Source organism: Canis lupus, chromosome 3, assembly GCF_048164855.1.
Source record: "Canis lupus baileyi chromosome 3, mCanLup2.hap1, whole genome shotgun sequence".
In the NCBI taxonomy this organism is placed as follows: domain Eukaryota; kingdom Metazoa; phylum Chordata; class Mammalia; order Carnivora; family Canidae; genus Canis; species Canis lupus.
This window is the reverse complement of record NC_132840.1, coordinates 21,038,681-21,107,624: the sequence shown is the minus strand read 5'-3', so window position 1 is coordinate 21,107,624 and position 68,944 is coordinate 21,038,681. Positions and strand designations below refer to the sequence as shown.

General features: G+C 49.7%; 1 protein-coding gene across 1 annotated transcript; it reads left to right on the top strand.

The window, feature by feature from the left end:
- Positions 1-17,262: 17,262 nt before the first annotated feature.
- Positions 17,263-54,861, top strand: COTL1 (coactosin like F-actin binding protein 1). The gene is made up of 4 exons (XM_072819480.1): positions 17,263-17,432; positions 17,656-17,738; positions 38,900-39,057; positions 53,547-54,861. Exons 1-4 carry the CDS (start codon positions 17,356-17,358, stop codon positions 53,655-53,657), a joined length of 429 nt encoding a protein of 142 aa, XP_072675581.1. The 5' UTR covers positions 17,263-17,355; the 3' UTR covers positions 53,658-54,861.
- The last annotated feature ends 14,083 nt before the right edge of the window (positions 54,862-68,944 follow it).

The following is a 68,944-nucleotide window of genomic DNA, read 5'->3' as shown; positions in this document are numbered from 1 at the left end:
AGCCTTGGAGTTCAACTCTTGTGTCTACCATTTGCCAGCTGTGTGACCTTGGGCAAATTACCAAGACTCTCTGTGCCTTGCTTTTCTCCTCTGTGAAATGGGGTTGACAACAGAGCCTAGGGTTTAGTGGGTTATTGCATGCGGAGGGCTGAGCATGGTGCCTGGGGTGCTGTAGTAAGTGTGAGACACTGGTTCACAGATACTGTCACTCACACGTACATCATCTCAGGATCCCCGGAGATTTTTTTTTTTCACTCTGTTGGCATGGTAAATTTCAGGAACTAAAAAAATTGTTTTTTCAAATACTAAGTACAAATACAAAAACTTTTCTGGCCCCCCTGAGATAAAGCTTGCCTGCTCAGGACGCATAGCAATTGAGGATTGACACATAGCAAACTGAGGTATTTGCAAGGATAAGTGGGGGCTCAGTAGGCAGGTGATGGAGGAGAGGGGACCCCAGGCAGGGGAAACAGCTGGTACAAAGGCTGGGGGTGAGGAGGCAGCGGGTGAGTACAGGAAGAACACAACCTGGTTTGAACAATGGGCTTCTAATGGAGAACACAGAAACCCGTGAGCATTGAGCTGAGTGTCTGGCACCAGGTGACTGAGGCAGCTTTATTTTAAATTCTACACTGCACCATAAACTTTGAGAAGGCAAAACTCATGTATCCTATTTTTTTGTCACACTCAGTATATATTTGTTGTCTGTGTCAAGTTTTAGCAATTTTGAGGCTCCTTTTCCTTTTAGCCGAGATCCACAATAGAAGATGCTTCCCCCAGGGCAGCCCGGGTGGCTCAGCGGTTTGGTGTTGCCTTTGGCCCAGGGTATGATCCTGGAGACTCGGGATCGAGTCCCACGTCAGGCTCCCTGCATGGAGCCTGCTTCTCTCTCTGCCTGTGTCTCTGCCTCTCTCTCTGTCTCTCATGAATAAATAAATAAAATCTTTCAAAAAAACAAAAACAAGAAGATGCTTCCCCATCCTACCCGTTGTGAGTATCTGAGGGCTCCCACCCTGGAATGCCTGGAGCCTTTCACTTCTCTCCTTGAGGGCAGCCTGCAGCCCCTGGCTGACTGGTATCAGTGTACAGAGGTGTGGCCCTTTTGCTTCCAGGTGGAGGGGACAAGTTTGTGGTTCTATTCAAGCTCCAGAGCTCTTTCTGGGATTGAGCCGAGATCACCCTTTGCTGAGCTTTCTTCTGCCCTGTCTTACTTCCTCTGTTCCCTATAGATTTCTCCTGGGAGCTCTCCCTTCATACACCACTACAGAGAATCCAGATCTCAAGATCTGCTTGTTAGATGCCTGACCAGATGCACAAGTGAATGAGGGAGTGGGGCTGTAGGTGACAACTGTTGTTTTGTCCTTCTTGGAGAGTGACAGACCTGCCCCTACCAATCTTTTCCCCCTCAGTCTGGGTTTCCTCAGATGCAGACCTTGAGGCTAGGATTCAAGTTCAAATCAGTAATTTGGAAAGAGCAGAAATAATGATTGGGCGGAGGAAGCAAGGCAGCACAGGGAAGGGGTCCTGATGGCACAAATGAAGCCAGCCGCTTCCCAGGGTGGCCGGAGCTTCATACAAAGGGAACTCTCCGAAATAGGGGAGAACACACCCTTTAGAGCTTTCCAACCCCAGGGGTGGGGCAGACAGGGTGCTTACACAACATTCCTGGCGTGTATTGGCTGACAGCTGCTTGCAGGGCTAATCAGCACGCACTTCCAGCCTGCTGAGCCGTGGACAGAACACCTCCTGTCAATCTAAGGCAAAGCCCTCAGACCCAAGGCTGCAGAGACCAGCAGTTGGAGAAGTGAGGCCTGAGGAATATGGGTGGGACCCCAACAGCATGGGCTGCACCTTCCTTTAGGAAGCTATTCCTCCCCAAAGTCCTTTCCAGAAGCTTCTATTGAAATTGCCAGTCTGAGAAACCCACCCACCTGCATAGGCAGCTAACCCATATTTAGCCAATCATGTAGCTGATGGCTTGGCTCCAGTGATTGGCTGAAAGGGTGGGCATGTCTTCCCAGCAGGGCCAATCAGATTCGTTCCCTGGTATTTTTATACAGTTGTGAGGAGAGAGAAGTCCTCTCTTTGTTGCTGAGGGAGGATGTAAACTCAAAGTTCTCTGCGTGAAGTGGTTACACTGTGCCAGTATATTCCCCATCTTTTTTCTTCCCAAACTATTGGCTTAAGTCAATGTGATTTCTGTTTCTCTCACTTGCAATAACTGAGTCCTAACTAATATGGAGTCTACCCTGATTTTAATCCCTCAGACTCAAGAACAGCATCAATAAAGACATATTTGTTGATGGAGAATCTTGGATTATGAAGTCTGTGCACTCAAGGCCACGCCATTCCCATGTGGTTGGTTCCCGGAAGGCTGAGCTCAACTGGAAAGCTTGGTGTTTTTCTCTTCCAAGTTACATAATACATGTGATTCCAGGAAGCAAGAATGCAGGATGGGGTGTGGAACAGGGAATCAGAGGGATAATACCCTCATGTTGTCCAACGCTGGGGTGACTGCGTGGTTGATCCTGTGGGACCTCTGGGGAGCCCATGTAATGCATCTCAGAACTATTCACCCAGGAGACAAAAGGGGGACACATTTGTGCATGGGTTCCTGCACCCCACTGGTCAAGGGTGGCCCAGGGGGGTTAACCCCATTGCCAACTTCTGGGTGGTGCATGTGTGAGTTCCCCAAGGGCTCTTCAATATTGTACGCCATGGTGTCTGAGAAGTCTGGGGGCTGACTTGCTTGCCGTGCAAGCAGCCACGGCCTGTGCAGAACTGCCAGTGACATGATAAAAGGTAGGGAGAAAAAAAAAAAAAGAAAAAAAAAAAAAGGTAGGGAGAGAGGATGTGAAGGGTGCGTACCTCCCCAAGTGACCTTTTCTCATCTAGTACATTGAGGGCCAGAGTTGACCCTTGCTGGGATTTTCTTGAATGAGGGAATGAGAGCAGTAGAGTCATGTCTGTTTGCCACACCTCTCAGCTGCCTTGTTGACCTTCGATCTCATGCAAAGCCCTTCTGCTCACCTCCTGGGCATCACGAGATTTGGTGGGCCTGGTCTGTGTGTCGATTTCCTGTCCCCTGCCCACTTCCTCTGACACCCTTGGTGGGCTGGCACCAATACTGCCCTGGCTGCTATGTCCTCCTCCTACCCTTGCCACTTCCTCTTGCATTCATCCCGGAGATGTCTTTTCTTTTCAATTTTTTTTTCTTTTTAGAAGATTTTGCTTATTCATTTGAGATAGAAAGCATGAGTGGGGTGGAGGGCAGGAGACGGGGGGGGCAGGAGACTGAGGGAGAAGCAGGCTCTCCCCTGAGCAGGGAGCCTGAATCAGGGCTCGATCCCAGGACCATGGGATCATGACCTGAGGCGAAGGCAGACGTTTCACTGACTGAGCCACCCAGGTGCCCCACATTCATGTCAGAGATTTCTTAACCTTGTAAAGGAAAAAAGAATTCTAACCCCATCAATTATGCCACCCATTGGCAAGCAGGGTGGGCTGATTATTCCTCATTTGCTCACCCCCCAGGTCCATTCTGCAGGCTCTCTAGATCCCAGAAGTTTGACATCAGCAGCCATCACTTGGTCTCCCTCCCCTAGGACTTCTTGCAGGCTTCAGCCAATGGGAGACACCAGGAGATTGGAGGGTGGGAGTCTAGAGGTTGAGACATTTCTTCTCCCCCACACTCTGTGCTCTGGGGGGGACAGTTGTCAGTGGCTGCTTCCTTCTGTGACCACAGCTCATGCCAGGCCATCCTATTAAAAAATTATTCTGACACTAGTTAAAGATGCAAGGTAAGCTTGTTTAAAGACTCTGGCAATAGGAGAGGTGCTTGGGCGACTCAGTCAAGCATCTGATTCTTGCTCTTGGTTCAGGTCATGATCTCGGGGTGGTGAGACTCAGCCCTGTGTGAGAGCCTGTTTAGGATTCTCTCTCTCCCTCTCCCTCTGCCCTTCCCCTGCCACTCTCTCTCTCTAAAATAATAATAATGATAATAATTTAAAATACAAATCACAACTTTACCCAATGTCTAAAAAAAAAAAAAAAAAAAAAAAAAGACTGGGTGCCTGAGTGGTTCAGTTGACCATCTGACTGCGGCTCAGGTCATGCTTGGCGGGAAGTCTGCTTCTCCCTCTACCCTTCTCCCCTGCTTGTGCTCTCTCACTCGTGCACTCTCTCTTTCTCTGTCTCAAATAAATAAAATCTTTATTAAAAAAAATAAAAGAGGGATCCCTGGGTGGCGCAGCGGTTTGGCGCCTGCCTTTGGCCCAGGGTGCGATCCTGGAGACCCCGGATCGAATCCCACGTCGGGTTCCCGGTGCATGGAGCCTGCTTCTCCCTCTGCCTGTGTCTCTGCCTCTCTCTCTCTCTCTATGTGACTATCATAAATAAATAAAATTAAAAAAAAATTTAAAAAAAAAAAATAAAAAAAAATAAAAGACTATGAAAAAAAAAATAAAAGACTATGGCAATAGCAAAGAGACCGTGAGCTCACCTCCAAATATAGCAGAGACAGCTGGGTGTGTAGACCTGGATGGGGGCAGGGCACTGGATGGAAACTTATCAGAGGAGACTTCAGGGTGGGAGGTTCTGGCTGCAGACCTCAAGGTGCGGGATGAAGAACTTGATTAGACACCAAGGATCATGGGATTCTCCCCAAACTGACTTAGCAGGTCTCTTTGCTAAAACTGGGCTTGCCAAAGACAGGATGGGAACCAAGGCCAAGGCCACATCAAGAAGAGGGCTCCAAGAAGTGTGACTACCATTGGGTCAAGGAGGGGCATTAGCAATACCTACTCCTTCCTGCATCTCCATCTCCAGGCTGAGGTTAAGGGGCAGGTGACAGCTCCATTCTTGTTAGCTCTGAGTGCCTCAAGAGCCTTGTTGGTTCTAACATAGTTCCCCCTGATTGAAATTCTCTTCAGAATTCCACCTGATGTGCCTTCTGCTTGGTGTCATCACTCTGTCCCTACCCTGGGCAAATTTCCTTTCTGTCCATTTATCTGTCATTTGCCCAAGTGGCTTGCAGAGTTGTCTGCTTGCTGCCTCATACCATCAACACCCCTGGTCTAAGGGGAAGATGATCTGAACCCACAGCCTTACATAGCAGCAAGCCCATGGGGATCTGGGTTCAAGGCCTGGCCTGGCACTTTGTACTGGCTGTGGGTGTGACAAAGGACAAATGGCAGCTGACCCTGCCAATCGGCCTGTGGTAAGCACTGGGTCTGGTATCATCAACTCACAGAAGGAATATGTTTTGAATGAAAAGAAATGAATGGATGACCAAAAAAAAAAAAAAAAAAAGAGCTAATGCATAAAAAGCACCCCCTTGTTTCTTATGTCTAATCAAATTTTAATTTTTAATCATTTATCTTATTTTAAGATACTCTCCCAACCAGCGTCCACACACCTGACTCACTAGGTAAGCAGATGTGCCCTGTTTCGGGTGTGGAACATGTTAGCACCCTCCGCCCTGCACCTATGCCCTCCATCCCCCACAGCTGGCCTACATGCTTATCTAGGGCCTGGTGTGTTTGTGCCTAGACTTGCTCCTGACGGTTGTGTTTATTATTGTCATTAATTGATTGAATTAAGTGTCACATGCACTGTGTGAATATGAGGGGAACCAGAGGGAATGGATCATGTCTCTATGAAATCTGGGACGGCCCGGACTCTGAGGCTGGGTTGGTAGTGAACTGGCTGTGGAACCCCAGATGCCCAGGTTGGAGGGACTGTGAGCCCCAGGAAGAAGGAATGATTCTTGAACAGGTTGCCCGGAATGCATCCTTAGATTCGCCTGCCGCAGCAGAGAACAGGAAACCTAAAACTGTAGTGGACAGATGGTGATGTGGTCTGTGCAGGGAGAAGGGGAAAACCACACAGGTCTGGGGACCAGCCCGTGGCCGAGGAAAGGATGTCCGCTCACACATCTGGAGGTGCGTGAAATCCACGCGGAAGGGATGCCTTGAAGGGCACTCCTGTTAGCTTCCAACTGGCTGATTGACCAGAGTCCTTATTATTTACAGGAGCAGGAAGCCGCTTTGTCTTCCTGAAGTTCTCTATCTTCTCTTTTTCCTATTCTCTTTTTTTTCTTTTAAAGATTTTAAAAATTTATTCATGAGAGACACAGAAAGAGGCAGAGAGAGAAGCAGGTTCCACGCAGGGAGCCTGATGTGGGACTCGATCCTGAGACCCTGGGCTCCTGACCTGAGCCAAAGGCAGATGCCCAATTGCTGAGCCACCCACGAGTCCCTCCTTTTTCTCTTTTCTCTGCTATTTTGTCTGCCTTTTTCTCTGTTTACTAAGTGTCCACACAAGGAACTGGTTTTTAAATGTATTTAATTTTAATCCTATTTAATATTTAACTTTTGACATATTATACCTGTTGAATACAATGGGATATTTGCTGCTAATTAACTTGCACAATATTTCTTTACTCACCACAGGCTGCTGTGACAGGCTGCTTCATGCCAAAGGGAGGCTCACTTGAGCTGCATGAGGCAGACAATTGTGGCTTTTTATTTGCATATTGTCCACATTAATTTCTTCCTCCCTGTGGGCCCCCTCAGTGTAATGGTTTCCCTCTCCAGCCCGAAATAAATGGTTCAGAAAACAGCTTATATGATCCTGAAAGTAATCAAAGTTCCAGAGAAAATTATTGCTTGAAAAACCTCTGTGGTAGATATGTTTGCTTATTTTTAGTAAAACCAAAACCCAAGATTTTCATATATTGCGTTGCCTTAAAGTCAGGCAGCTCTATCTACAAACATGTTTCTGCCTCTGAGGGATTTATGCCCTGTTTCTGGGAGAGAAGACAGAAAATGCAAAAATTTAGCCGATGATATAAGATCCTCTGTGTTACTGAAACTTCTTTGATGTGGCAAAAGTAGAAACTAGTCTGAATAGCAACAGTCACCAGATCAAGAATGAACTCTCGTGATTATTTTGCTGTGACAGGGAGCTCACTACCTCACAGAGGAGCCCATTCCATTTGCATTGGAAAGAACTTCTTTATGCTGACTTCAAATCTGTCTTCCTATAACTGATTTTGATCTGCTTTCAGGAGGTTCGATCATCTGCTGAATGGAGAGGTGGATCTCATGAGGTCCACAGGGCTGCTCTCCTGCAGGATAAACCGCATCTGTGGCTCCTCATCCCCTCCATCCTAAGCATTGAGCACTGCCCTGAGGCAGCCTGGGTCCTCCTTTAAGCCCAAATCAGAACACAATTCTCCAACTGTGGTCTGACAGCTCACAGAAAAGCATATCTTTCCTGGGTCTGGGCACTGGCACTGCTGCAGAACCAGTGTCTGCCCCTCCCTCTTGCCCTGCTCTGCTCTGCACCACTCTGGGTGGTGTGGGACGGGGGGAGGGCCTCCCTGACAGCCTGCATTACACAGGCTCCCTGGTCAGTGGCTTCCCACTGGGTCTGGCCATGGGTGGGAGGCAGTAGAGACTGGAGGGTAGGAGGGAAGAAAAGGCTGGGGTATTTCTACTCCTCTCTGGAGCAAATCTCCAGTAGCTACACCTCCTCCACGCTCCAGCTTTCCCTGGGTGACCCCAGCCCCAGAACCCTGGTATCCTTCTGCCCCTCTCTGTCCCTCCAGCTCATGGTTGGATGCCAGTCTCTGTGCTGTGCTTGATCTCTGGGGTGCTTAAACCTGCCTGACTTCTCAGCTACCCTACCCCTGGTGTACCAATACCTTGCATTCAATTCTTCATGCTTATATACTTGATATTTATATGGAAAGAGAGAATGTATATGCGCTTGAGCCTTGAGCAATGAGGGCTGCTGAACCCATGCACAGTTGAAAATCTGCATGTACCTTCTGACTCCCCCAAATCTTAACTACTAATAGCCAACTGTTGGCTGGATAATACTTACTAATGATATAAACAGTCCATTAGCACATATTTTGTATGATACACTGTATTCCTGCAATAGAATAAGCTAGAGAAAAGAAAATGTTATTAAGAAAATCACAAGGAGGGCAGCCCCGGTGGCTCAGCGGTTTAGTGCCGCCTTCAGCCCCGGGCCTGATCCTGGAGACCCCGGATCGAGTCCCACGTTGGGCTTCCTGCATGGAGCCTGCTTCTCCCTCTGTCTGTGTCTCTGCCTGTGTCTCTGTCTCTGTCTCTGTCTGTCTGTCTGTCTCTCTCTCTCTGTGTCTCTCATGAATAAATAAATAAAAATCTTTAGGGATCCCTGGGTGGCGCAGCGGTTTAGTGCCTGCCTTTGGCCCAGGGCGCGATCCTGGAGACCCAGGATCGAATCCCACGTTGGGCTCCCGGTGCATGGAGCCTGCTTCTCCCTCTGCCTCTCTCTCTCTCTCTGTGACTATCATAAATAAATTTAAAAAAAATAAAAATCTTTAAATAAAAAAAAAGAAAGAAAATCACAAGGAGGAACGCCTGGGGGTGTAAGTTGGTTAAGCATCTGCCTTTGGCTCAGGTCATGATCCCGGGGCTCTGGGATGGAGCCCTGCACCAGGCTGGGGAGTCTACTTTTCCCTCTCCCTCTGCCCCTCCCCCCTGCTCATGCTCTCTCTCTCTCTCTCTCTCTCTCAAATAAATAAAATCTTAAAGAAAGAAAATCATAAGGAAGAGAAAATACATTTCTAGTACTACACTGTAAAAAAACCCCACACGGCCTCACACAGTTTAAACCCACGTTGTTGAAGGGTCAGCTGTATGTATATATATAGTTTATGTTTCCCTGTGGACTCCAGTGCGGTGTCCTGCTTCTAGTAATGCAGTTTAAGATTACAAACAGATGTAGGGGCTGGCACTTAAAATACCAGCTGCTCTTATATCTTATTACATGTATTGTCCACTTGTGATGCTCAGGAAATTCCTCTGTGGGAGGTGCCCATTTTGTGCAAGAGGAAACTGAGGCTGAGGAGGGATTTGGTACAGCCCAGATTTGGGTGAGCGGCTGCCCTAACCCTTGACCTTTAGACCCCTGGCCTACTCCCCGGCAGCTAAGACCCCAGGTCACGTTGCCTTTCCAGCATTTTCCTGCTGGGCTTCTGGGACCTGAGTGGAGTTCTCTCTGAGCGACTCCTAGTTCCTGAAAAAGACCATTCAGGAGCTTCGTTTTTTACACTCAGTCACTGGCTCAGCATCTTTATTTTTTTCAAACGTTCCTGGGAACCTCTTTTCAGAGATTTGACAATGGATGAGCTCAGCACTGATTCCATAAATATCATTTTCTATAAATACACATTCTGTGAAGGCACCTGCTTCAGAATGACAAGCACCTTGCTGAGAACAGCAAGTTTCAGGGTTATGTTTTATTCCTGGCTCTAATTACAGCTGAGGTGGGGTTTCTTTCTTTCTTTTCCTTTATATTTGTAGCCCCAAGGAAAACGTGGAAACCAGGATGCTGACCCTACAAAGTCTGCAAGGTTTTTGCAGTGAAAGAAATAAAACCCATGCAAAAGCGGTGGTCTTAAAAAGCCCTCACAGATTTTTCTAGTTGTCCCAGGACACATGCAGCTGAGCTACCCTGGGGTCAATGTCAAGGTCCCCAAACCCTGCTTCTTGATGGGGAGGCTCAGACCCCTGAGGTCGGACTGCCTGGGTTCAACTGGTATCTCTGCAATATTGTAGCTGTGCAACTGTGGGGATGAATTCAGTTCCCTCGTTCATGTTGGGGGGTTAGTGACAGTGTCGCTCTGGCTGACATGAGAATTAGCTGAGAAAATCATTATATGGGCACCTGGGTGGCTCAGTGGTAGAGCGTCTGCCTTCGACTTAGGGCGTGATCCTGGCGTCCTGGAATCAAGTCCTGCATCAGGCTCCCCGCAGGGAGCCTGCTTCTCCCTCTGCCTGTGTCTCTCTCTCTCTGTCTCTCTGTGTCTCTCATGAAATAAATAAATAAAATCTTAAAAAAAAAACCTCATTAAACATTATTTTATTTATTTTTATTTTTATTTTTTAAAATATTTTATTTATTCATGACAGACAGAGAGAGAGGCAGAGACACAGGCAGAGGGAGAAGCAGGCTCCATGCAGGGAGCCCGACGTGGGACTTGATCCTGGGTCTCCAGGATCACACTCCAGGCCCAAGGCAGCACCAAACCGCTGGGCCACTGGGGCTGCCCATCATTAAACATTTTTTTAAATGTATAATTCAGTGATTTTTTTGTATAGTCACAGACTGTGCAACCAAGAAGTGAATGTCCATGAACTGGTTGGCAGATACCTGAAATGTGGTCTTTCCATACAATGAAATAGTATTCGGCCATAAAAAGGAATGAGGTACAGATTCATTCTACAACACGGAGGAGCCTTGAAAATATCACACGAGATGAAAGAAGCCAGCCTCTGGATCTGTAGGAAACATCCAGAAGAGGCAAATCCATTAGAGACAGGAGTTAGATTCGTGACTGCTAGGGGCTGCGGAAGGTGACAGAGGTTGGAGAGAGTGAGTGCTGGTGAAAATTCTGGAACTTTGGCTGTTAGGACCAATATGCTGTGATCATTCACATACTAGTTTTTATGTAGATGTAAGTTTTCATTTCCCTTGGGTGTATTCCCAGGAGTGGAACTGCTGGGTCATGTGCCAACTCTATGTTTAACATTTTAAGGAAGTGCCAAATTGTTTCTCCAGGTAGATACAGTATTTCACATTCCCACCAGCAGGGTATGACGGTTCCAGCGTCTCCATAGCCTCAGCAGCACTTGTGACCGCTATTTTACTGAATGTGGAGTGGTATCTCCTTGCGGTTTTGATTTGCATTTCCACAATGATTAATCTTATTGAACATCTTTTCATGTGTTATTGGTCATTTGTTATCTTCTTTAGAAAGATGTGTATTCAGGGGATCCTTGGGTGGCTCAGTGGTTTAGCGCCTGCCTTCAGCCCAGGGTGTGATCCTGGAGTCCAGGGATCGAATCCCACATCAGGCTCCCTGCCTGGAGCCTGCTTCTCCCTCTGCCTGTGCCTCTGCCTCTCTCTCTCTCTCTGTGAGTCTCTCATGAATAAATAAATAAAATCTTTGGGAAAAAAAATCATTAAAAAAAAAAGAAAGATGTGTATTCAAATGCTTTGCCTATTTTTAAATTGGGCTAAGGGCGCCTGGGTGGCTCACTAAGTTAAGTGTCTGACTCTTGATTTTAGTTCAGATCATAATCTCAGGGTCATGAGATCAAGCCCTGCATCTAGCCCCACGTGGAGCTCCCTGCTGAGCCCAGGCTTAGGCTCCGTGCTGAGCAGGGAGCCTGCTTGGGATTCTCTCTCTCCTTCTCCCTCTGCCTTCTCCCTGATGGGGTGGAGGCTTTCCCCCAAAAAATAAAAAAAAATAAATTGGGTTACCTGCTTTTTTTTTTTGAATTGTAGAAGTTCTTTATATATCCTGGATACTAGATATATGATTTGCAAGTACTTTGTCCCACTCTGTGCATTGTCTTCTCACTTTTTTAAAAAAGCATTTTATGTATTTATTTGAGATAGAGAGCCAACATGAGCAGGAGGATGGGAGGGTGCAGAGGGAGAGGGTGAAGCAGACTCCCCACTGAGCAGGGAGCCTGATGTGGGGCTCCCATCCCAGGGCTGCAGGATCATGACCTGAGGCGAAGATGCTTAACCCACTGAGCTGCCCTTGTCTTTTCACTTTCTTGATGGTGCCTCTGAATCACAAAGTTTTTTAATTTGGCAAATCCAATTTGTCTATTTTTTTCTTTTGTTGCTTCAGCTTTTTGCATCAAAGCTAAGAAATAATTGCTTAATCCAAGGTCATGAGGATTTATTTCTATGTTTCCTTCCAAGAGCAGTTCTTAGAAGATCCATTTTAAGTCATTTTTTTTTCTTAAAGATTTTATCTATTCATAAGAGACACAGAGAAAGAGGCAGAGACATAGGCAGAGGAGAAGCAGGCCCCCTACGGGGGGCCTGATAGGAGACTTAATCCCAGGACCCTGGGATCACGACCTGAACCAAAGGCAGACATTCAACCACTGAGCCACCACTTAGGTCGTGCTCCTTGAGTCAATTTTTGTATATGGGGTGAGGTAGGGGTCTGACTTCATTCTTTCGCATCTGCTCTTCAGTCATTTCAGCACCAATTGTTCAAAGGGCCATTCTCTCCCCATGGAAGCTGTTGGCAGTTGAAAATCAATTGACCATAAATGTAAGAGTTTATTTCTGGACTCAGTGGTATTCTCTTGATCTGTATCTTTATCTTTCTGTAAGTATCCCCTTCCTTGACCCTTATCTCTCCTTCATCCTACATCCATCCACTCAACGACAGTGAACTCTGAGTCTGCCTGGGATTGGCACTGTGCTTGGACCCGACCCTACAATGATGTCCCTGCCCTCACAGACCCAACGTTCTTCTAGGAGCAGATATATAGTATGCAGGTAAAGAGAGAGATGAAAAAGATGATTTTGGATAGTGATTAGTGCCATGGAAACCAAAAGGGGGCTATATGATAGAGAGTGACCAGGGGACATTACAGAGGGGGCTCTTTATATCGGGGTGCTGGGGAAAGCTTCTCTGAGGGTAACCCTGGAGGTCTGAAGCCGAGGTCGGCTCTGCAGGGCTTGGGTGGGCTGTGCCAGACAGAGGGACACCTGAAGCTGAAACTGATGCACATAGAAGGCTAAACAGAAACATTCAGAAAGAGATAAAACCCTGATCATGACACACCTGAAGCCCCCTTGGCTGTGGGTTTCTCAGTCTCTGAGCCATTACTTGCCCTCCACCTTGGAAGCCTATCTGAACAGAATTTTCCGTTGTTAACAAACAACAACAATGTTCATGCTGCTTGCTCTGCTCCTAGACTGTAAGTCCCGTGAGGGCCACGGGAGTCTTGTCTAGCTTGAATTTGCACAAAGGTAGCTCTTGTATGTAACATCTTTATTGCCAAAGTTTAAGAATCAAGAGCTTTCACAAAGAGGTCCAGATGTTTTTCTTTTCTTTTAAAAATATTTACTTATTTATTTGAGAGTGACAACGACCATGAGCAGGGTTAGGGGCAGAGGCAGAGGGAGAGACAGTGTCTCAAGCCGACTCTGCTGACCACGGAGCCCCACACAGGGCTCCATCCCACAACCCTGAGATCACAACCCCGGGCAAAAATCAAGAGTCCAACACCCAACCCACTGTGCCACCCAGGCACCCTTGTTTTGCTTTTCTGAGACAACCAGAGGGCTTGGCACTGCCGAGCTAGGATTCCTGCCTGGCAATGAGGGCAGAGCTGAGGACCAGTCTGTTTTGAAGATGAAACTCACAGCCTGGGGGTGGGGGGTGGGGGTGCCGAATGGATGGGATCACCTCCAGAAAAATTTTTCCGTATTGATTGCGTCTTATCTCACATAAATTACGTGTCTGCCCTCTACAGGCAAGTGAGTTTGTGATTCCCCTTGGACACATAATAGGCCCAGTGCCAGGAATAAATGAATGAATGAATGAATACCATTTCCTCAATTCTTGACACAGTTCATTACACAAAGTGTCAAATGTTTTTTTTTAAATTTTTATTTATTTATGATAGTCACACACACACAGAGAGAGAGAGAGAGAGAGAGAGAGAGAGAGAGAGAGGCAGAGACATAGGCAGAGGGAGAAGCAGGCTCCATGCACCAGGAGCTCGACGTGGGATTCGATCCCGGGTCTCCAGGATCGCGCCCTGGGCCAAAGGCAGGCGCTAAACCACTGCCACCCAGGGATCCCATGTCAAATGTTTTTATTGATTGCTAAGGAAACTTGAATTAGATTGCTTTACGTATTGTGTGGATTTCTATTTAAACCAATATTGACACTGCATTTAGTTCCGGTGTCTTTTTCTGCCTTAGCTGAGCAAGTTGACCTACCTCAGGGTGCTCAGAATCACCCTTCCCTTGAAAACCAGCCCTTTACATTCTCTGTCCAGTAGGGGGCGAGAGCAGCAACGAATAGAAAGAGAACAGCCGCTAGAGGCGAAATCCAGGCAAGGTGCTCCCTCCAGTGATGCTGAGCAGTGGAGTCTATTCGGGATGGGAGCCACTTTCCTGGGGCGTTGGGTGGTGGTGGTGGTGGTTTGCTCAATATGTTCTGAATAGATAATGGCTCAGGAATGGGATGGAATAAATAGGATGGCATTTGGTGAAATCTCCCTTCTATCCCCTTCCTTGTTCCTGGTTTCCAGCCTCACCTCCATCACAGGTGTGGCTGTTATTTTTCTCTTGTGTGCATTTCCAAAGGTTTTTATGCATGTATAAACAAATAGAAATATCTATTCACACCCCCAATTTTACCCAAGTGGTAGCAACTTCAAAAGGTATGCTGAACATTTTGTTCTGTGCGTTGCTTTGCGTGCTCATGATGTATTTGATAGAATGTTCCACATTAGTCCACAGAAAAGCCACCCCCCAGCTTCCCCTCCCCCATCTCTCTTTCACAGCTGCCTTGGTTCTCCTTGGCAGGCCTGTGTCATTATCTATTTTTCTAGTCCTCCTATTGATGGGCACTCAGGTTGCTCCTAACCTCCTGCTACTGGAAATAAAGCTCAGTGAATAACCTTGAAAAGAATTACACACATGTGAGCCTGAGTATAGCAGTGGTTGCAGCCCCAGCTGGCAGCAGAACCACCTAGGGGGACCTTTAAATATTCCATCCCCCAGGCCACACCTCAGCTCAATTACATCAGAATCTCTGAGTGTGAGGCCAGGGCATCGAGGTAACTCCAGTGTTCAGCCAGCCTGGGCACCACTGACCTCCAGGGGAACTTGACAGGTCAAGAGCACAGAGACTTATAAATTCGCTGGATATCACCGCCTCCACTGGGGGTGTTGCCCACCTGCACTCTCCCACCGGCATGAGAGAGCCTGGGTCTTCCTAATCTCACTGTAAAGTAGGCTTGTCAAACTTTGATCTTTGCCGACCTACTAATTTATTTGGAAGGTATCTCAGTCCTGCCTGATTTTGGGCTGAGAGTGAACATATGTTTAAGAGCCGTTTGGTCTGTCCGGTGGTGGCCCTTGCCCATTTTGTTTTTGTTTTTATTTCAGATTGGCTTCTTTATATATAGGCAACATGAATTCTTTGTGATTTGGGTTACAAATACTTCGTACTGCTTAGTGTTTTGTTTTTATGCTTTGCATGAGATCCTTTTTAAATTTTTTCTTAAAGAAGACTTCTTACATGTTGGAATGTATCCATCTCTTGCTCTAACTTCTGGACTTTGAGTCATGGCTAAAGGACCTTTCCCACTCCAGACTTGTGAAAAGAGCTTCCCATATTTTTCGTCCATAACTTCTGTAGTTTCCTTTATTCCCGTTTAAATCTTTGATGCTTTTGGATTTATCCTGATTAATGGGTGTGAGGTACGAATCTATTCTTGCTTTTCATTCCAATGGCCAGTTGTATCATTACCTTTATCAAGGAGTAAGATAAAAACTGCTTTGGGCTGCTTCAAACCAGAATTTGTTTTTGTCTTTTTATTTATAGCAACACCTGCTCCTATTTTTCTCAGAATGTGATCGGATCCACCTACCCATTTACTCACCCACTGGTTTATTGATCCTTTGTTTGCCACTGCAAATTTTATTATTAATTGAACAGCATCCCTGACTTTTTGGATTTCTGTTTAGGATTTATCTTAGTTACTTAATAACCAACAATGATCTTTTACTGAATATCCAATATATTTTTTCTATGTATGTTTCAATTAAACCATAGATAAACCCATGATGATAGTACTAGTTTTATCACATTTGAGGAAAGTAGTGTCAGAGTATTTGAGGCTTGCTCAAGGGCTCACAGTTAGGAACTGGTGGGGCTGGGTGTAAAGCCTGGTTTCCCGTCTAGCCTTTTTACCTGCCTTAACACTGTAAGTGGTCTTTGTGGAATGGCAGGATAAAGAATGAAGAAGTGAGTCAGTGAGGGAGGAAGACAGTGAGTCAGCTCTTGCACTCAGAGGAACCCAAAGGGGGAGATAAGACGTGAATGCAAATAACCAGAATACAAAGTAAACAGTGATCCCACCAGCCTTTTGGAAGCCATCCACTTTGTATCCCCTCCTATTTGAAATGCTTAATTCTTTCCAATTCCTCCCCACCTAGAAACCAGAGTCAAATGCTGGGGTGGGGGCAGTCTCCTTTGGTTGACTGCATGAAGTCACCCACTTGGAGGTCCCCCCTCTTCTGTTGGAGGCATAGAGATCTGCAGTTCCACATATTGGGCTGTGGGGGGAGGGAGGAGGAGGAATAAGGAGGATGGAGAGGCAAGGAGGGAGGAGGGGGAAAAGAGGGGGAGAGGAGAAGGGGGAGGGAAGGAGAGGAAGGAAGAGGAAAAGAGGAGGGGGAGAGGAGGAGGAGGAAGGGGGAGACAGGAGGGGGAGGGAAGAGGAGGAGGGAGAAGGGGGAAGGGAGGAGGAATAAGGAGGAGGGAGAGGCAAGGAGGGAGGAGGGGGAAAAGAAGAGGGGGAGAGGAGGAGGGGGAGGGAAGGAGAGGAAGGGAGGAAGAGGAAAAGAGGAGGGGGAGAGGAGGAGGGAGAGGGAGACAAAGAGAGGAAGGAAGGAGGGGGAGGAAGAGGAGGGAGGGAGGAGGGGAAAGGGAGGAGGAATAAGGAGGAGGGAGAGGCAAGGAGTGGGAGAGAAGTGGAGGGGGAAGAAGGGAGGAAGGAGGAGGAAGGGAGGAGGGGAGGAGGGGGAAGGGATGCTCAAGAACTGAGCTTGAGGAGGAAGGGACAGGAAGGAAGGAGATGCGGTTGGTGTTGGAGATGATGGGGAGAGGAAAAAAGGAAGAGTGAAGGGTAAGAGAGGAAGGGAGGGAGGTAAGAGAAGAGGAGGCAGAGGGGTTAGGGAAGTGGGAGGAGCAAGGAGGGGGAGGGAAGGAGAGGTGGAGGGAGGGATAAAGAGGGGGAGACGCAAGGAAGGGGAGGAGGGAGAGGGAGTAGAGAAGGGTGAGGGAAAGGAGAAAGAGGGCTTGGGGAGGAGGAAATGGGGGGAGGGGGAGCCCGGCAGGGGGCTGGGAGGGAGGAGGGGAGGGAGGAGCCGAAAGCCCCGCCTCCAGTTGCGCAACCCCCTCGGGCTGGGATTGGTCGTCGGCGAGCCGGGACGCCCCGCCCCCGCGGCCCGGCGGCCAATGGGCAGAGGGGGGCGTGGCGGGGCCGCCTGGGTCCGGGCGCGCGGTCGGTGCGCCCTCGGAGCAGCCGCCGCGCCCGCCGCCGCCGCCGCCGCCGCCGCCGCCGCCGCCGCCGCCGCCGCCGCCGCCGCCGCCGCAGCCGCCGCAGCCGCCCGCGCCCCGCGCCCCGCGCCCCGCGCCGCCGCCCTCCGCGTCCCCGCCGCGCTCCGATCCCTGCGGCCGGCCCGGGGCGCGCTCGGTCGCTCGGGGCAGGGTGTCCCCGCTGCGGGCCTGCGGCGATGGCCACCAAGATCGACAAGGAGGCTTGCCGGGAGGCGTACAACCTGGTGCGCGACGACGGCTCGGCCGTCATCTGGTGAGGAGCTGCCCCGGTCGCCGAGCCCCGCGCCCAGCCGCCCGGTGCCCCGAGGCCCGGGTGCGCCCAGCCGTCGGGGGCGGGACGGCCCTAACCCAGGACAGCGCGGCGAGCCCGCCCTGCACCCGGCCCGAGCATCTTCGGGGCTGTCCTGCCGGGGGCTCGCGCCGTGCAGCTGCCCTCCCTGATCTCTGTGTGTGTGTGTTCTCCTCCCAATCCAAAGGGTGACTTTTAAGTATGACGGCTCCACCATCGTCCCCGGGGACCAGGGAGCGGACTATCAGGACTTCATCCAGCAGTGCACAGGTAGGGAAACGCGCCTTCTGCGGGGAATTCCTCATCTTTTGGGAAATCGTCTACGCAAGGGGCGGGGGTGGTGAGGAGCTGCAGAGGCCAAACTGGGAGGAGCCTGGACACCCCCGGTGCCTCTGGCGCTGGAGGGACCAGACTTGAGGGTTTGAAAGCCTCACAAAGTGTGGCCCTCCCTGGACATCCAGAGCCACCAGAGGTGACCACTTGACTCCGGTGCCCCACGCTGCGCTCTCCAGAAGAGACAGCTCCTCTGCCCCCCCCCACGCCCCGCGGGTCACTGGGTTTTTTTTTTTTTTTCCCCAAGGGTCAACTCAGTGTAGTTCCAACTTTGTGTTCAGCGTCCCCCACCACCCCCTTTCATCTGCCAGTGAGCCGAAATAAAAACAATGCTGGTGCTTATTGCAGGAGAAAGAAACTGTCAGCTACATCCTCCCTTCTCCCAAGATCATTGTCAGTGTGCTGGTTATATGTGTGTTGTTGGTTTTTTTTTGTTTTTTTGTTTTTTTGATTTGTAGAACATACAGCCAGGTGTGATAGACAACACTCCCTCTGATGCCACTTACATGAAACTGTAGAAAAGGCAAAGCTGATCTGCGGTGTGAAAAGTCAGAATGGTGATCCCATTTCGGAGTAGATAGCCACTGGCTGGGAGGGGCCCACAGAAGGCGGAGGGGTGCTGGAAACGTCTGGTGTTTCCATCTGGGAGGTGGGTACATGTGTCCATATGTAAGAAATCATCAAGCAAGATATTTAGGATTTGTAAACTAACTGCACTTCCCCGGGGTGTGTGAAGCCATCGAAAGAAAAGAACACATGGCGTATGTAACCACAGACCCCTTATTAGAGGCAAAAGGCTCAGCCTCCGTGGTAATAGGACCCTTCAGAGCCAAGATTGGAGAATGAACTCTCTCCAGGTCCCTAGTTTTAAAACAGATGTGCAGACAAAGGCAGCAGAGCCTTGAGGATAGGGCAGGGACCCTGCCTGAGTCAGCAAGGTGGGTTTGAATCACCGAGTGGCCCCTTCCTAGCTGTGTAGTTTGGGGCAATTTACCTAACTTCCCAGGGCCTTGGTTTCCTTACCTGTAATCTTGGAAGGCTGTTGGAGGACGACGGGTGACTCAGTGCGTGGAGAACGCTCAGGACAGTACCAATGCGAAACTACATGGTCGGTCATTTGTGAAATAACTAAAAAAGGTACGAAATTGTGCCATGGCTTATGTGACTGCTCCTTTCCCTATCTGTTTCCTTAACCAAGTGATTTTTGTGCATTTAGACCAATTGAAAGAATATTTATGAAGTGTCTGCTATGGGCTGGGTGGTACAAAGGTTTGGTTTTGTTTTTTAATGTTCTCCCAATTAAAATGTGTCCCTGACAGCTGCCTCTCAATAGGCAGTCACTCATTGCTTTTGTAAAGGGTAGGCTTAAAATATCAGATGTGTAAAGTACGATAACAACTCACACGTAGGTGTGGAGAGTCGATGGCTCTGGATTTGAACTCAGGCCCCTGACTCAGGAGCCCTGCATCTCAGCCATCCCTACCCTTCCTCCGCTTGTGGCGAATGCTTCGGCAAGTAGAGTAAATGCAGACTCTTGGCTTTTCCCCTAGATGGTGCACATCTAGGAGTTTCAGCAGTATTTTTTGCCTTGTCGGATCTGAGGCTTTGTCTCACAGGCCAGCTTCCCTCCTCGCTGAACTCAAGGACAGAAAACTAGCAGTTTCTTTCCTCCTCCTGACCATCCATCACACACCCCCTCCCCCTACCAGACTGGGTTTTGCTTCTAAAGCTATTGTTCTCACCACCAAGTAGAAGAAGGTGACCCAGGGATGAAAGAGCATCCTGTCAATAGAATAGATTCTGAACAGATGCTCTTGGCCATTGGGCGAAGCTGGAAGGGCTTGGTGCGGTCAGAGAAGACTTCCTTCCTCCCTTGGGCTTTGCAGGGGGTGGGGAGGGGGGTGTTCCTCTGACCCTCCCCCCAACAGGCAGGGATGGGAGTGCCTGGCAGGGGAACTAAAAATGCTTTCCCTGCTGTGTGTTGATCTTATGAATGGGCTGTGGGATCTGAAGGCTCCGTCTGTTTTGGCTGGAAATCTGCCTGCCTTCCCCGGCCATCTGTTGGACAAATGTATAGACGAGTTATGGCTGCTGGGTCTGTTCTTGTTCCTCTCGGAAAAACTCCTTGTTCCTTCCCCCAGCCATGTCCTCATAACCCAGTGACAAAGGACTCAGCACGCGACTAGTAGCTTGATATACATAAGTCTCTGAGCTTGGCGTGCCTTGTCTCCATCACTGAGATCGTTCCCCTTCCACAGATGAGTGCACCGAGGCCCAGAGAAGTTAAGTGAGGTGCCTGCAATCACACAGCTAGGACGCAGCAGAGCTGGGGCTTGGATCCAGGCGGCTCAAAGGCCCGTATCCTCAGCCTCCTCTCTCTCAGAAAGTGGGCTTAGATTATTAATTTTTTAAGTTTTATTTATTTAAGTAATCTTGACACCCCATGTGGGGCTCAAACTCACGATCCTGAGATCAAGAGTTGCTCGCTCTTCCGACCCAGCCAGCCAGGCGCCCCGGAAGTGGTTTACGTTCTCATGCCCAAGCCATGAGGCTTCTGCAGTGGTGCAGCAGGTTCTGGTCAGGCCACAGGAAGTTGTCTGCAGGTTACAGAAGACATGCTCGCCCACTTAGGGAGGGCTCATTCCCAGGCAGGTGTCCTGACCAGCCTGTGGGGCCCATGCCACGAGGACAGGCTCCCACTGTGGCCCAGCCCTCCTGTTTCCAAACCTCTAATAAGGTGTGCGGGGGACTGGAAGCCAGAACCAGCACCTGGTCCCTCCCTCCCTTGGCACTGGGGGCGGGAAGTTCCTTCTGGGCTTTCTCTCTTCCCTGACAGCCCCTCTTCTGGCCTTCTTTCTGACACACCCTGGTTTCCCACGCCTGTGTGCTGCCTAAGCTTCTCCTGCTCGTCTCTCCTCGCTCCCGGGCCTGGCCTCTCCTTGTCCACTGCAGCTGCTTTCTGGAAGGTCACTCATCTTCCTGTTTCTCCTGGCAGGATTTGGAGCTCTCTGTGCTCTGTGCTGGCTCTTCTGGCGCTGGATGCACCTGGCCCCCTCCTTCTGCACTCCCTGCTCCATCACCACCTCCACACTTGGCTTCTTGCCCCACATCTCAGTCCGTGGGAGATGGTCAGAGAACTTGCAGGTGCAGAGGGAGAAACAACCTCATGCAGATTAGCTTGAGCAAAATGGCAGTATGTAGCTTCCATGGTTAGAAAGCCCGGGGGAAGTACTAGCTGCAGGTGAGGCTGCCCAAAGCTCTGCCTTTTTCCTTATTGCTCTTCTTGGGGACATGGGCATGTTCTCCCCAAGTGATAATGCAGATGGCCACCAGCCGGCCCAGCTTCCCCCTCCCTGGTGGGGAGAGGGAGACCCTTTGCCAATGACTTCAGCAGAAGTTTCCAGACTGACACTTTTTGCTTGCCCTGGCGGGGTTCATGTGCCCGTCCTGGACCAGGCAGTGGGACTCCGGCTGGTTAGGCCTGAATCAGTGCCCACCCCTGGGAGTGTGGGAGGGACGGCCTCACCCAAACCAGGAGACAAAGTTGGGGACAGTGGCTTCTTAAGGGAAGAGCAGCAGTGCGCATGTCAGGAGGCAGGCATGCTACTTCCAGAAGAGGCACAAACCTGTAACACAGGTCCGTTGCCCTTTGGTTCCTGCCCCTTCCTGCAGCAATCTCTTAGCCCTTGGTGTTTCTTGTCTTATATCCACTCTAGTTCCGTCACTGGAGTCACTCTGCCTAAAGCCATCTCTAACTGAGTCACTCCACTGCTCCTTAAACTTCTCTGGCTCCCCTCTGCCCATGGAATTTGTCACAGGCTGTCCGCTTGGCATTCCAGGCAGTTTGTCCCCACCTGCACACTTCCTGGCCATACCTTTCTCTGTGCACCTGCAGGCTGATACCTTTGGGCCTTTGGTTTTGGAAGTTCCCTTCAGGTAGAGTTCCTCCTCCCCATCTCTGCCCCCAACCAGCCCGGTGTAATGTCTTCTTTATTTCAACAGCCCAGAGTTAGAAAAGCTCTTGAGTCACATCCCAACTATGTCTCTTGGGTGCTTTGTGACCTTGGGCAAGAACATCTCTTTATGCCTCAGTTTTCTAATCTGTAAAATGGGGATCCTGGCAGTGCCTACCTCTGACAGTGACTGGGAGTGTTAGCTGAAATAGCACATTTAAAATGAGAGCATAGGTCCCTGATGCACAGGGCTGTGGTTACTGTTACTTTTCGTTATTTTTGCTCTTTTTTTTTTTTAAGATTTTTAAAAAAATTTATTCATGAGAGACACAGAGAGAGGCAGAGACACAGGCAGTGGGAGAAGCAGGCTCCATGCAGGGAGCCAGACGTGGGACTCGATCCCGGGTCTCCAGGATCACGCCCTGAGCTGAAGGTGGTGCTAAACTGCTGAGCCAACCAGGCATCCCTATTTTTGCTCTTGTAACTCTTAGGATGATATTGTACTTTCTGTTCTAAGCTCTCCCTGCACACCCTGGCCCAGTGCTCAGTAGGCAGACAGCTCCTGATTAGCCCCAGGAGGCGCCCAACCCCAGGTTGGCAAGCAGTAGGTGTTCAGCCCCATGTGGGTGTGCGTTAGACCTTTGGCCTGGACCTGCATGCAGTAGGTGCTCAGTACATAAACACATACTGAACAAGAGGTGGTCAACACAGTGGTTAAAGGTTTAGGCTGTGTTGGATGGCCTGGGTTCCAAGTCTAGTCAGTCGTGTGACCTGGAGCAGGTGAATGAGCACCTGCTCATCCTTCGCTATAACATGGTCATTTGGAGGGTTAAGGAAGCAATTCCACGGTGCCGAGGATACAGTAAGTGCTCCTGAAGTGTTAGTTACAGTGGTTGTCATCTCACTGGTGGAATTTAATTGATGTGGAAGTAGAGTGTGTGGGCTGAGCACCAGAAAGGTGGTAGGGTAAAGAAATGATGGGGAGGAAACAGGTATGGAGCTGTGCCAGGGGACCACTGGTGCCTTCAGGAGTCAGGAGGAGCCGTTTGCCAGGCCGACTGGACCCCTGATCGCTCGGATTGCAGCAGAAAGAGCTTACAAGTCATGTATATGTGACTGGCAGTGGCTCGCACTGTCTCTGAAATCACGTTTGTTTTTGCACTTTACAAATAATACGTGTTCCTAGTAGAATATTGAAAAAGCAAGACTAAATGAAAAGAGAATAGAAACTGGATATAGTTCAAATAAAGTTTTTCCTCTAAGAAATTGGTTCACTAATTCATTTGCTCAGTTTTTCATTCATCCACCCTTCCTCCCTCGCTTCCTCCTTCTTTCCTTCCCTCCTCTCCTCCCTCTTGTCATATATATATAAGTGCTCCTCTGCAAGGTACCGTTCTAGGCACTGAGGATAAATAGAGAAACAGAGAAAGCCCCTGTCCTCAGGGAGCTGATGTTTTATTGTCATTGCCCTGCCTCTCAAATGGCTACATAGTGTTCTCTCATACAAATGTAACATTGTTTAGCCAATTTTTTGTTGATGGACCCCAAAGCTCTCTGTTGCAAGCAGTTCTGTTTTGGAAAGAATCCAAGCACCTGGGAATGAATCCAGTTTTCTGTTGGTGTATATTTTAGAGCCGATCGGAGCATCCGTGGTAGAGCCAGGGTGTCTTGCCTTGACTCAGAGCCTTGATGCACTGTGTGACCTTGGGCAAGTCTCCCAGATTTTGTTTCCTCCTCTGTAAGATGGGGGTAATGATTGCACGTAATGCACAGCATTGTTGTGAGGATAAGTTGACATGATACGTATAAAGCTTGTAGGGCAGCTCCTGGTATAAAGTCATTGATCAAAACTATGGTTATGGGATCCCTGGGTGGCGCAGCGGTTTGGCGCCTGCCTTGGGCCCAGGGCGCGATCCTGGAGACCCAGGATCGAATCCCACGTCAGGCTCCCGGTGCATGGAGCCTGCTTCTCCCTCTGCCTGTGTCTCTGCCTCTCTCTCTCTCTCTGTGTGACTATCATAAATAAATAAAAACAAAAAACTATGGTTATTGTTAACATATCACCTTCTTTTTTTTAAAGATTTTATTTATTTATTTATTTATTTATTTATTTATTTATTTATATTTATTTATTTATTTATGATAGACATAGAGAGAAAGAGAGGCAGAGATACAGGAGGAGGGAGAAGCAGGCTCCATGCCGGGAGCCTGACACGGGACTCGATCCTGGGACTCCAGGATCGCGCCCTGGGCCAAAGGCAGGCGCCAAACCGCTGCGCCACCCAGGGATCCCTTATTTATTTATTCATGAGAATACACACACATACACACACACAGAGAGAGAGAAAGAGCGCGCGCGCGCGCGAGAGAGAGAGAGAGAGAGAGAGAGAGAGAGAGAGAGAGGCAGAGACACAGGCAGAAGCAGGCTCCATGCAGGGAGCCCAAGGTGGGACTCCATCCTGGGTCTCCAGGATCACGCTCTGGGCTGAAGGTGGCGCTAAACCGCTGAGCCACCCGGGCTGCCCAACATATCACCTTCTTGAGAGGGTGTTGATGTTGTACTTCAGTGGATATGTTGAAATAGACTTGGTGTGTGAAGTGGTTACCAAAAATGTGCGTTCATGGAGGACAGTGTCAGCACGAAGCTTGGTTGGCATGGATGCCCTGTGATGTTGACTAGATGGTGCTCTGGGTACAGATGGTATTCCCATGATGCTTTCTTGAGCCTGGAGTCTTCAGCTCAAAACATCGCTCACAGAGAAAAGTGAGCTTTGATATTTTTGTCTGTTTAGCATCCTATCTTTGGCGTGGGGGTGGGGGGCCTTTCTTATTTTGTTATAATTCTGCTCAGCCAATGTAGTTCCAGTGAAACTGACTTGACTCCACACTGCCCTAGAAGGCATACAACCGAGACCTGGCCAGTCAGATGAGCCATGCCCTCTGTTGACTGATTGGTTCTGGGTTGGGCCCTTGTGACTCAAGTCAAGCCAATCAGCTCTAGCCTGGATACTTTGGACAGAGTTGCTGGGAGACCCTTCTTTGGGATTAAGACCTGTAAGTGTAAGGAAGGGCTGCAGCTTACAGGATGCATGTACCATGTGGAGAGACAATCTGTGTGAGAACTCAGGAACAGAGCTAGAGATGGGGAGTGGGGCCCGGAGGGTGTGGCTTAAACTTGGGTCTACCCATTCCTGGAGCTGTGTCCTGAGGCCATTTGCTTTCAGAACCAGTTAAAATTTCCTTTAAAAAAATTTAAAAAAATTAATTTAAATTCAATTTGCCAGCATAGAGTAAAATTTCTTTTTCTCAAGCCAGTTTGAGTAGGTTCTTTATCATTTTCATCTAAAGGAGCTGCAGCCTGTAGCTCCCCAGGGGAGATGAGATGGGTGGAAGAATTTAAGGGAGGAGAATCCAGGTTGAGCAAGGAATTCAAAAGCTCTCATAGGAGAATTGGATGGGGAATCTGGAGATGTGTCTTAGGGGACCTGAGTGTTGTCTTTGGTGTTTGAGGGGCTGCTTTGTAAAAAGCATGCATGCCTTCTGTGTTCCTACACCCACCCCGACCCCATGTGGTAGAATAAGAGCAAATGGTAGAAATTTCAGGAATTGGTTTTGGGTTCACTTGAGAAAGAACTGTCCTCAAGTTAGAATTAGGAGGTATGTCAGGAGAAGTCAAGTTAGAATGGGAGGTATGTCAGGAGAAGCTGCCCGGCCACTTGACATAGATGTTGAAGAAAGGGGCCATCTTTGACCTTCCACTCTCCTCCTCTCTCACAGCTCCCTTCTCTGGTCTGTTCTACTCTCAGGGGAGAGAAAAAGAATCCAGTGTTTACTATTAAAGAATATATGATTTGGGGCGCCTGGGTGGCCCAGTCAGTTAAGCATTTGACTCTCTATTTCGGCTCAGGTCATGATCTCAGGACCCTGAGATTAAGTCTTGCATTGGGCTCCACTCTCAGCAGGGAGTCTGCTTGAGGATTCTCTCTCCCTCGCCTGCTGTCCCTCGCTATCCCCCATTCATGCACTCTCTCTCAAATAAATAAATCTTAAAAAAAAAAAAAAAAAAAGGAAAGGAAAGATGATTTACTCTGACCCTTGCTCAAGAATAGTAAGGCAGACTTTATTTAGGGGGACTGTGTGAGGGTCCACTACAGTGGAGGTGTGCCATAGGGGAGAGGGATCTGAATACCTAGGAGAAGAAGTATGAATTTATAGACCAGGAGCCAGGGAGCAAGATGGCGGTCAGTGGATGAAGAGTCACCGAGAGGAAATGTCCAGACTGAGGGGAGATTCTAGCTGAACTGACCTAACAGAATTCTTGTTGCAGGTGGGCTGGTGATCACACATCACCTGGGGGGCGATGGAAGATAAGGAACCTGATTCGATATAAAGGTTGATCAGATAGGGAGGATGGGGTATCTGGTTGAACCAATTTAGTGGGATTCTTGTTGAAACTGGATAATGCCCAGATGAATGCAGAAGTCCAAAAGTTGAGACCTTGTTGGAAAAGATCTCAGAAGACCACATGAAAATTTGGTCAAGGACAGACTCTTGGCTTGCCAAAAGAAGAGGGATGAGGATGCAAATAGAGAAATCCATGTGTCCATGGCCTCTGCATGTGTAGCTGTACAACACACATACAATTGGCGGTCGATTTATCATGTTGTTTTGTCCTTGGATTTTTTTTACCCTAGTGGTCTACACAAATATAGATTTTGGAAATTTGAGAGAGAAGGTCAGGAGAGATACTGTCTAAGGAGTCTAAGGAAATATGAGGTCAAAGGAAGCTTGAAATCTGTGACAGTGTTTTGAACGTTGTCAAGTGCTAAGCAGTTTGTCAGTCCATGCTTTCAACATACCTTGATTGAGCACCTTCTCCATCCCAGGGACAATGCTGAGTTACGATTTTTAAGTAGCACCCTAACGCTATGGAGCCATTACCTTCATAGTTTTCTGCAACATTCAGTGTCCCATTGCCTTCTTACCCCACACATCTGTTGCTGGGAGGTCTCAAGCTGCATTGCATTGCTTTGCTTCTTTGTGTCATAAGATGCATGGGCTTTGTGAGAGCTCATTTGGATTGCCTCCTGGGTGATATTGGTACTTGCTTCTGAGTTTGTGGTCTTTCCCTTCCATGGGGAAGGCTGCTACTTGTCCATCTTCCTGGTAAGAGTGTGTCCCTGGTTCAGAAAGAGTGTTCACTTACGTGAATTAAAGTGAATTTTTGCTTCTTGAATATCCTTGGGAGTTAATGCAAACTCTTTGAAAGTATTGCATGTGGATTGAATCCAGTGTTCCCTCCCCTAGCCCCAACTCCTATCATTCCTTCACCTTGTTACATTCTGGTGCCCCCCCCCCCAACACACACACCTAAAACATGGAACCCTACGTGTGGGTCTTCGGTAATTTTGTTTACCAAAATTAGTGGCCATTTCTTTGCCTTTTTTCCACTTTACATCCCTCCAGCATTTGTCGATAAGCACAAGTCATTGAAAACACACTTTTCCTTCCCTCTGCTTCCCCTGCAAACTCACATACTTCTCCTTTTACGCCCCTCAACTCTCTCATTCTCACTTCCTGCTGCCACTTCTCCTTTCTGTTCCTGCTGCATAAGTGTGGGTGTTTCCCATGGCTCTGCCCTTGATCGTGGATTTTCCTTCTCCAGGAAATTTGTTGAGCACCTGCTATGTGCCGAGTATTCAATGAGCTTGTGGCCCAGGCCAGAGGCAGCTTTCTAAATCTCACATCAGTTGGTATCAACTCTTCTCCCTTTTGAACATTTGGTGGGTCTTGCCCATAAGGTCCAAATGCCTAGAGATGACACAGAGTGCCCCATGAGCCCTCTGCCTCATGTCCCCGATACACAGGGTTCTGACCTCATGGATGCTCAGATGCCCATGTAGGTACTTTGCATGTATTATTACATCTAGTGTTTTTTTTTTTTTTATCCATGAGGATAAAATGTGTAAGGAGTTTAAGTAGTAGTTATTCTATTTTACTGATGAGGAATCTGACTATTTCCTTGGAGAGTCAAAGTGGCTTGCTCGAGATGGTATAGTAAGTGGATAAACTGGACTTTGAACCCAGATCTGTGTCCAAGGTGCCCAGCTTCCCCCCTGTACTCTGCTGCCCTGCCCTCCTCTTTCCTTATGGCTTGGGGACCATCTTCCCTGTCTCTGCACTGTCCTCATCCACTTTGCCTTCCTGGAGGACTTCTATACATCCATCAAGGCCCAGTATAAATGTCCCCTCCATTCAGATGCCCTCCTTGCCTTTGTGATGCTCACCACATCATACTGTGGTCCTGTGTATCTGTTTCTTCAGCTCCAGGGCAAGGCCCTGGAGAGAGGAACTCTGGCTCTGGTGGTGGCATCCTTGGTGGTGAACCCCCACCCATCATGGTTAACCAGCCCCAATCTCTTTTCCCCCAGGGTGTGTCGCTCCCTTATGTGGGCCCAAGTTATGGGCTCCAGTGCTTAGCAACTCCTCAAGTCATGCCTGTTGTCTGACTCTCCTGCTGGAGTCTGAGCTCCTCTGATAGAACCCTTGTCTGTTCGATTTTGTGTGGTACCCTCAGCACCTGGCACAGCACCTGGCATCCTCCCCCAGATGCTTGTCCAGTAGATGAATGAATGACAGTCCCTGAGACATTTGGGAGCTGAGCTTTCCCCTGGAAGGCATGCTGTCCCCCTGACGACAGAGCAGCCTGGTGGCCTGAATGGACGTCTGCAGGTGCCAAGGCCCCCTGGCCCCTGCCTCTGCCAGGATGTCCTGCCCCAGGGCCGCTGTAGGACTGCATTCCTCACCCACCTAATTTTGTGTTTGGCTTTTCAGATTCAGATCAGTGGCCTCAGTAAGGGCAGGTCCCCAGAGGCCTGTGTCTGAGCCGATGGCAGGGCTATTCCCTCAGCACTTCATATTTCATTTCATCTGTGCATTTTGAAATCAACTTGCAAACCAAATCATTCTGATGATGATCCAAATCAACCTGATTTGGTTCTGGACTTAGTTCATGGTCAGCGATAACATTTTTCCTTTGCCTTCTGTAACAATTTCCCCCAAACTTAGTGGCTTGAGATAATGTAATTTTATCATCTTACAGCTCTGGAGGTCACAAGTCCAAAAATCTGTTTCCCAGGCTAAAATCAAGGTGTCGGCAGGGGCGTGTTCCTCCTGGGGGCTCGAGGGGAGAAATCTGTGTCCTGGCCTTCCCCAGCTGTTAGAGGCACCTGTGTCCCTTGGCTCATGGCCGCTCCTCCACCTTCAAAGCCATTTAGAGTGTGTTGAGGTCTTCTCATGATGCCCTTTCTCTGGTTCTGATTCTCCTGCCTCTGTCTTCCCCACGTGGAGATGGTCGTGATTATAGTAGGCCCACGTGGATCACCCGGGGTGATCTCCCCACATCCAGATCCTCAACAATCATATCTGCAAAGACCTGTGTGCTGTATCAGGTGACACCATCACAGGTTCTAGAGATTAGGATGGGGACATCTGTGGGGGCCACTATTCTGCCAACCACGGTGACCTGATGATTTCATTTAATCTACACTGTGGCCCAGTTTGGTAGGCCTTGTAATCCCCACTTCATAGATGGAAAAACTGAGGCTCAGAGATGTGAAGACACTGGCCCAAGGCTGCACAGAGGCCCAGCTCTGCCGCTCCTCTTCTGCCTGTGTTCCTGGCCACCACTCCTGACACTTGCTTCCCTACACTTGCAACTGAAATTCTTTAAAAACAAGGAGGGAAGGGGCGCCTGGACGGCACAGTCAGTTGAGCGTCCGACTCTTGATTTTGGCTCTCAGGTCATGATCTCGGGGTGTCCTGGGATCGAGCCCTGCATGGTCAGGCTCCAGGTTCAACAGGGAGTCTGCTTGAGGATTTTCCTTCTGCCCCTCCACCCTAAAATAAATAAATCTTTTTTAAAAATAAATGAAACAAAGAGGGAAAACCACGGGCAATCTCTTTTCTCCCCACCCCCAGTTTTATCGAGAAATAACTGGTGTACATCACTATCAGTGGAAGGCGGACAGCATGATGGTTTGATTCATGGATACTGTGAAGTGATCCCCACGGTGGGTTTTCTGTATAACCCATCATCTGATGTACATACAATAAGGAGAAAGAAAAGACATTTCTTGTTGTGATGAGAACTCTTAGGATCTATGCTCATGATAGCTTTCCACAAGCTCTTTTCTTGAATGCTAAGGGACAGACCTGAGGCCCGTGTCTCTGGCTGGTGGCACATTTGTGTGAAGACGCAGCTCAGAGGTAATTTATCTGCCTTCCTGGAAGTGGCAAATCTGGGGTGGCCTCTGATGAGCAAGCCCATAATTCAAATGTCTCTATCCTTCCCAGGGTGCAATTCTGACTTTACTACTTTTGTCTGAAAGGATGTGTCTGGGAGGTCATCTGATCTGACCTGGAAATAGTTTTCATTCCTTTTTTGGCTATAGTTCTACTCCGACTATAGACTGGAATGTATTGTTCACAGTTTGCAAGTAAAGGAAGGTGCCACCTCAGGCAGGCCAGCAGGGTCCCCTCTGGGTCATGCTGGGCTTCTGGGGAGGGATGAGAAGAGCCAGGCTCTGAGCAACCCCTGTGTGAGCCCCCTTGTCCAACAGAGGAGGGTCTGTGTTCACTCCCATGAGTCACGCAGCCCTGAATGGGAAGCCACTTGCTCTGTGGTCGATTTTGCAGAACCTACTGCCATGTGTCTCAGTCTGAGGAAGTAGCTCACTCTCTTCTTTGGTGACTTGCCAGTACCTATCCAACAAATGTAAATCGAAGACCTACTAAGTGACAGCCTCTCTGGGTGCTGGTGATCTAAGCCACAGAGCTTGCATTGTTTTGGGGGTGCAGGGACAGACAATAGACAAGCTGGAAAATTAGATAACTCAGGGACAAGTGCCATAAAGAAAATAAAATAAAACAATGGCCTGGACATAGACTGCAGGGGGGCCACCATCACCCAGGGTGGCCATAGGAGGCCTAAAGAAGAAGTGACACTGTGATAAGACCTGTCCAAGAAGGAGGTGGACACTCGGGTACCTGGGTGAAGAGTGGGCTCAGCAAAAGGCAAGGCCCTCCAATCATACATCTGGTAACAGCCTCATGTCCAGAATATATAAAGAGCTCTTATAACTCAATAATAACAAGACAATTAAAAAAAATGGGAAAGTGAATTTGAACAGACTTTCTCCCAAGATGTACAGATGGCTAATAAACAAATGAAAAGATGTTCAGTGGGGTGCCTGGGTGGCTCAGTCGGTTAAGCATCTGCCTTTGGCTTGGGTCATGATCCCGGGGTTGTGGGATCAAGTCTTGCCTCAGGCTCCCTGCCCAGTGGGGATTCTGCTTCTCTCTCTCCCTCTTTTCCTCCCCCTGCTTGTACTCTCTTTCACACACACACTCTGTCTCTCTCAAATACATAAATAAAATCTTTAAAAAAAAGATACTCAACATCATTATTAGGGAGATGCAAATCAAACAGTTAAGAGATATCACTTCACACACACGAGGAGGCTATGTTGAGGATGTAGAGAATTGGAATCCTCATGCATTGCTGGTGGGGAAGGAAAATGTTGGCACCACTGTGGAGGACAGTTTGGCAGTTCCTAAAAAATTTAAGCCTAGCAAGTTCACTCTGTAGTGTTTACCCAAGAGAAATGAAAACATGTGTCTGCACGAAAACCTGTATATGAACGTTCACAGCAGCATTATTCACAATAGACAAAAAAGTGGAAACCACCCAAATGACCATCACCTGATGGAGGACAGGCTTCACGGGTCTGGACCATCACTGGATGGAGGACAGACTAAATGTGTCTCTCCATATGCTGGGATATTATTCAGCCACAAAAGGAATGCAGTACTGATCCATGCTATGGCCTGGATGATCCATGAAGACATAGGCCAAGTGAAAGAAGCTGGACACCAAAGGTACATATTGTATGACTCCATGTATTCATAGTTCCAGAACAAGTCTGTGGAGATAGAAAGCAGAGTGGTTGCCAGGGTGGGGACAGGGGAGGAAGAGTGACCACTAGTAGGTATCAGGTCTCCTTTTGGGGATGATGAAACGTTTTGGAATTAGACCTTGTGATGATATTAAAAACCAATTTATTGTACACCTAACAAGGTGCGTACCTTTTTATGGTCTGTAGACGATGTCTCAGTTTTTACAATGCATAGAGGAAAGCGGGTGGGTGGGGCAACAGAAATCCGTCAGAAATGGGTACTTGGGAAACGTGGGGGTTCTGTCTTGAATATTCGTACGGGTTAATAAATAAGTGAATGAATAAAAGCAAAACGAGTCAGCTGCAACTGCACTGGAAGACTTGAAGACTGCAGCGTACAGCCGGGGGGATGAAAACCACGTGTGAGGGGATCCCTGGGTGGCTCAGCGGTTTGGCGCCTGCCTTCGGCCCAGGTCGTGATCCTGGAGACCCGGGATCGAGTCCCACGTCTGGCTCCCTGCATGGAGCCTGCTTCTCCCTTTGCCTGTGTCTCTGCCTCTCTCTCTCTCTGTGTTGACTATCATAAAAAAAAAAAAATTAAACACTTACTTTACACACAGTAATAGTAAGCCGGTTATATGCTCCTCTAGCCTGTGGCAAGTCAGAAGTAGAGAGAAGGGCTGGTAAAGGAAGGCATTCAGACTTGCCCCCCAGGAACTATTGGAGTTCTGTCAGAGTCTCTCCCCTAAGTTGTTAACATGAGCCCCTTTGTCCTTATCCTGTTAGCTGGGCGAACTCTAAGTCATCCTTCAAGACCCAGATCAAACATCACCTCCTCTGTGAAGCCTCCTTGATCACCACTCCCAGGAGGAATGAATTTCCTTCTCTCTTTGATGTTCCCATTTGCCCTGCGATAACTTGTTGCTCTGGCGCTAACTACAGTGTAATAGCTCAAGTGTAATTGTACTTGGTTTTTAAAAAAATTTTTTTAAAGATTTATTTATTTATTCATGAGAGACACAGACTGAGAGAGAGGCAGAGACACAGACAGAGAGAGAAGCAGGCTCCATGCAGGGAGCCCAAAGTGGGACTCGATCCAGGATCCCACGATCACCACCTGAGCCGAAGGCAGGCGCTCAACCGCTGAGCCACTGAGGTGTCCCTACTCTTCATTTTTGTTTGCCAGGCTAGATTGTGTACCTTTTGAGGGTAGGGATTGTGTCTTATCCAGCAGAGCCCCCAAGGCACAGACTGTTACTAAGTGTTTGTCAAATGACGGTCTGATGGCAGTGGAAGACGCCACAACACGAACACAGGGCCGCACGTGACAGGGGAGTTTTGTGCTTGGAAAATCAGATGCCTCAGTGTCCCCAGGGTGTCCCACTATGGGTGCCTGAGTCCTGGACTCTACCTGGGGGACTGGCTGTGGCCTCTGTTCTCTAAGCAGAAGGTAGAGGCGGGTGTAACACGCTGACTTCCATTTAAGGAAGTAAAAGTCACCATCAAAAAAAAAAAAAAAAAAAAAAGAGTTCTGGTGCTTTGTCACTGGGGGAGAGCCTTCAGCTACCCGGATAATTTGGGTATCCAGATCAGTCCAGTCCCTGAGGGTCCTCCTGAACTAATCATCTTGCGTTTCCTCTGGCTATCCTGTACTCCATTTTCTCGTGTTCTCTGTCAAAGTAGGAAGCTGGGTCATTCGCATTTAATGAAAGTGCAGCGAGTAAGGAATCGCTGGCGAAGTCCACCGCGTGGAGGGACCGGGCCACACACATCCACCTGCACGCGTACTGTGGCCTCAGATGCGGGAGGAACTGGCTCCTGGCAGCCGCAGGTCTCCGTCCCTTCCCCGGGCGCCCAACGAGCCCCCTCTGTCCTCGGAGTCCCAGGGAGAACCCTTCCACTTCCCAGGCCCCGGTCTGCAGCTGCCTGGCTCCCCCCACCGTGAACGGCCCACTGGAAGGGAGGGCTGCTGTGGCTCCAGTCCACTGTCCAGTTGTCCCCTCGCCCTGGGGCAGCAGGATGTCAGAATTCTTTCTCATTTCCTGTCATATCCGCTCCAGGGAGCTCACTTGGTGGAAGCTGACAGCTCAGCTTTTTGGTGTGTGGGTTGTTTTCTTCCTTACTGAACCTTGTTTGCATAACTTCTTAGGGAGTCTATATAAGGTAAGGTCAGCTTTAGAGCAAGCTGCAATCATGTCGTGCTCTGGGGCAATTTCCTCCCTGATTCTCCTTCTCCTTTCTTTTTTCTTGCTCTGAAGTTCACTACTAGGGGGAAATTATGAAATGATATGCCCTCTCTGGCTCTGTGTTGGCCAGCAGACATGTAGTGGTGCCTACTATGGGCCTGGTGCTGTGGGATATAACAACGACCAGATGGATGTGAAAGTAGCTAAATAGACCAATAGGACATGCAGCAGAATGGGTACTTGGGTGGTTAACTAGGTGCTGGGACCCTCATTTTTGCTTCTTTATACTTCTGATTATTCTTCACATTGTGTTTTGGTGTGAAATGAGAAAAAAAAATTGTTTGAAGCATTTATAAAGAATTGAGTCTTCTCTGGATTTTGTACTTTTCCGGCCAGGGCTGGCTTCAAGGAGAGTTGGATGGGAAGACTAGGGTCCCTTTTGGGAGAAGATGGGGCCCTTGGTCAGTGTGGACCTTGCGTCGAGGTCACTCTGGTGAGAATGTTGGGTAGGGTGGTCAGAATCTGCCCCTCGGTGTTTACCTGAGCCAAGGGGGATTTCAAGTTGGTGGGGAGGGCCGGGAGAGTCCTTGGGAACTTGGTGGAGATTCTGTGCCATTCGCAGTTTTTGGGAAAATACGGAGTGACTCATTCTGGTGGCCATGGGGATCCCAGTGAAGTCTGACTTCTTTCCTTCCTCTGTGCCCATGCCGTGTGGTCCTCTCCTCTCTTCATGTTTCCCCCACACCTGCCTTGTCCTAAGTGCTTAGCATCAACTCCTGGTCCTCCTGCCATTCCCTGTCTTGCTTCTGAATCCCTCCTGCCAGGCCAGCCCTAGACAGAGCTCAGGAGGAGGTGGTGAGGGGTCAATGGGAGAGAAAGGAGGGAAATGCAGGGTGGAGTACAGGGTGAGAGGAGAGCCCAAGGCAGGGAGGGTTTTATGAAAGGAACAGTGCAAAGTGACCACAGTGACTTTCTGGGTGCTTCCTTTGTACTGGGCCACGCCCACAGACTTGGCAATGGCAGCTCATGTTGTGTATTAACTTGCTTAGTAAATGAAGGCAAAGACCTTGAAGAGAGAAATAGGACATGGAACTGGGTAGACCTTGCCTGGTGTTTAGTCCTGAGCTGGCCGGGCTGTACGGCTGTGGGGGCTATTGCACACCACAAGACCTCACAGACTGCCTAGAGGCTCAAGGTCTTTTGAGAGTGGGGTGTATTCATGCCGTGTGAGGGCCATCTTTTCATGACTAAGACTCTTGCTGGGTGGGAAGGGGCAGGTGTTTACAGCCCCAACTTGGGGATGAGGCCTGATGTGTGTGGTTGGCCTGGACTCTGAGCTCATGCACTGTCCAGAAGGCAATGGGGAATGGCACTGACAGTCCTCACGGATGGGGCTCTGGCCTTGCTTTGTCTCAGGTTGACGTCTCCTCTGAGATGGGACCTATGTGATCTCATCCTGCATTTGGGAATCCTTTTCAGTGATGCATCGTGTCTGATGGCTGATCTGGAGGTGACAGAAAGGACCCCTGCTACCCAGGGCCATGGCTCAGTGGCTCTGTCCTCTTCCTTGGGCCTTGGGATTTGAGCAGAGGGAGAGTCTTGGGGGGACAGTCCTGATGGTCTATGGTGCTGAGATTCTCAGGGGTCATGTCTGGATGCCTCTGAGTCTGTAAATTCTGATATTTGAGAAGCCAGGCCATACAGGAAACTCCTTTTCATGATCACTTCCTCAAAATAAAAGAAGCATGGGTGGGAAGGAAGGGGGTGGGCTGAACTTGCGGCACTTCAGCTTTTCTGCCTTGGAGACCTTCATCTTACCCCTCTCCTGCTGAGGCGGGTGCGAGTTCTCCTCTCCTTCACCCTCCGCCTCCCTGGTGGTTCTCAAGCTTTAGAGGCACCCGAATCCCCCAGGGGTGAGGCTTCCCAGAGCTTGTGAATCAGCAGGTCTGGGGTGGATCCCAAGCAGCCACATTCCCGTGGTTTCCTGGGGGACGCTGACGCTGCTGGTCCCAGGCTCTGCTCTGGGAACGGCTCTCAACTCACCCAGTGCTCCAGCGGGCAGGGAAAGTGTTGTCTGCTGCCTTACCCCTTTAGCTCTCTGAGCCTCGGTTCCTTTGGCTGTGAAATGGGCCCGGGAGCAGCACCAACCTCATAGAGAGCTTGGGATGAAGAAATGTGCCAATACGTGTACGCACATAGAGCGGTGCCCAGCATATCATAGGTGCTCAGTAAACGGCTTCAGTTATCCTTAGCACCCTTGCTTGTCTAATCTGCATGCCCCAGTGCTTAGCACTGCGCTTGGCACACAGTAGGTCCTCGAGCAATGCTCTGGAAGCAGTGGCGGGAAGACTGTGTGTCTGGGAACGGCCCTGCTGTGAAATGCCGAGGAGTAAATGTAAGTGTGGTCAGTGCAGAAAGCCAGCCAAGAGGGAGACGCAGGGAGGCCAGGGAGGCTGTGGTTGGGTATGCCAGGTGGGTGGCACTGGGGTCCCCAGGGCAGTTTTACCGGAGAGGTGGAGACAGAAAGAGCAGTCTTCCCAGGAGCCAAGCCCCACCACATGCCCGTTTTCTGTCATCCTCACGGCCACTTCAGGGCTGTGTAGATGGGGCACTGGGGTGTAGAGCCATGAGTGCACCTGGTCCAGGCCACAGAGCTGGCATGAGGCTGGAAGGCTTCTAGTGGATTCCAGACCTTAGACTCTTAACTTGGATGCTGTGGAGCAGAAGGTTGAAGGTGTACGGCTGAGGGAGCAGCCGGTGTGGCCACCTGTGCAGAGGCCTCTATAGGAGACAGAGCGCTCAGGGGTCTGTCTGCTGTGGGGTGTCTGGGCCCGGCTTCCCCCACCGGGTTTCCCCAGAGCCTCACCCTCAGTTCCCGAGCCTCAGGCTGCAAACATGTGCCATTGGCCCTTGGGACCAAGTGGCACCATGGGGATGATGGCAATGTCAAGTACCCACGTCCTCCTGGCCAGTTTCCATTGTAGTGCACGCATACACACCCCCCCCATGTGTGCAAGTGCACACACAGGCACACGTGCACACACAAGCACGCACACACGTGCAAGTGCACACATGCGTGCACACACACGTTATACATGTACAGTGAGGCTCTGCTCTGCCTTTCTGTGGGCACACCCACATTTTCCTGTGCGTGAAGCGAGTGCCCACAGAAGAGGAGGGATGTGGTGCCGCGGCCGCACAGGTGTGTTTTGTCAGCCCCCGTTTGTCCAGAAGAGGGAAGGTGGCCCAACTCATGACTTCGAGCTCCAGCTCCGCCCTGCACCAACCGGTGTGAGGCCACCATGGGCTAAGAGCCCCCTCCGCGGCGAGTGGCGGGGAGAAGCTCCAGGTCCGCGTGGGCAGCTACGAAATGTCGCTCCCGCAGCCCGGCTTTCCCCGGCAGACTCAGCTGACTTCTTGGTGGCCTGCCAAATCGGGAGCCACAAACATTTGTAAGCATAACGTGACTCTTGGATTTTCAAAAACGTCAGCAATCTAGTTGGCCAAACCGTTGCCCAGATAAGCACCCAGCTGCCACCCAGGAAAACAGTCCCTCCTGCCATGATAATGTAAATGACATTGGCCTGCGGCTCTGGAAGGTCCCTAAGGGCCAGGTTCCCCATGTCCTGGGTGTGTGTGTGTGTGTGTGTGTGAGACTCACTTATTGTGTGTCAAGGTCCTTAGGCCGGGTCTTGGGCTGGTACTCGGGACACACGGTGTGCACCCTTCCCGCGTGGAGGCTCAGGCCAGTGATGGGGTGCTCAGGAGCCAGCTGCCATCCCATCCCGGGGACCCAAGCATCCAGCCACCGAGGCGGGGAGGGGGGAATGGAGTGGTTCCCATGGAAACAGGCTGCTGTGCTTTTGCTTGTGTCGCCTTGGTGCGAACAAGTCGGGAGGTACCCGATGTGCGGCCCTGCCTCCCCCTCACATCAAGGCAGCAATTTAATTAAACACCCTGCCACGGCTTCTCGGTTTCCGCCGCGCTGGCTTCCCGCGTGCAGCCGTGAGGCCGGGCTCCCCCCACGCTGTCTGCAGCGGCCAGGCGTGGCTGTGTACATTCGGTTCCTCCGACCTGCCGCCTCGTTTCCTGTGCTCACTGCCCACCTGGCAGCTCCGTCCTGTGGTCACGACTTTGGGGACAAGTTCCCACGGTGGCAGGCCGGGCGGGTCACACAGCGATCATATTTCATCCTTGTGGTCAACCAATGAGGGAGGTGGAAAGTCACCCCCAGCTTGGAAGCATCCCAAATGTGCATCAGCAGGTGAATGGATGAGCAGAGCGTGGCCCATCCAGACCCTAGAATATTATTTGGCCAGAAGGGGAATGAGGGGCCAATCATGCCTCGGTGTAGATGAACCTTGACAGCGTGTCGAGCAAAAGAAGCCAGTCACAAAAGGCCACAGATTGTGTTCTCCCATCTGTGTGAAATGTCTCGAATAGGGAGATCCAGAGACACAAAACGGATTAGTGTTGCTAGGGCCGGGCAGAGGGACCTGCAGCATCAGCCTCACAGGGGAGCCACTTAGAAATGCAGGCCGTCAGGGCCCCATCTGGGATCTGTGCACCCTGAATCTGCATTCTAGCCAGATCCCCCCGTGATTCAGATACACGTGAACATTTGAGCAGCACAGCTCTCAGGGGACCTGAGAAATCCTGAAGCCAGTGGCCAAAAGCCCTTTGAGAATGGAAGAGCTGCGCCAAGCAGCTAGCACAAGGTGAGCACCCCACAGCCTTACTGGGCGGCCGTCTTCACTTAGGGATGGTAAGGAGCTCTCCCCAATAATTGCAATTAAAATATGAACTATTTAGGAATTAAGCTGAGTAAGGACATATGATTTCCTCGAAGGAAAGCATAGCATTCTGGTGGAATACAGGAGAGGAGGGAGTTGGGCTCCTGCCGTGCTGCTCTGGGTGTATTCCAGCTCATGGCTCCTCCTTGGGAACAAAGTTTTGGGATGTTTTAACTGAGCACCATGCCCTCTTTTTGCTGTTGACGACAGATGACATCCGGTTGTTTGCCTTCGTACGCTTCACCACCGGGGATGCCATGAGCAAGAGGTCCAAGTTTGCCCTCATCACGTGGATTGGCGAGAATGTCAGCGGGCTGCAGCGAGCCAAAACTGGCACGGACAAGACCCTGGTGAAGGAGGTTGTGCAGGTAATCGGCCTCGTGTTCTTTCTGGGTTGGGGTGGGTCACGTCCCACAAAGGGTCACTGTCCCCAGGGACAGAGTAGGCTGGGGTTGGCTCCTGTGATTTAAGCTGTGTCACATCTCTGGACCACATCTCAGAACCACTGGTGCAATGTTAACCAGAGTTGTTTGCAGGATGCGGGCTGGGGGCAGGTAGCCAAGTTTGTCATCCTGACCACCACATAATGGAAACATGGCAGCTGGGGGTTTACCTTTGAGATGGGACAAGTGGTTCACGAAGAAGAGGGCTGGAAGGGTGACCAAAATGGTGGCCACTACCTACTTGGATCATGGATGATCATGGTTGACTTCCAATGTTGGCCATGAGGATGCAGTGGGAGACTTCGTGCATGGCCTCTCTGTACAGTGCCTGGCACACAGTAGATGCTCAATAGCACTCATTCTCTCTTACTAGATTAGTAGGAAGAGGGGTTTTGTCTCTGAGCTCCTAAAGTTTTACTTAGAGGGCTCTCAATTTCCAAGTGTTTTTCTGGCCTGGGTGTAATAAAAATTGGTACTGTCGGAAACTTCCAATGCGGTTCATTTGGGACTAATGCTTGGGGGTCACGCTGAGAAAAGAAAATCTGAATTCCAGAGAGATAAATCAGGGGAAAATGGAGATGAGGGAGAGTTCTCTCCTTACTACAGGGTTCTCTGTTTTGCAAAAGGGTTCCTCCAAGCCCACAATCAGGAGATGTTTGCCAACAGGTATGGGCTTTCTTTCTGAGAGGATGAACATATTCTTGAATTGACTATGGTGGTGGTTGCTCATATCTGTGACTATGTGAAAAGCCATTGAATTGTAAAAAGCAAAAAGAGAACAAACACAAAAATAGACTGTATGGGACGTGGTATCGTGGATTGGATCCTGGAACAGAAAAACTGGTGAAATCGGAACGAGGTCTGGAGTCTAGTTGACGGTAATGTTTCGATGTTGACTTCTCCATCATGACAAATGTTTTGCAGTAACGTAAGATGTTACCCCTCATGAGCACAGCGTGTGGGGTATGTGGGAACTCTCATCCTGTCTCTCCTGCAGCTTTTCTGTAAATCTAAAATTATCCCTCAAATAAAAGTCTGACTTACACAATAATGTTAGGAAAGAAAAAAAAGAATTCCCATCCTCACATTATCGTGGCCTGTCTTTTCCATCCTCCCTGCCAGCTCCGGGGGTGAGCTCCCCGACTCCGGCGCATCACAGTCTGCAAATCACACTCTATACGGGCTTCTTGTCCTACCCCACCCACCTAATTTCATAAATGATGTGGCTGCAGTCTTTGTAGTGAGCGCTTCTCTGGTGGTGGAGTGTGCTGTTTGACAAGTGCACCGTAATGTACTAAGTGTTCCCGTTGGCCTCCTGAGTTGTTTCCAGTTTATATTTATATAAATAACATTCCATCCAACATTTTATTTATTATTTTAATTTTTTAAGATTTTATTTATTTGAGAGAGAGCAGGAGCAGGGCAAGGGGCAAAGAGAGAGGGAGAAGCAGACTCCCCACTGAGCAGGGAGCCGGACAGGGATCCAATCCCCAGACCCTGGGATCATGACCTGAGACACCCAGGCAGATGCTTCACCAACTGAGACACCCAGGGGCCCCCAACCAACATTTTAATACATGCAACTCCTTTGCTCCCTGACTGAATGAACTATTTCTTTAGGATATGTTTTCTGGGGGTGGGGTTCCAGAGTTAACAGACGTGAAAATCATTTTTAAAAGGTCTGAGTTGTCAGATTACCTTCCATAAGCGGGTTAGCACCCTATCTAGGACTAGTAAGTGTTTACTTAGTAAATGTCATTGGTTTCACATCTGACATTAACTGGCTAATGCTGCTGTTTGCACCCTGCCCAGCATGGATGCCCTTGCTCTGGAAAGCCACCTACTTAACCCCACGGGCTATTTTTCACCAGGTCCATTTGGGTTTTAATGGTTAACCAACTTTCAGGGGTCCCCTTTGTGGCAGCAGAGTGAAAAAATGCCAGAGTGCCCGTTCCGTGGTCAAAGGTCTCCTGCTGAATTCCACCTTCCAGGCTCTTCCTTTGGCCAGCCTGGACGTGCGTGGCCAGCAGGAGAGGGCGTGTGGGGAGAGGATGCTTGCCAGTGGGGCGGTCTCTTGAATCTTGTAGGGTTCCTTCTTTTTCTTTCCATTTTAAAAATTGTGATAAAATGCAGTAACATAAAATTGCTCATTTTATCCATTTTAAAGCGTGTGACTCAGTGGTGTTAAAACACATTCACAGTGTTGGGGGAACCATCATTCCTGTCTAGTTGTAGAACTTTGCCATCACCCTCAAAGGAAACCCCGTCCCCATTAGCGGCTGCAGAGTTCCTTTTTGATCTAGAACTCACTCGGAGTGAGCCAGTGGCCCAGGGTGATTTGAGGAAATAGAATTCTTGGGTGGGAAGTTTCACTTAGGACTGTCGGTTATAATCCATTTGTTTGCAAGCTCAAAGACGTTGAAGCAGAAAGGGGAATTGCCTGGCTTTCTAAACTGGGAAGTGTGGGGTTGCCGCCTTTAGGTGTGGCTGGATCCAGGGCTCCAGCAGTAGCTTCCTCTCCTTTCTCCTTTCTCTGGGTCTGGCCTTAGGTGGCCTCTGTACAGCAGAAACAGTCCAGGCTATGGTGGTTCTTCTGGAGAGGCAGAGCTTCATGATTGGCAGCTTGGGCATGTTCCCAGGTGTTGTTAAAGGGAGGCTGGTAGATGGAAAAGCCCAGATGTCCACTCTGGCGTGGAAGCTGGGATACCGTCTTGCACTGCAGGCATGGTGTGACATTTTGACCATTACCTTTTGCATTTTTCACTTCTGCATTTAAAAGGGTTTATTATCTGAAGCTGTTATAATACCTCACATTTATACTAGAGTTGTAAATACAGCCATTTAAGTTACAAAGGGTCCATTATGACGGCATAATGGTGTCTTTCCACAGTCACTAAAATTGTGCTAATCCTGGCACACATGCCAGTTTCCTCTCTGTTTAATAGGGAGTCAGAACAGATGTTCTCTAAGGGACCTTCCAGATGGGCTATTCTGGATTCTGTGTCTTGTGGACTGTGGCACTTCCCCAACTGCCTCTTGCCATGATTTCCATGTGAATAAGTGGATTGACTATTAGTTTAAGATTATTGATAAGCCCTTGGTTTTTATTGTCATAAAAGTAATATACCCACATCCTTGTACTTTGCATGAAATGTAGACAATGTAAACTGACATAGAGACACTAGAATCAAGAAAAATGGGTCTTCATACTCCCTGCCTGGCTGTGGGCAAGTCTCACTCCCTTCCTGGGCTATAGTTTCCTTATTTATAAAAGGAAGAGTCAGGTGGGTTGACTTGCTATGTCGTATTCCGTTTTGACGTAGTCTGAAAAGTTTTCATTAAAAAAGTGTGGTGCTTTGTTCATGGATCAGACCTTTAAAGGAATCTCATTTTATTTTGTTGGACAAAGGGGCATTGTGGTGCTGTGGTCTGGAGTGGAGCTTTTTGAACCAGATGGTGTGGGTTCAGATTTCAGCTCCAGTGCTTGCTGTGCAGCCTTGGGCACATTGCTTACCTTCTCTGGACCTCAGTAAAGACATGGAAGTAGTTGCTGCTGTTATTCCCAACTTTCTCTTTTAGACGACACTGTGACACTCAGCTTTCGACATTGTGCATTATTTCCTTAGGAGATGCTAGGTCTGTGGTTGAGCCACATTGCCCCAATGTCCTGCAAATGGCTTGGGCCAGAGTCCCCACCATCAACAACACCAGGGGTCCTGGCCTTGTCCAGCCTTGCCAGTGCTGACTTCAGACAATTCATCCCTCACCTGCCTGCTGCAGAGGTGCCTTAACAGATGGGGAAACTGAGTCCCAGAGCAGGGCTTGGACTTGCCCCAGAGCCACGGCTAACAAGCAGCAGATCTAGGCCGGAGCCCAGAGGAGTTAAAAGTCAGGAGGTTTGATTGTGGGTCTCTAGTCTGTGCTGCCAGGCTGAGAACCTGAGATATGTCTGTGACTGGGGATGGGAGAAAGCAAGACAAAACCAGACAGGCTGCTGGGCAGGTTGGGCTGGACAGTGGTGATACCCAGACTTGAGTCTGGGGACTGTGCTGGGTGGACAGCATGCGTGGCTGCCTCGCCACAGCTGTCGTCTGCTGCACAGAAGTGCCTGGCTCATGCCCGGGACAAAACACCCGGCCCATTGTCCTGGCGTCTGTGCGGGATTAGAGGGACAATGCAGTCCCCACTGTCAGGTCCTGCTGTCCATGCCGGGACAGGCTGTCTTGATTTAGAGCAGACTCTGTCAGTGATGCAGCATGCTTGCCTTGCAGAATGGCTTTATTCATGTGATCCTTTTATTAATTTTTTAACATCCTGTGAATGTCCACAGAGTGGAGTGACCAGAGGGTACAGCATGGGGAAAAGAGAGCAAGCGTGTTTCCCCCAGGGAGCAGGAGGGATGGTGTTTCAGTGACCGTGTGGAACTATCAGCTTAATGTACATGTTGACGGCTTCTACCCCCCGGGAGCACGGTTGGCTTAGATTCTGGACCTCCTCTCACCACACAGGGCTAAGACCTACTAACATGCCAGCAGGAGGGCCACATGTGGGTACCACTATGCTCAGAACGCTCGTGACAATGGTTTTACTGTGTCCCCCACCGTGTGTTTGGCACTTTGAAGGACTCTCCCCATATTGAAATCATTTATTCTTCACCACAAGGCCAGTTCTATCCCTAGCCCCATTTCATAGATCGAGGGGTCTAGGGTGCTGGGAAGCCAAGTAACTTCTCGGGGTTCCCGTGCTTAGATGTGGCGGGGCATTGCGTGGCACCCAGACCGCCTGGCCACAGAGCCCAGACGCAGTCACCTGGTCCTGCTGCACATTTGCAAAGTCTTCAGCGCCAAGAAGATGTTCTGAGGCCACATGCGGTTTGGAAACTCTACCTCTGTAGATTCACTTGGCACATTAAAGAGTCTGAGAAGTTGTGCGGGAAATAAACCTCTTAGATTTATTTTTAAACTTACCCAATCTTCTTGGTCGGTAGAGCCTTTAAAATAAAAACTGGGAATGGAATATCATTGCTCAGCACTTGTTTAAAAAAAAAAAAAAAGAATGCTGCTGCGTCAAATGGAAAAGATCATGGGCTTTAGTGGGTAGGAGACCCAAGTTGAGATTCTAGCTCTGTCAACTTTTTGCTTTGGGACCTCAGGCAAGTAACTTTATCTTCCGAATCTGTGAAAAGGATGTTATGGAAAAGAGAATGTGAGATTTCCATGGAGCTGTTGGAAGGATTAAAGAAATGCAAAGGATGGACAAAGGGATTCTCTATTTTGGTGAATGGTGAACTTTTATCCATCCTTCAAAACTTTCATTTTTTACACCATTCTCCTACCCGCCTCAATCAGAATTAATGGCTCCTTTATCTGTGTTTCTACTACGAACCTATGAATTAGAGATTCCATGAATTGTAAATAGCTGACCCTAGGAGGCAATCTTGAGGGCAGAGACCATGGCTGCTGTACTACAGAGCACTCCTTGAGTCTAGAAGAGTGCGAAAGACAGGTGCTAAAAAGTGAAGAAGCGAATCTGTTCCCATAGGCATCAGATTGTGTCTTTTTGCGTAGTCCTAGGACAGAAGAAGAACATCCCTAAATGTCCACTAATTAGTCTCAGGATGGCATGAAACTGTGGAAGCCAGTTACACTCAGGGACGGATTTGAGGGTGGACTGGAACTTCCAAGGGCTCTGCTTTTATTTCAGTTGCACGCAGAGGGGAGAGCTGGCCTGGTCGGCCGGGAGAACCCGCACTCCTGAGATTGTGGTGTCATGAGATTTATGGGGCTGCTGTTCTGCCTTCAGAGCATTCGCTGCCGCTCAGCACTCTGGGGACCCAGCACTCTGGGAACTGGCTGTGGCTGCTTCGTGGGTCTCCAGAGGGTGTCAGCTGTTTGTTTTCACCAGGAATGTTTACGAGGCGGTTTATGGAAAGGCTCTTTATTCTCAGAACCAGAAAGGGCCTTTTGTGCTCATGCATTTCACCTGGGCCTGGGCAGGGGGGCTTTTTGTTGCTTGTTTAAGACACAAACTACCTGATAGGAAATACAATGCTCCCAGCAGCCTGTGAAGGGCCGTGTGGGTATCAGGATGGGAGCCAGGATCCGTCATTGTGGGCCAGCTGCTGTTATTACACCCAATATTCAGATGTGGAGGCGGAGTCCTTGAGCCAAGGCCGAAGCAGAGGGTGGGGGATCGGAGGCCACCTGTACGGTGGGGAGCCGTGTGGCTCACTCTGGGCTCCTGCTAACCAGAAGTTACAAGCTCTTAGGAGAGAGGGGTAGACACCCCACACTCTGAGCCTGACACATAAATGGAAGCCACTTTCACAAGCAAAGAGTTCTGCCCACAGGCGGGGCCCTGCGTACCTCTCACGAAGGCCCAGATGGGTCCCAGGGCCCTGGCAGCCGGTGGTGGCCTGCCCATGCCTGTTCCCGGCCAGCAGCTGGCCCCCCATGCCCCACGCAGCGATTCCTGACACGGTCACCAGCATACAGTTTCCCCACTGTGGGGACCCAGACTAGGAAACGGGCAGGTCCTCACCAAAGGAGCCAGGGCACCGCATCCAGATAGCTCCTCTTCAATGGGGGACACGTGTACCCCATGTTCCTGTTGGGCTGGCGCTGCCTGTACTCTGTGCAGCTGTGTCCTTTGGTTTTTCCCCCGTATCTCGGCTCTTCCATGCACCATGCCTCATTTTTGTACTTCTCTTGTCATTATTTTTTCCTGGATATGCTGCCTTTGAGAGTCCCTCCTGGAACAAGCCCCAGGCACCCTGTTTTCTCCCCCAGGGCATTGTGGTTTTTAAAACTGGTTCAGACAAAGAGAAGGAGGGAAATAATGATCAACCACCCCCGCCTCACACAGCAATTTCTGATTCCTGCTGACTCCCATAGAGCCCTTGCCACATGGATCGTGTTTTCCAAATGTGATTAATCACAGCAGAGGTACAGCCTGTGTCTTCTCACTTAACACTCCATAAGTGTGTTTTTGGATTGATAATTTTAATGTCTGAATACTTTTCTGGTCAGTGACTATAGCACATGTGTGCGTACTCTTCTGGTAAAGACCTTGGCACAGGCTTAATTGTAGGTTCCAAGCTTAGCCCATCACTCGGCAGGTGTGACCTTTTGCTGGCTACTTCACTTCCCTGCATTTGGGAGGATAACATCTAACTCGTGGGATCATAAAAATTAAATAAAATCTCGTATAAAAGTCTCTGATGTCTATGAAGTATTCGATGTAGATACTATTTACTTATTCAGGTTTTGTTGAAAAGTGAAAACAGTCTGGTGTTTACTGACAACGAACATCTGTGAGTATATGTTATAATTACAAAAAAAAAAAAAAAAACCCCAAAAAACTGTTGAATTATTTCCTGGGGAAAACTCCCCCAAAGTGGGTGTGGCTGAGGAACAAGAAATGCTGGGCACAATTTTGACCAGGCGGAAATTGAAAACCTTGATTTAACTGTGCTTGTCAATCGATCAATCGATAGCAGGGCTCTGGGTTAAGAAGGCTTCTGATGCTAAGTCTGGACTCGTGAGAAAAGTGTCCTGATTATGACGTCTGCGGTGGATGCAGGAGGAGTGAAGTATGTCTCCCACATTCCTGCCATTCCCGATCTAGACGTAGCCATAGTCAGACATCAGGCAGAGGGGAGTCGGGACTTATGTAAACGTCCGTGGTCAGGAGAGCCGGGCTCAGAATCCAGGTGGTCCCCCAAATGCTAAAGAGGTGGGTGACCCTCCCTGGGGTCAGGATTTGAGGTGTATGGGCAACTGCCCCTGTTTAGTTTTGACCCAGCCCTCCCCAGCATGCACTAGAACATCACACCCCCTTGCCATCCGTCTTGGGAGATGGGACCGTTCCCCGGCGACCACCTGAAATGTGACCGAATGCCTCTCTCTTATCCTCTGTTTTCTCCCTACCAAGTAGGGTAATGTCATTTGTGACTTTGCTGCGTGACGCAGGTGCCTCTGTTCCCAAATCTGCCGAACGCTAGACTGTACCATTTTGCTGTTTGTTTTTTCCCTTTTCTATGATGACTCATGCCTGTTACAAGAACCTGTTCTTTTTGAGTAAATTACACCTTGCTGGAAGGATTTTGAAAACCTTGGCTTTTGAAGCTCATTAGAATGGTTGTAGGAGGGCAAGTGTGGGGGACCCAGAGGGGTTGGCAGCTGAACACTCAGCGGGGTTGATGCTGTGCATTTTCATGCGGCACATGTTCCTGGGAGGTGTCCTTTCTCCTAGCAAGATGCAGGCTGCGGGGCACCGACTTCTTTCCCTCAGCACACTGAGGTCTTTGGTTTATAATTTATCTTTATCCACTTGGGGAAACGATACATTATTCCAGCCAGCATGTGTCTTGTCCACCCCCTATACCATCTCACACCCTGGGAGGAGAGCTTCTATCCCCCCCGCCCCCCCAACTTCTCTGCAGGGGTTTGGGATGGGCCTGAAGCTAGCGCACATCTTCCTGTTGAAAGCCAGCCTCTGATCTCATAGTTGACTTTTCTGTGCCAGTTTTCCCCACTGCTCCTCAGATTCTGGCCTCTGAGGTGGAATTTTGTCCCATGTGCCCAAGGGCCTTAGGTGAAAAGCGTTGGATGGCTGGTGGGAAAGTATCAGGAGAACCTGTTGTCTAGCCCTCTTCTTTCACAGATATAGAGACCAGGGCCCAGAGCCATTGACTGCTTCCCTCAGGGTGTTTTAGGACCCCCTGGGTCTCTTCACATGCTCTCAGGCTCTCAGAGAGAGCCCTAAGCACCAGACTTGTGCCTTCCCAGGACCTAGGAGAATGTCTGGTATAGAACAGGTGCTTAGCACATATTTGTTAGAAGAATGAATGTCATTAGCTCTCGTTATCTTTAGGTGCAATGAAGGTCCCCTCTCTTCCCTTGCCCCATTTTGTAGAAATGCGGATTGCTGACATCACAAGCTTAGCTGTCAAAGACTCCACACTCATTTTCTCTTCCCACATCTTTCTCTGCACCCACGTTCTCTGCAGAGGTTAGCAACTCACCCCAGTCCTGGTGTTCTGGGTAGGAGACGACATTTCTACCCCAACAGGCTTCCTGCCAGCCCTCCCAGGGCTAACCCTATGCCCAGCTTTTGGGTGTGCAGCTGGATTTGCTGTCTTCTCTCTGCAAGGGCGAGGAGATGCCTGTGTCACTGCCTTGGTTATTCTGAGGAATTGCCTGGACTTTCCTTCATTAAAATAAATGATGGGGTTGAAGAAACCATTGTGAGTGAAGGAAGAGGAACCTGCCACTCCCTGTGCTTTCACTTGCAGTGTTTCAGGAAATTTTTCATCTCAGATTCCCCTGACAATCTTGAGAACAAAGATAAACCCAGGATCACTTAAACTATCATCTAATCATTTTGGGGAGCTCTCCTCGAGTGTCCAAGCCTTCTGCACACTCATCAGACCCTTTGCACGGCACCAGAATGCAGGTCTTATTGTCTGCCTTTGCACATGAGGAGACTGAGTGAGGGGCGTGAAGTGGAGGGGTGGTGGTAAGTCCCAGGGTGCAGGGGTAAGTCCCTGGGGAGTGCTGCCTGCTAGAGATGCAAATGGACAACTGTTCCTGTTTGTGTGTGGTCCAAATCCACACCCAGCACACTTTAGCACTGAAGTTGGTGTTTAAACCCAGGCAATTGGGAGCTGTTTAAAAGTGAGACGGTTGAGGGGGACCTGGGCTCAGTTGGTTAAGTGTGTAACTATTGATCTCAGCTCAAGGCTTGATCTCAAGCCCCACGTTGGGCTCCACACTGGGTGTGGAGACTACTTAAAAAAAAAAGTTAGGAAAAAAGTGAGATGGTTTAAAACCAAAGATAGGAAAATATTTAAACGCTTCTTAAACCAGCTTTACAAACAGATTCTTGACTATGTACAGAGCCTCACTCTGATCTGTCCTAGAGTTGCCTTCTGTGGAAGCGACCACTGGAAGCTTTCACTGGAAGCAATGTCTGTCTTACATTTTTGAAATATGAACATATGTGCACTTGAGAAAAGTCACAGGGACAAATGTGTCCTAAGCTTGGTTACTGCATGTTTGCAGGCCATCCTGGAGTCAGATTTAGCTGGATGAGCCTCTTCCTTAGAAAAGTCCTTCCATGGCAAAAAAAAAAAAAAAAAAGGAAAGGGGATAGTGACCCTTCCTGGAAGCTATCAGCCAGGGATGGAGTGTTCCCACATATGACAAACATCTTTCTAGAACCACAGGTGACCATGCCTCCAGACTGGCACCTTTTGCTTTGAAATCTTTGACATGTGGCCTTCAGGGTATAACAGAGGCTGTGGTGGGAAGGATGGGCAGTCTAGAGTAGTGGAAGGGAGGGCAGGACAGACCAGGGCCAGAACCTGCCCCAAAGGCCCCTGCCATGAGGCTGCTGTGTGTTTTGGGATGAATTGCTTCCCCTTTCTGCATTTCTTGGTACTTTTCAACCAAATGATGGGGTGAATGTCAGAGTTTTAAGAGCTCTCTCTCTCTCTCTCTCTCTTTTTTTTTTTTTTCAATTCCAGATCAGGATATAGAACATTTCCAGGCTTCCAAAAGCTCCCCCTCCTCCACGCATATCAGCTCAGCTCTTTTATGATTAATGATTCTCCTTGACTGAGCACATTATTCTTTTGGACTCTTTCCTGTTCTATCTGGACCCGCCCTATCAGCAGTTGTATGTGTAAAATGCACGCTGGGTTTCTAAAACTACGGAGAAAAGAATGTAGAAGCTCCCATTAATGATTGTGTGTGTTGGTTACATGTTAGAATGGCAGTATTTTGGATATATAAAGTTAGATTAAAAAATCCTATGAAAATTATTAGTCACCTGGTTCTTTTTACTTTTTTTCCACCATGGCTAATAGAAAATGAAAAGCTCCCTATGTGTGAGCATTGCTCTGGGCTCTGTCTCCTTCGAAGTCAGGAATTGCCTCTGACTCCTGCAGCCTTCACTGTCACCTACCTCTGCCCTGTAGGTGTTTGGTGACACGCGGAGGGTGCTAGGGACAGTGGCTGACAGTGGAGGTGTGAGCAAAGCGGGGAGGTGGTGGCCGTGCTTTGCTCAGACTTGTCTTTTGTGGTTCTCAGCTGGGGACTGGTCCTTACAGAGACTCCTTCCCATCTGGTGTGTTGCTCCCAGGTCGGGGTCTGGCCACCTACAGAACTGGTTTTGCTGTTTCTGCCTCTTTTTGAAATGTCACAATGAAGCCCACTCCCTGGGGGTGCTGCTGTCCACCCGACCAAGTGGAAGGCCCGTTCCAAGGACTGCTTGCTGGAAGGAACAGAGGGGGTCAATGTGGGTTGGGTTTTAGGTTGACTCAGGCCTTTTGGGGACTTTTTGTAGCATCCACACCCTGAGGGGAAGTGTCAATTCACCTTTGAAGCCTCTGGGGGTGCCAAGCATCCTGTGTGGGGGAGGCCTGCTGGGGCCCTCTCTACGTGGCTCCACCCCTCCCACTCTTTTGCCCCCCTGGAGGGCAGGTGCTATGCCCAAGTGGGAGTGGGTGAGGTTGCTTCTCTATGTACTTTTTTGATATAATCATTTTTTGCCTATCCATTTGATTTTTATTTTTTAAAAAGATTTTATTTATTCATTCATGAGAGACACACAGAGAGAGAGAGAGAGGCAGAGACACAGGCAGAGGGAGAAGCAGGCTCCATGCAAGGAGCCTGATGTGGGACTCGATCCAGGGTCCCCAGGATCACACCCTGGGCTGCAGGTGGCACTAAACTGCTGCACCACTGGGGCTGCCCTCCTTTTGATTTTTAAATCATGTCTCAGTATGTAGCATAAAATTTAGGGGGGTATTTTTGGGTAGCCTGAGACATAGCTGTTTTGGGGGGGATAATTTTGTTCATTTACGTTTATTGTTATGTTTGTTTTTACTAGATTCTGTTCTTCTGGGTTGCTCCTTATTTTGGTTGTGATTTGACTTCTCATATACTCATGGTTTTAAGTTGGATTCTGCATAGCTCCATGTACAGTTTTACTGTAGATTTCTTAGTGCCTTATCAAACTTCTTCTTAATCTAAATCTTCTAATGGCTAACAGACATGAACCGGAGTGTTCTTATTTCTTTAGATTGCCATATATAGCTATCAGAAAGCAGGGGAACTTTGGACTTCCTGCTAGAGGCATCTCGAGCTGTTGGCTTCCTCCTCCTCTACTCTCTGCCTCTCCCCCCCATACCCCTGGGGCTCAGGTTGAGAAACACGTTAATTCTCAGTTCCCCTTCCCAGCCCATACGTCCAACTTGTGTTTGGTCACTGTCTGAAGGCAGACACCAATGCTGAGCAGCACAGTATGATGGAATGGGAATAGAAAGAGTCAGAAGGATGTTTAGTCATTCTGGGCTAGTTACACAATCTCTTCAAGCCCAACCCATGGATCTTATCTTAAAAAAAAAAAAAAAGCTAATATGCTGAAGGGGAGGATTAAGTGAGAAGATGTGTGAGGCTGCACCTGGCACATATTAGTTGCTTGATAAATATTAATTAACCTTCCCCTCTCTGTTGGTATCTTAGTGGTTTGGCATGGTAAATGGTTTGTCTTTATATGCAAAACATGACCTTGAGTGTTCTCTTGGTTTACTCATTCTTCTAAAAGGCATGGTGACTTATTTTTTTTTAAGATTTTATTCATGTATTCAGAGAGAGGCAGAGACACAGGCAGAGGGAGAAGCAGCCTCCTTGCGGGGAGCCCGATTTGGGACCTGAACCCAGGACCCTGGGATCACTCCTTGAGCCAAAGGCAGATGCTCAACCACTACAGGTGTCCCTGTAATCTTTTTTTTTTTTAATTAAGGTAAAATTCACATAACATAAAACTAGCTATTTTAAACTATACAATTCATTGGCATTTAGTACACTCACAGTGTTGTGCAACCACTATCCCTATCTAGTTCCCAAACATTTTCCTCTCCTCAGAAGAAACCATGTCCCTGTTAGTACTCGCTCCCCATACCCTCTCCAGTCCCTGAAAGCCACAAATCTACTTCTGTCTCTGTGGATTGCCTTTTTTTTTTTTTTAAGATTTTATTTATTTATTCATAGAGACAGAGAGCAGGCAGAGGGAGAAGCAGGCATCATACAGAGAGCCTGAACTGGGACTCGATCCAGGGTCTCCAGGATCACGCCCTGGGCTGCAGGCGGTGCTAAACCACTGCGCCACCGGAGCTGCCCTGTGGATTGCCTTTTCTGGATATTTTATATAAATGGAATCCTACAAGACATGGTCCTTTGTGTCTGGCTTCTTTCACTCAGCATGATGGTTTTGCGACTCATCCATGATGTTGTGTAGTAGCACCTCATTCCTTTTTGTGACTGAATAATGTTCCGTCATATGGACAGACTATAATTTGTCTACCCACTCTTCTGTTGACAGACATCTGGGTGGTTTCTACTTTTTGGGCTGTCATCAATAACGCTGCTGTGAATATTTGTGTCCAAGTGTTTGTGGGGATATGTGCTTTCATTTCCCTTGTCTCGAGACAAGGGTAGAACAAGGGGTAGAATTGCTGGGTCATATTAAAGAGTGTTAAGAATTATGTTTGCTGGCGTGTGACCATGTCTGGTATCCATAGGTTCTTAATAAACGGTGTTAATTGCTTACACTATTTCCTTAGTGGCTTGGCATGGCAAATGGCAAGCCATTTTTGGGGGGAGGGGGAATGATTTTCTGACCTTTAGACTTGTTGTTTGTATTTTGGTAAATTTCTTTGCGTTCTTACCTTTCACCATCCTGAAATTTTCCTAGTTTTTTGAAGTCTCGTGATCTGCATACCAAAATAACTGTTGATTCTTCATGGCTTGGAGTTCTTGAATAAAGCCAGATCACCTGCTTCACATATTCAGGTTTTATGGTTGAAGCCTGTGCACTCCCAGGGGAGACAGTGGCTCTTTCCAGTCAGCTCATCACGGTGGCTGAAACCAATTATGGTAGGAGATAGGCCTGAGCTATAGTTCAGGGCTTTTCTCTCTCTCTTCCTTTCGTTTTGGATAGCCAGCCTGACGTTAAACACTTACCAGCACACCAGCCTGCCTTCCGACCTCCTCTCCTATTCTCCTCCGGACAGGTTGGTCTTTCACAGACAAGGAAACTGAAGCAAAAGAGTTGAAGGGACTTGCCCAAGGTCACACAGCCAGAAAAATGACAGTGCCAGCATTCGAGCCTGGTCTGACCTTGGCCCATCTCCTTGGTCTTGGGACTAGACTACATCCCAACCTCACCCATTTCCTGATCTCCAGTCACGGTTTCTCCACTTCTTGCCAAACCACGCTGCCACCACATTTTCATTTTGATCATTTCTTAGTATTTTAGATGCCAGGACTTCCTGGCGTGTTGGCTCAGCCACACTTTGATCCTGTCCTTTCTTAACGGGAACTCTGTGTTTCATTTTGTTCTTGCAGAATTTTGCTAAAGAGTTTGTGATCAGTGATCGGAAGGAGTTGGAAGAAGATTTCATCAAGAGCGAGCTCAAGAAGGCGGGGGGAGCCAATTACGACGCCCAGACGGAGTAACCCCAGCCCTTCCCCTGCCCCTTGCAAAGTCATCCGTCTGCTCCCCGGGGGAGGGGACCGCCACCCCAGCCACCAGCCCACCAGCCCACCAGGGACCGGAGACGCCGTGAGAGGCAGTGCGCGCCCCCCGTCTGCAGCCCACCTCCCCTTCCCCGTTCCCTGACCCTGAGCCCTGCTGCGCCCTATCTCCTGAAGCTCATGGAACATCTTTCTTTTATGTCCTTTTTTTTTGCACCCTCTTGCTTGTTCTAAGGAAAATCATTTTGATGCCACGCCATGCACATCATCAGATCCGAGGCGCCTCCTGTGGTGACCCCTTTTCCTGGCGCTCTCTTACCCTGTAGCCTGCCTGGCCTCCCTCGCCACCAGCTCGCATCGCTTGGGGCCCTGGCCGCCGTCTAGTGTCCCGTGGCGCCCACGTGCTTGGCCGACGTGCCTGTCGGAGGCCGTCTTCGCCAGCACACACGTCGATCCCACGCGTCCGGCTCAGACCCCCACCCTGAGCGTGCTCCAGGGTCCCTCACCCCCCATTCAGAGTTGCCTAAGCCACGCATCTGTCCCAATAGGGATGGTACTCGGCAGTGAGACGTTCAGGCCCGACACCCATCGCACAGAAGAGAGAAATTTTGCCTTAACAGTTGCCCGGCAGCGGCTTTGGCTCGCAGTCTGGAGCGGCTCATTCCTCCCCTTTGGCTTGAAGTCTCGTCGTGGCACGGGGTGGGGGGCGCAGGTCCACGGCCATCTGTGACCAAGAGTCTTTCAGGGTTCCCCTCGGGGGCTCCCAAAGTGACAAGGATGCTTGGGAGGGAGGCCAGGCCACGCAGTTGGAATTCAGGTACAGTGGGGGGCTGGTCCCCCATTTTCGGGGAGGCCCTCTGTGCCGACAGGGACAGCAGGGGCAGGGGCAAGGGCTGGCTCTGCCACTGAGCCGCTGGGGGAGCGGGTCCCTGCCCTTGTGGCACCAAAGCTGTGGTGTTCACCTTGGCTCTGCACCACGCCTTCAAAAGGATTTTTTTTTTTTTTCAAAGAAAGATGAGATTGGCTTGGTTCTTCATGAGCACAGTTTGTGTTGTTCTTTCTTCTTTTCCTTGCTCATTTCATTTGGGGGTAGGAAATCTGTGCTGTATTGGGGTTGTGAAGAACATCTGCCCTCAAGCAGTTTACAGAAATAAACATGGTTTTTTTTTTGTTTTTCAAAAAACAAGTTTGTCTGATTTGTCTTATAAAGCTGCTTTCTCTACTGTACCAACAAAGACAGTCATTGTGTTCAGATCTAACAGGAATTCCTGGAGCTCTTGGGGGCAAGGCACGTTCATATTCAGTAGCTCATTTAATTGTTTTTTAAAGATTTTATTTATTTATTCATTCATGAGAGACAGAGAGAGGCAGAGACACAGGCAGAGGGAGAAGCAGGCTCCATATGGGGAGCCCGGTGTGGGACTCAATCCCAGGTCTCCAGGATCATGCCCTGGGCCAAAGGCAGATGCTCAACCACTGAGCCACCCAGGAGTCCCTAGCTTATTTAATTTTTAATGACAACCTGAAGAAACAGGTACTGTTTATATTCCTGTTTTATGGAAACAGGCTCAGGGAGTTGGAGTGAGTCACCTGAGGCCACCCAGCTAGCAGGTGGCAGAGCTGGGATTGGAACCCAGGTCTCCCAGTGCCCCTGGCGCCGTGCCCGGGAGGGCAGCGGAGAGGCCCTGCCGGAGGGACAGGGACAGGCAGGTGGAAGCAGAACAGAGGCACCCCCTGAGTGGCCAGAACCCTCCACTCTGTCTTTTCAGGAAAAGCTGAGGGAAAGCGCCCTCCTTGGCTGGGCTGCCACGGCCTTTCTGCGGCTGTCCTAGAGCTCAAAAACTCGATTTCCAGCACGCCAGCCCCGGTGGGAACCCAGAATGAGGCCGGAGGAGCCTCAGACACACAGACAACCCGATGTGGAGGAGCTGATTGCGGGGCGGGGACAGGGCTGAACCCAAATCAGAGTGGGAAGGACCCTGGCAGGTGTGGGGAAGGCTGCCCCCAGCCCACCCCGGCCATGATGGGTGCTAATACCTGCCCTCTGCCTGCAGCTCTGTGGCTTAAGGCAAGTTAGTTAACCTCTCTGGGCCTCCGGTTCCCCGTCTGCAACATCAGCAGCAGTGTTACCTGCTGGGATGGGTTGGAAGGCAAAAGGGGCAGAGATTATGAAGGCGTCCCGTAGGGGCTCAGCTCTCATTACATCATGCCTACCACTAGGTCTGGTTAGCTCTGCATGCCCCAGATTTTTCCTACACCTGGAACAGAGGGAGCCAAACTAGGTCTCCGGCTTTGTGGTGTGTGGATTTTAGCTCTGGTCAGAGAACTTGGGACAATTACAGGGAAGGATGAGCCCCTTCTGGAAGAAAAGCCAGGCTCTCTGAGGGAAAATTATAAAGGCACTGGGCTTGGTCCAAGGCATCAAGGAGGGCTTCCTTGGGGAGGTGACACTGAGAACTGAAGGGGAGGAGCAGTGGGGTAAGCAAAGAGGCAGGAGGTGGACAAGGGGATTGTGGACAAAGGTCCTTGGGGATGTTTGCTCTGGGGAAAAGCAAACAGGGTGCAGCTGGGTTTATATGTCAAGGAGCTTGGTTTTAATCTAAAGTGGCAGCTCGGGCTGTTGCTGGGATTTCAGAGGGTGCCTGATGGGATTGTGAGGTCCTTGAGGGCAGAGAGAGGCCTTGTCTCTACTCGTCTTTATCCCCTGGAACCAGCACCTAGTAGGTGTCGGCTAACGTTGCCTGGAACTACCTCCAGCAGCTCCTGTCTCTGCCCGAGGCCTGGGCCGGCCCTGATCCACTGATGGAGGGGTCAGGGATGGAGCTCTGGGGGTTCCAGTGTCTGCTCTCAATCACTTCACTTGGTCCTACAACAGTTGCTCCAGATTACCCAAAATCGAATGGTGTAAAATAACTACCACATTATCTTGCCCTTGATTTTGTGGGGCAGGGGATTTAGGAAGGGTTCAGCAAGGTGGTTCTCGCTGGCAGGGGTGTCATCTGGCTGAGATCACATCACTGGCCGACTGTCTCATGTGGCTGGCAGCTGATGCAGGCGGTTGTCCTGAAGCTCAGTTGGGTGTGGATCTGGGCACCCAGCATGGCCTCCCACTCTGGCCTGGCCCCAGGGGATGTCTCCGAGGACCAGGGGCAGGCTGCATGGCTTTAAGCCTTGGAAGTCATGTGGCAGCATGTCCACTGGACCCTATTAGGGAAGTCATGAGCTCCTCAAATTCAAGGGGAGGGGACACCGACCTCACCTTTCAGTAGGAGGATTGCCAGGGCATGTGTGACCTTGGTTATGTCCAGGCACACTGCCAGGGTGGGGGCACCCTCCTGCTCAGGGGCTGGCATGGTTGTGGGTGGGGCCAAGGTGATCCACAGTAAAACCAGCCAACTATGACCTTGGTGTCTCTGTGCCCTCTGGGGCGCTCACTGCTCCTGGCCAATTGATCCTTGGGGGAGGCTTCTGTTTCTCTGCTTTACCCTGGAGCTCCTGATGGATGTCAACTCTCCGGGCGTCTTTGTGAGGTTGGAAGGAGCTCCACCCCGGGATGCCACCCTATTGGGGGCAGGCCCCCTGCTGTCCCATCCCAGGACATGTTGTCCTTACATAGTCCCTCCACTGCTTTCTGGTCCCCTTTGTCAGGGAACTGCAAAAGAGAGGCAAAAACAACCCAAAGGTCCACTGTGAAGGTGACCACCTGGGGCAGGAGGCAGCTCTATGCTCAGGCCGAGTCAGGTTGGAGGTGGCCGGTTCCTTCACCCTTCTGAGCGTCAGTGCCCTCCTCTCTAAGTCAGGACCATGACAAAAGTACTTGTCTGTCTTCTCTGGACTGCTACACAAAATACCATGGACAGGGGCAGGGGGCAGGGGGCTTATAAACAGCAAGAAATTTATTTCTTATAGTCTGGAGGCTGCAAGTCCAAGGCCAGGGCACCAGCATGGTCAGATGAGGGCCCTGTCCTGGTTCTCACTGTGTCCTCACATGAAAGGAGTGAGTGAGCCCTATGGGGTCTCCTTTATAAAACCAATCCCATTCCTGAGGGCTCCACCCTTATGACCCTATCACTCCCCAAAGACCTTGCCTCCTAACACCATCGCACTGGGCATTAGGATTCTAACATGTGAATTTGGGGGACACACCCATTCAGACCACGGTGTTCCCTCTCACATTATTTTTTAAGATTTATTTATTTATTTATTTATTTATTTATTTATTTTTATTTATTTATGATAGTCACAGAGAGAGAGAGAGAGAGAGAGAGAGGCAGAGACATAGGCAGAGGGAGAAGCAGGCTCCATGCACCAGGAGCCCGACATGGGATTTGATCCCGGGTCTCCAGGATCATGCCCTGAGCCAAAGGCAGGCGCTAAACCGCTGCGCCACCCAGGGATCCCTTATTTATTTATTTATAAGAGACATTGAGAGCGAGTCAGAGACACAGGCAGAAAGAGAAGCAGGCTTCCTGCTAGGAGCCCAACGTGGGACTCAACCCCAGGACCCCCAGATCATGCCCTGGGCCCAAGGCAGATGCCCAACCGCTGAGCCACCTAGGCATCCCCCATCACACGTTTATATGACAACCAGATGAGATGGACCATGCTACCTCAGCACGACAACATCATCTTGGTATTATGTGGCTACTCTCTAAGGGGTCCCAGGAGACCATCCTTGCTCTGGAGAAGGGTTGGTCTGTGAGCAGCTTCCAGCCTGACACCAAGGCAGTGACAGAGCATCTAGATCCTTCTATCCCTGCTGGTCAGTGCCACTGCCCACGGGCTTGCCCTTATAGCTCTGGGTTTGGCAGATGAGAACACAAATGCCTCCTGTGGTGTGTTCTGCCAGAGCAGGCCCACAGCTGGATGGGGCTTGGGAGGGGCTCTCAGACACCCTGATAGGAGGAGGGGCTGGTGCCGGGAGGCAGCGCATGGTGACTGGAAGGGTGCCAATCCCAGCTCTGCCACTTACAGGCTGTGTGATCTTAGGCAGGACCCTTCACTTCCTTCTGGAGTAGCCAGGGCAAGGCATATGGCCAGGCTAAAGTTCAGGGGGGCAGGGATGTATCACCAAATAGTTGTGAACAGAAATACAGTCTTCCACACACGCCTAGTAAGTGAGGCAGGACTTGAACCCAGGTAGTCCTTTTTTTTTTAAAAGCTGTATTTATTTATTTGAGAAAGAGAGAGAGAGCTCGAGAGTGAGCAGGAGAAGGGTGAGAGAGAGACTCCCAAGCAGGCCCATGTCCAGCTCAGAGCCCGATGCAGGGCTCGATCTCACAACCCTGAGATCATGCATGACCTGAACCGAAATCAGGAGTTGGACACTTAACCGACTGAGCCACCCAGGTGCACCCAGGTAGTCCTAAGCAGCTTGTCACTAGTCCCTGCTGGAAGTCTGCCATGGGAATGAAAGAGTGAGCGCCAACATTCTGCCCAATAGAAAGTGACTGGTTGGCTTCACCTGGGTCCCCAGCTGCCCCGTTGGCCAGGACACGGTCCCTTGGCAGGGGTCCTTCTGGGCTGTAGTAGGGTGCCACAGGAGTTCTGGCAGCTAGGCTCCTATTTAAAGAAAGAGGGACAAGTGCCAGGCAGCTGAACCCTGCCACCGCCATGGTGCCATGACAGTGTGAAGAACATTGCCACTTTTTCCTCTAGTTCAAGACAAGAGCAGAGGAGAACTGCAGGTGTCTCAAGGGGGAGCACATGATGCTCTATCTGGGGGCCTCTTTGATGTGCCAACCACCCTTAAAGGCAGACCCATAAGCATCTTCCTATGGGGACAAGAGCCCAAGCTTTGATTCATTCTGCGGGTCTTGGTCAGAAAGTGTTGAGTCACAATCTTAAAACCATAACCTTGGAGACAGAAAAGTCAAGGATTTGACTGTCTACGCAAAGGGCAGGTATAGGGCTGCCCCGCACAGGAACGGCTGGGGTATGGTTGGCAGAGTCTGCACACAGGACAGGCCATGTCCACACTCAGAGGGCTCCTCCAAGAACTCTGTTCTGTTCTGGTTTTTTTTTTTTTTTTTAAGATTTTATTTATTTATATAAGAGAGACCAGAGAGAGAGAGGCAGAGACACAGGCAGAGGGAGAAGCAGGCTCCATGTAGGGAGCCCATGTAGGGATCCTGGGTCTCCAGGATCACACCCTGGGCTGAAGGCAGCGCTAAACCACTGAGCCACCCGGGCTGCCCAAGAGCAATGCTCTGAACAAGGGACAAAGCTGAGCCGGCCCGCGGTGCATCCCCTCCCTGCTCCTCTGTGCATGGATGCCGTCCTAATAGTCCCCCAGAACCTCACAGGACAGAGGCTGCAGGACACGAAGTGCCAGGGAAGGAATCCTGTCACACCCGTGCTCGCTCAAGACTTGGAGGAATAATCTCGACGACCACAGCGTGTGTGAGCCTGCCGGGCCCCTGCCATGGCTCCTGGTACTCTCATGTCTCCCAGCCTGAAGCTGCCTGGAAGCCTGGGGCAGCCTGGGCACCTACAAGACTCCCTTGATGCTTGAATGTAAGGTCTTAAGCCTTAAAACTAAGAGAAAAACATTTTTAGAACTCCTTTCTTTCCACCATTAGGCTTTAATTTCAGGTCTTTTCTTGCCCATCAAAAGAGCTCATGCTAAACTTAGAAGAGAATCTCGCTCCCCAGACTGCAGTCCTATGAGCCCTTTGCTAATACCTCCCCCCCCCTCCCCCGCCCCAGGAGTGCCTCCTTGCCCTGGGATCAGGTCTAAACTTCCCACAGAGGGGCCAGGAGGCCTTGTTGCTCTCTCCAGGCAGGTTCTGTGCACTTCCCTCCCTGGACCTTTGATCCTGTTGTCCTTCCTTCACTTCCTCCTTCTAGACAGAGACTGGTCTCTGCTCTGATCTGCTCCTAGGAGGTCCCCCCGCTCTCTGTGTAGCGGGCTGAATGGTGGTACCCGAGGGATACATCCATGCCCTGGAACCTATGCTCGTGACCCTATTTGGCTCTCAGGCCTTTGGAGATGTGATTAAGCTAAAGGACTTTCAGATGAGATCATCCTGGATGTAGGATGGGCCCTGGATCCAATGGCAGGTGGTCCTTATAGGAGAAAGTGGAGGCAGGTTTGAGATAGAGACACGGAGGAGGAGGCCAGGTGAAGACAGAGGCAGGGACTGGAGTTACGTGGTCACGGCCGAGGGACGCCTGAAGCCACAGCAGCTGGGGGAGGCAGGCAGTGTCCTCCCCAGAGCCATCGGCATCCGGAGGTTGTGCCACCCTGCCCGCACCTTGATTTCAGACCTCTGGCCTCCAGCACTGTAAGAGTAGACATTTCTGTTGTTCTAAACCATGCCCCGCGCCGAGGTCCCCCAAACTCTCTGTCAGCGGTCAGTGTTACAGGAGCCCTAGGACACTTCCTGAACTCGTTTGCTTCTCCCCCTTCCCTGCCCTAACCGTGAACCTCTCCAGGGCACGGTCAGTGTCCCCAGTTCCTCTCACATAGTAGATGCTCAGCTAACAATCTGGAGCCCCGCCAGCTTTCCCAGCCTGACTCGGTCATATCTGTCCTGAACTGAACTAAGCAAAGAGGCAGGGAGTGGGGGAGGGGGGCTCTTCACCTGGGACCAGGCTCCCGCCTCTGGCTGTCCCTAGTCGGCCCCTGGAGGATGAGCACACGGCTTACGTATTTGTCTACCTATCTGGTGCACCTGTACAGCTCTTCCACCTCCGTGGGCTTCCAACCATTACCCTACTGCTCTCCCCTCTTCACTGTCTCTGGAGGGGCCTTAAGATACCACTAGGGAGGCTGCTGCAGGGGCTGGAGAGTGCCCCAGGTCTGGGGCAGTGTGGGACCTTGGCTCCCTCCGGGTGGGGCAGGAGGGGCAGGTGGAGCAGGTGTGGCCCTGAGGAGACTTGCAAACTATGAGCAGGGTGTGGTGGGGTCGGGGGTGGCTGGCTGCCTGCCCATCCCTCGGAGCTGGAGCGGCGAGCTCCATCCGGGTCTGGGGGAGCTGCCCTGCAGCTGAGGAATAAGGGCGCAAAGAGGCCCCTTCCAACTGAGAGCTAACTCTGCCGTGGGTTATTTCGGTAAATCCAAGAGAGCTAGGGCAGACCTCAACATGTTCTTGGGTTGGCTTATCCACAGCAGCTCCCGAGTCTGATGTCACTGCTGAGGACATGCCAAGCTGTGGTGGCGTGCACAGGCAAGACATAAGTAATCCTACTGATAAATCCCAAAGCATAAAGGTGAGTGTAGAAGGCAGCTTGCAAAATGATAAGGCTGTAGAATGATGACACCAGAGCTAAATTTTTAAACAAAATAATATGGTATATTGGTTGTGAATATATAGATACGAGCAGAAGTACATCAAGTGCTGGGAAATGAGTGGTGAGTCCCGGGGAGGGAGGGAGGTGGTGTCAGAGTGAGACTCTAGCTGCCTTTCTTTGGCTTCATTTATTTTTATTTATTTTTTAAAAAGATTTTATTTATTCATTCATGAGAGAGAGAGAGAGAGAGAGAGGCAGAGACAGGCAGAGGGAGAAGCAGGCTCCACACAGGGAGCCCGATGTGGGACTCGATCCCTGGTCTCCAAGATCACACCCTGGGCCGAAGGTGGCACTAAACCGCTGAGCCACCTAGGGATCCCTCATTTATTTTTAAAAGAACTGAAGAAAAGATGATAAAAGGTAGGCATCTGTCTTATGGGCGGGTGGGGATTTGTTAGATTATTTTTTCTGTTTTCCTGTCTGTGTGGAATACAGAAATTTAGACAAATTTTCAAACAAAGAATTCACAGAGGGCACCCAGCCAGGCGAGGAGGAAATGTCAGACTGCTCACCTGGAACAGGTGGCTTTGTCTGAAGAAGAACTGCCGGCACAGTGGGGGGAAGCTACGGGCCCGGTGGTAAACTTGCTCATGGAGCTCTAACCAGGAGCCGAGCAGGTGCATCGCTGCCCCATGGCATGAGTTTTGAGTTTGGAGATTCAAACGCCAGCTGAAAGGAGGCTGATTGCAGTTGGGACCCACATGGGTGGTCTGAAAGATCAAGAGGAAAAATATCTCCGGAGGTTCCAATCCCTCTGCCCGGCTGCCTCCCTCAACTCTGGGGTGCTTGCTGCTTCTGGCTCAGCCCCCTGTCACCCCCAGAAGGCAGAGGCATGTCTCCCGATCTGCCAACTCCTGGCACGGTGCCTGGCATACAGTCGGAGTCCAGTGAATACTCAGCAAACGGGAACTGCCTCAAAAGGCTTGCACTTCAAAGGGTGTCCCCAGAAAGTCACAGCAAAACTACCCGGCATATTTGCTAAAATGCAGATCTGCGTACCCCACTCACTCACCCAGTGGGCCACAATTTGGGGGATTGTCTAGGATCTGCATTTTTAGCAAGTTTGCCAAGTGATTCTTAGCTACTCTAATGAAAACGTCTTTGCTGAGTTGGAGCCTAATGAAGGATTTTCCCAGTGGTTCATCATGTGTATGGTCCAGGACTGCATTAGCATCACCCAGGAACACGGTGAAGGTAAATTCCACAAGCCTGGCCTGTGGAGTCAGAAACTGGGGGTGGGCAGGAAGTCTGCATCCAAACATGCCTCGGGGCAATGCTGATGCATGTTTGGGTGTGGAGACCACAATTTTTGACCACAGCCCTCCTTTCTCCTCTTTTGCTCAAAAAGAAGCAAATTGGGATTCCATTTCAGAAGAATTTTTGAAATCAACTTAAAATTTTCCTTTATGTGAGTATTACTTGCCATCATGAAAGTATTTAGAGAATGGAGATTATAAGAAGACAAAGATCAGGGCAGCCCGAGTGGCTCAGTGGTTTAGCACCGTGTTCAGCCCAGGGTGTGATCCTGGAGACCCGGGATCGAGTCCCACGTCGGGGTCCCTGCATGGAGCCTGCTTCTCCCTCTGCCTGTGTCTCTGCTTCTCTGTGTGTCTCATGAATAAATAAAATCTTAAAAAAAAAAAAAAAGAAGACAAAGATCAAAATGATCTGCTCTCCCACTTCACAGAGGTAACTATTGTCACATTTACAGGTATAGCTTTACAGACTTTTTAACTCAGAAGATAGATTTTTATTTTCAAAAACCGAGACCAAACTCTGTTTATGGTTTTGTGACCTGCTCTTTGCACTTACTAATATAAGGTGAGTGCTTTTTCCCATCAGTGAACACTACTAGAGTCATGGTGTTTGTCTTCCACTGGATGGTCATACAACCATTAGTTTAGTTGAACGTCTACGGCTGGACGGGTAGACTTGGAATTGGCAAGCTGGCGACTCATAAGCCGGATTTGGCCTCCTGTCATGATTGGACTGCACATCTATAACTGCACAGATTGCCAATGCACAACTGCAAAGAGCACCATTCACTTGAATTTACACGAGACATGTGACCCCAGAGTAGTGCAGTGCACGACCTGCACAATAGTCCTCAGAAACCCCACTCCAAATCTTGAATTGGTCGCCAATGTTTAAAAATGGAAAGATTTCGCATAAAAACCCAGCTCTCAACGGTTCTTGACACATCCAAAAAAGATTTGTAACACTGGGATCACAAGGCTGGGAGGGTGGGACTCAGCTGAGTGCATAAAGATTGGGGAAGTGCACTTTCCAGGGTCCTATAGCCCCCAAAGCTTGGTTAATCCCCTGTACCCTTTTACAAACACTCCTTGATGTTAACAGTCTGATTCCTATAAGCATCTGAGTTTGCCATCCCTGGGTGACACTTTTAAATATCTGTTGAATGAATGAAGGGATCCCTCTTCAAAGCCACAGCACGCTGGAAGCAGAAGATGCTTCCTATATTTCATCGAAATAGCCCAGTTGGGGAGTTGCTATGGCAACTCTGGGACCATATTGCGGGCTGCTTCAAGAGTGATCACAGAGTATCCTCCCAGAAGCAGCCCTTCCCACCTCCCTGGCCCGTGGGTAGTCACTTCTAGCGCCACGAAGGTTCCAGGTGCTGTGTATAACAGGGGGAGCAGGCTTGCTTTTAGAACAGAATGTGAGCTCTGAAAGGGAGCCCCAGGGATCATTTAGTTCTATAGACTCTAGCTCTTCCCCGAACAAAGGATTCCTTTTATTATTTATGGCCCCATGCATCCCATATTTTGGAACAATTGTCTGCCCAACACACTGCATTTAGGAAGCACAGATTGTTTTAAAAAGAAAATCAGGGACGCCTGGGTGGCTCAGTGGTTGAGCACCTGCCTTTGGCTCAGGGCGTGATCCCAGGGTCATGGGATCGAGTCCCCACATGGGGCTCTCCTCAGGGAGCCTGCTTCTCCCTCTGCTTGTGTCTCTGCCTCTCTCTCTGTGTCTCTCATGAGTAAATAAAATCTTTAAATAAACAAATAAAAAGAAAAAATCGAAGATGAACTGTGGTAGCCAATGTCACATCGTTAATGAAATGTCATATAGTTAGATAAATGGGTTCTAATCTTGGCTCTGCCATTCACTTGCTGTGTGACCTTGGGCAAATTACAAAACTTCTCTGGGCCTCAGTGTCATCACCTAAATAATAACACAGTCCCCATCCTATAAGTTTGCTGTAAAATGTCTGATACATGGTAGCGCATGAAGCACTCAGCACAGTGCTTAGCTAATGATGGTGGCCACTGGGTATAGAATGGCCACTACAACTTTGATGATCAACAATAATTAGAGTGTGAGCTTAGCAGGTTAATCTGTGTAGCCACACTGAGGCTAAAGCAGAGAAAGCTGACCCCCATCACTATAGTTAAGGACCACTGGGGTCGTTTAGAAACCTCAAGTAGGGATCATGGTGATATGCCTGCTGCTAGGGATGTGCATGAGGTGTTGGGCCTTGGAGCTGGATTTTTCCCTGACTCCCAGGGCCTTGTCTGGCTCCTTGACCTTCTGTGGCATGCTGCCCCTCCTGGGTAATAATTCAGCACAGGTTCTTCTTCTTTTTTTTAATAAATTTCTTTTTTTTTAAAGATTTTATTTATTTATTCATGAGAGACACAGAGAGAGGCAGAGACACAGGCAGAGGGAGAAGCAGGCTCCCTCTCCATCCTGGGGCTCCAGGACTATGCCTTGAGCCAAAGGCAGATGCTCAACCGCTCAGCCACCCAGGCGTCCCTCTCAGCACAGTTAAAAAATGAATTCCCCAAGCTCTTTTGCCATAGGGTTCGGGGTGTGAATCTGCTATGCCGTTTGAACACGCTCATAGGAGATTTAGAAGGTGGGGGGAGATGGAAGCTGTGTCTCTATGGCCGGTTCCCTCTCAGCCAACAAGGATGTCAGGATGCTGGCGTCCAGGCTCTAGCTCTGTGGGTGTCTCAGGTGCAGGGCAGCCATGTGGGCTCTCAGCCTGGGACTGTAGCTCTGAGCGTGTGTCCTTGACTCCATGGTCTCTTCCACAGCTTTCTGATTCTCTGCCCTCCTGAGTGTGGCAGCCCCCCAGTGGGTCAGTTCTGTGGCGCCTCGGGGTCATGACTGCCGTTGAGTTTGGAGCGGCTCCTCCAGCCAGCCATCGCCTCTGTAAGCACCTAATATCTGTTACTAACTTTCTTCCAGAAATACTTAGAATCTTTCCTGCTTTCTGCACTGAGCCTGACTCAAGTCCCTGGGCCCCCCATCCCTGTGGGTTCTCCATCCCTGCTGGCTACCTGGTGTGTGTGCTTGCCTGGACCTTCCGCTAGTAGCTGGGTCTTGACTCTCAGCCTGACTCAGATCTTGGGCTCCCCTTCATTGTAGACAACCTGCTTCAGACCACCGCCTGCCTGAGAAGAGGCATTTGGTCCCCACTCCTCGAGAACGACGCTGTCTAGGGAGAGTAGTAGTTCCAGGTTCTCACTACGCTCTGACTTCTGGAATCTCCCATGTAGCAATGAATAATTTCAAGAATCACTAAGGAATATTTCAAAGCTAAAAAGAATGAGCCTGGCTTGAAAATGATGCCCAGCATCATTGTATCAAAGGGCCTGTGGGAGTGGACCAGTTTTCCTTCATGTGCCTTAAAAATGTGGAGGTGAAGCTATTGACTACATCGTGAGCTTTTTCATAATAATCTTTTTAAACTACACAAGTAACAGATAGCCAATGTAACCAATTCTAATAGTTCAGAAGTATATAAAATAAAGTCTAGAACAATACAGAAGCAACCTAGAAATAGTGAGCACCTCAACACTTGTATTCTTCCAAAATTTATACACACACACACACACACACACGTGTGTGGGCATGCCTAGATATATTTTTGATAAAATGAAATTATGTGTAAGTGAAATTGTACACATCAGTGACATTTTATTTTTATGTACATATGTGTAGTGCTGCAATATGCTCTTTTTTAAAAAAAGATTTTATGTATTTATTCACGAGAGACACAGAGAGAGAGGCAGAGACACAGGCTGAGGGAGAAGCAGGCTCCATGCGGGAGCCCGATGCAGGACTTGTTCCTGGACCGTGGTATCATGACCTGAGTCAGGGGCAGACGCCCAACGGCTGAGCCAGCCAGGGGCACCCCTGCAATGTGCTCTTTACACTTAACAATGCATCAAGGAAACTGCCATCAGCTTGCACAGATAGATCTCGTTTTATTTAAATTCTCCTTTGTGTTGGAGATCGTGGAGGAATCCTAGTTGACGGGCCTGGTCCCCCATCGATGGACACTGTGGTAGGGAGAATTTTCTGCCGAGCCCCAGTGACCCACACCCTTGGGTATCCCCTACCCAAGTTGAACGTGGGTGAACGGTAACTTTAAAGGGGTGTCGCCCTTGGGGCCTGGGCATGTTCCGCAGCACTGTTGATTTTAAGAAGGGGGTGTTATTCCCCATCCCTTACCTGAAAGGGATGGGGCCTCCCTGGTGGGGACATTTGAAGTGGGAGAGGGTTTGAAGAGGGAGATGCTCCATGGTGGGAGGCTGGCAGCTGAGAGAGGCTCCAGGCCAATGGTCAACAAGAAGTTGGGGTTCTCGGTTATAAAGCCATGGGAAGCACACCCTGCTGCAGGACTGGCAGGGTTTGGTAGAGGGCCGGGAGCCCCAGGGGACTACTGGGTGCTCAACTCCCGATTTTTGCTCTGGAAGCTGAGAACCCCACCTGTTGCCCAGGGCTCCTGGCCTCCAGAGCTGTGGGGTCATCTGTGGGCTTAGGGGGCTCTTGTTTGGAGCCCATGGAAATTTGTTACACAACAATAGAAAATAGGTTGTTTCCAGCTTTTCTTTGTTTTTAATTAGCATCTCTGTCTTGACTTCTTTGCACACACATTTTTACTCCAGGGAGTTTCTGAAAGATTTTTAGGTGAACCCTTTATTTTTATTTTATTTTATTTTTTTATTTTTTTATTTATGATAGTCACAGAGAGAGAGAGAGAGAGGCGCAGAGACACAGGCAGAGGGAGAAGCAGGCTCCATGCACCGGGAGCCTGATGTGGGATTCGATCCCGGGTCTCCAGGATCACGCCCTGGGCCAAAGGCAGGCGCCAAACCGCTGCGCCACCCAGGGATCCCTAGGTGAACCCTTTAAATTATGACACGAACTGGGGCACCTGGGTGGCTCAGTCAGTGAAGCATCTGCCTTCAGGTCTGATCATGATCCCCCGCAGAGGGTGGTCCTGGGATCAAGTCCCGCTTTGGGCTCCCTGCTCAGCAAGGAGCCCGCTTCTACCTCTCCCTCTGCAGCTTGCTCTCTCTCAGATAAATAAATAAAATCTTAAAAAGAAATGACACAAACCACCAAACTGCCCTTGGGAAGTCTTGTGTTTGCTGCACGCCGCCTGTTTCAGCACACCCCCCACCAGCCCTGGTTAGGATGCCCTTTTTTTTTTTTTGTGGTAAAACACGTAACATAAAAGCTGCCATTTTAACCATTTTAAAGTGAACAATCCAATGGCATTTTGCATATTCACAACATGGGGCAAGTGCCACCACCGTCTAGTTCCAGAACTTTCTATCACTCCAAAAGAACATCTCCTATCCATTAAGCAGCCTCTCTCTACCCCCACTCCCCCATCCCTAGCCCAGGGCAGCCAACTCTGCTTTGTCTCTTATGTGTCTTTTTGCTTTTTGGCAGGTCAGATATGCAGACAGGGGTATTTATTTCAGCGGCTTTGAGGCAGGATAGTGCATGTGGAAGAAAGCACATGCTCTCTCCTCCTCAAGCTCAGACCCGTGTGAGGGGCTCAACAAACAGCGAATGACCACATCCCTGCCTGCCCCCACCCGGTCCTCCCTGCCTTCCTGGTCTGCAGCCTGTTGATCTAACTGGGAGAGCCGCCTGCATCCTGTCTGGCCCCGGCCTGGCCTCCCCAGGCCCTCCTATGTCCTCTC

Excerpts from the sequence above, each read along its gene's own strand:
- COTL1 (XM_072819480.1), top strand. The coding sequence starts at position 17,356 with ATGGCCACCAAGATCGACAAGGAGGCTTGCCGGGAGGCGTACAACCTG. Across the intron at positions 17,433-17,655 it reads GACGGCTCGGCCGTCATCTG|GGTGACTTTTAAGTATGACG; the intron begins GTGAGGAGCTGC and ends CCCAATCCAAAG. Across the intron at positions 17,739-38,899 it reads CTTCATCCAGCAGTGCACAG|ATGACATCCGGTTGTTTGCC; the intron begins GTAGGGAAACGC and ends TGTTGACGACAG.